Here is a 67561-nt window from a genome sequence, read left to right as displayed (position 1 = left end):
AGGAGGCGAAATTAAGTTCCCGAGCGTTCCCGGTGCGGTGCGCGTGCCGCCAGTCAGTCCGTCCGTCAACTGGACACGATGCAATTTTCGCTGCACTTTTGGCCCCCGCTGGCCGGCGGCGGTGGCGGCGGTGCATGGGTCACGAGCGGCCCTTAGAACACACTCAATCAAATTAGGCAATTGGTGCTGCCGTCCGCCACAATTTGGGTAACGCGGATCACGCAGCTAATTAAGGTAAACCCGAACCCATCGTTATGGGGTGTTCCGTTGCACGCGCCGTGGAAACAGGTGTCCTGCGGCAACCTTGGGGCAAAGGTTAGCCAACGGGCCACTTCGTGGTGCCTGGAAAGAAGCCGGAAGACACCGGAGACGCAGCATGCTCCGGTGGCACGGTAAATCCGGTGGCAACCCACGCCCGTGACCCGTGTGCGGGGTGCCATAAAATGGATACGTGATTCACCTGAGTCACCTTTCTGGGAAGGTGTCCAGGGACCGCTACGGGGCTGCGTTAAAACACCCGATGCCCGCCCGATTATCGGACTGCGCGCGCCGCGACTCCTTCTAGGGACCGGGCTACTAAAGTAAAAACGGGTCATAAAAAGCCGCTGTGGCCTCGCGGCGTGGTGTATGGCGGCACGCGGGGTGGAAGCTGGTTTTGCACTGTTTTTGGGGCCACCTTTTATCGCCGTCCCCCTCGCGCCAAATACTTTGTGGCACCAAATTTAGCGCAAAGCGCTTCGCTTTTTGGGCGGAATTTCCATTCATTTGGTGAGCCGAGTGTCACGTTAAACGACACCCGGCTCGGTGTCCTGCCGGCCAGCCGGACGGCCGGAGGGTTCTGAGCCGCCGTGCCTATGGCTCCGCATGTGTGTGTGTGTGTGGGCAAAACCGGGCGGCCCAGGAGCGTGTGTCATTAATGTGGAGCACGTTCGGTGGAACTATTTCGCTGGTTAGGGTGTCCCGTGTGGCTGGCTCTAGGAGTCCCCCGGGAGGTGGTGGTGCTGGTGGAACAAAGATATCAAACGGCTTTTTTATGCTCGCTGCCAAGGTGGGGCTATTAAAGTTTGCCCGTTTCGGCCGCGGCCGCGGTGATATCATTAATGAATCGGCCGCTAGCGCCCTGACAGACGGTGGGCTAGGGACCTTCTGGCCGTCGGTCAATAAACTGGGTGAATAACTTTCTTTCCGCTGTGTCTTGCTCGGCCCGGTGCATTCGGTCGGCACGGTTTCGTTTCTCAGCACTTCGGCTCCGGTCCGAACCGAATGTGCAACCCGTTGGCGGATGGCGGGGGTTTTGCGAGCAAACCCCTTAGGAGGTCCTACTATTTGGCACTTCTAGTATTCCTACGCAGGTCCTACGCTATTTGGCGTATCTTTGCGATAGGAGGTTGCGGATTTGTGACCACTTTCACTCAAATCGGGAGCGAACGGAGCGACGCTGGAGGTTTTGGTAACTAGCATTGAGCAAATCCCACGTAACGTTCAACAACGATAAGCAGAGTAATTACGGCATTTCGCAAACAACGATTACGGCACAGAAACAGTAGGGCAAAGCAAAAGCTTGTAATTTACATTACTTTAGTTTGTGGTGATACGGATTAACACATTAAGTCCGAAGGATCTATAACACAAACAATGTTGATCATTGATCGTTTCAATCCTTCCAATTTCGTAGCGATTTATCCGAAGCCTTACAAGCATGCTTTAGTTTCCACAACCACTTCTGCATTAGAGCCTTATCTCGCGCCTTGCAGTACGAGGATGGTCTGTCTAAAATTCCCGCCCTAGCAAAGACACAAGACACTAAAACTGACTCGTTTCTGAATTTACAACATAGTCACAGTCCGGATTCAAATAGTGCTTCGATAAGTAGTACTTTTCTTCATCGATATAGTTGTTCACAAAGGCCTCTAATTGCCCCTTCATTTGACGAAAATCTCTGCACTCCCAGCGCAATTTTCAGATGAGGGAAAAAAGGAAGTCACTTAGGGCTCTGGTGGGTAAGGTTGAGAGTCAGACAGTTCAGACGCCAACGCGCAGACACCTTTCTCGTGTCCGAATATTCTTTTTAACTGTGACAAACAATCTTTTTTTACATGTTCATAACATTTGCCATGTCGCCCCATTAATTCGGTGGTCGTCTAACACAATCTTGGTGAACTTTCGCAATGTTTTCGTCGGTAGTTGTAGTGTTCAGACGGACGTCCCGAACGTTCGTCATCTCCCAAGCTCTTAAGGCTACGATTAAATTTAGCTGCCTTAAATTTCACAGTGTCATTAATTATTTACTGTTGGTACAGAGTTCCAGAACCCAACTTCCTCGCTTGGGTACAAATATTTAATGACAAATCAGATGGAATTTGCAAAATAAATATTTTATTTAATGACACCCCGATACTCGATGAAGTCCATTTTGTCCACAAAAACACTGACATGAGTGAGTTCATGTTCAAACAGTTGTTACCCCAAAATTGCGCGTGATTTAAATTTTTGGTGAGTAACTGTCTTAAAATTAACAACCGAAATCATACGGTTTTATTTACTTGTGCTGCCATCTGCATGTTGAGGTCGAAAACACATCGGACAACCGTTGTTATCAGATCACCGTCGTATGTTTTAGAGGTCTACAAACATCCCAGCGATCACGGCCGGTATGGAAGCAATTCGAAGATCACAATGCATGCCATTTTGTCGTGGTTTCTAATGAGTTGTGCCAGTAAAGGCAACAAAAGCGTCACTAGCATCGCCTTAACTTGCACACAAACTTATCAAATGTTTTGTACAAATTACGTGGATTGTTTCAATGCCTGTTGTTTGATAGACCTGCCCATCCATAATTTCGGTGTCCGCATCAATCGTGAACCGAACGCACAAAGCGCACTGTTTGCGTTGCTTTACATTTCCGAACTTTATCTAACGATGACTCAATCAATTAGCTCACACCCGTGACGACGGCGGCGCAGTGGTGGTTTCGGCGAAGTTTGCTCTTCTTCTCGTCGCCTGCTCAACCTTCGCGCCACGACCGAAGAAAGCGGACGACTCCGCCTAGAAGTGTCGAAGTACGAGACGACCCCAACGACGATGTTTACCAACGTCTTGTAGGGTCCATCGTGTGGTCCGTTGTGTTGTGTGTGCGTTTGCGAAGGGTTTCTTTTGTCCGATTTTCCTGGAAAACGGACCCGGCCAGGCGTGCGTTCAAATAAATTATCCTTCGCAGGGTCCCCCGACACAGACACACGCACGCATCGCACCGCACCGTACCGTTCGGCATCATTAACATACTACCAGTAATTAGAAAAACAAGCAATATCACCCAACTTCGACCGTTCTCGGAACGCCGGCCTCGGAACACAGAACTCGCGGCACTCGAAAACGGGGTGCCGTGGACGCGTAAGCAAATAAATCACGGAAATTAAATAAGAGACCACGAAATTTGTAAATGGATCCGTTGCGACGATGCGGTCCCTTGTCAGGGTCGTGTTGGTGCAGCACTCCGCGCGCCGACCACCGGCAGTCGGTGGACCTCACAGAGCCTGTCGGTTACGTGTTTGTTCCTGTGGTGCATCCCCCGGTGCCCTTTTCTGTAAGTGTCGAATACCCAAAAAAACAGTGTAATAGAATGTGTAATTCAATGGTCTAATGTCAGGCTACATAAATCTAATGTTGCAAAAGGATGATTCGAAGGAAGCTCGATTCGGTTGGTCTGGCTTTGGTCCGGTCCGGTCCGTAGCGAATGTACCGACCACGGTGCGATAGTGGCGCATAATTTGAGGCCTCCGTTCCGTTCCGATCGGTCAGTTTATTATCTTCCATATAAGTATTCATGTTATCATTATTATATATGGCGATGGCCGGAGCGAACCGAGCGAACCTGGTGCTGCGTTCCGGTTCTTTTGACTTTTTTTTTGCACCGTCGCTATCAGCGATTTGGACCCGGGGCCGGGCTTTGGGCCGTGTAATAATTTGGCAAAGTAATACACGGAATGCATGTTGACCGTTCCCGGCCCGGCCCGACCCGGCCCTCGTTCTCTGGCCGCGGTCTGGTTAGTGTTGGGCCCGTCATAGTAATCGACCGAAGTCGAAGGCCAAAGGGCCAGCGAAAGTGGCAAGTGGACACACATTTTGGCGGTGCACATCTCCAGTTTCGATCGTTTTCGGCGGTCCTTCCATTTTCGAACGCATTTTCGTTATCCTTTTTGGCGAAGTGATCGACACCGAAACAACAACAGAAAAAAAAGTACGAAGAAACATCAAGAAATGATCACAATAATTACACCGTTGTCTCCTTTTCATTTTGAGCAATTTCGGCCACCGACCAAAGTGGCCGCGGTGCGCGGCCGAGTGTGTGCGCCTCGCTCGGTAAATGGGTTCAATTCGGCTTCGACCCTTCGACTCCAACGCCCTGTCCTCGCCAATTCCGTCCCACCGAGGCGTTAGACGCGTGTGGCGCGCATCCTCCAGCCCCGAAAGCATAGGTAAATGGCACTGGCATTGGAAGAAGAAGAAGAAGAACAACAAACCCGAACCCGAACGGTGCATTCAACCCCACACGGCTCCTCACGGTCGCCGTGGCGTGTGAAGATCGGTTCGAAAGTGATGAAAGTCCGGTGGATACGGTCGCTCCGGGCGAACCGGCGTCGTCGTCGGCCGCCCCCGGCAGCAAGATTAATGGAAGCGCACTCGCGGGCCGGTGCATTGGCCGCCCAGCACCCGCCCGGCCGCCCGCCGCTCCTCCCGGCTTGCATGCGGGCCAGTCCGCCCGACGACGACGACGGGGGGTTCGTCGTCTATTAGTCGCCAGGTTTTGCAGTCTTTCGTTCTCTCTCTCGCGGGCGCGCGCTGCGGATCTGCATCTGATTTGCGGAGCGCCCGGCGGTGCCGATCTTCTCTTCCTCGGTCTCGATCGCCTCTTCGCCGTGGTCGAACGATGGTGACGGGCCACCTCGAAAGCGCGTCGAGACGCGAGACGCGAAACGATTACCGTTCTTGAAAGGGGGGGCAGCTTAGACACGGGAGAGACCGCGGAGAGAAACTTGTCACAAGAAGGAGCACCAAAGAGGGACAGAATTCGAGAAAGAGAGAGAGGGAATCAGAGGGAGATGGAGAGAGAGAAATTACTGAAAATGCATATTCACAGGACAGGATCGCGAATGTGTGCGCCTCACGCACCGTGTGAAAGAGAACAAGTGTCGCCAGAGTGACAGAGAGAGCGCAGGAGAGTGTGTGAGAGAGAGAAGTAACATCGGAACGGGAATATGCAGGGCCGCGCTCCGTGCAAAATATCATCGATAACCAGTACTATTAGCGACGATTAAATGGGAATGTCTTCGCTCGGTGGAATTCGCCGAAAAGGACCCGCCGTGCGTCACGTCCTCTTCGTCTTCGGCCACCACCCTCCCCACCGAGGACGGCCGCGCGTCTGACAAACTTTCAAATTGGTAGCCGCACATCAATCGATCGGCCTCGAGCCGATCGGTCGGCCGGCGACGTTAACGTTACGTTCAGTGAGTTTGTCTCGGCCACGGTCTCCTGTCGTTCGATCCTCGTTCGGGGCCCGTCTCGGATATGATTATTATGGATATTTTGTCGTCTCCGGCGCTTCCCATCCTTTCTGCTGCTCATTCTGCCTATTTTTCGCACACCGAGAGAGAGAAGGATGGTAGAAGAACTGAGCATAAAGCTGGCCATGATAGGGTGGCGTTTTTTAAACATTGCTCCCGATGCGGGAGAGCCTCCTGGTGGCCTCCTCCCTCCCATCTTTGGTCACTGGGTCTGTGTTGCATTTAGAATTCCCGAATTTCCTTTTAACCAAACAAACGGTGCGGGGCAAATCTAATCCCTTCGATTCCCACAATGAATCGTCGGTGAAGGCCACAAAGTTCCTTAACAACACACACACACACACACACACAGAGCAGACCGATGCACATTGTAATCGGCGGGGCGGTGGTCAAATAATTTTCCGGTAGCTAATTGCACGGCCCCGGCTACCGCTTCTGGCCGCCGGTTCTGAATGACGCCGATCGGCCGGCCCTCGGTCCGCCCCATTATGCGCTTCCCTCTACACTCCGGTTCCCCACGGGTTTGCCTCGGCTTCGGCAGCGATGCTACCCGGTCCACCTCTCGGCTACCTCGGCGCTCTAATCATGCGCCCACCCTTCCACCACCACCACCCGATTGCGGTCGATGACGTGCCAGAAAGAATAAATCACAAGCCCGCCGCCGCGCACCCCGGGACCTTCCTGCGGGAGCCCACCGTCGGAGACGAGGGTTCGTCGCTTAAATCATTCAACTCTTCCGTTCGCATTAGGCGGGAGCCGAAATTTCTCTCTTTCTGTGTTTCTGGCTTTCCTTTCAACGCGTTGGCGCTCGTTCGTTGGCCCTAATACCGCTTATCATCGGTGCGGGGGTTGAGGTGGTGGTGCTGCCGCTGCTCCCATGGCCCCCGCGTTTTATGCTGCAAGGAGCGGTATCTCACTCTTTCCGTCCTGCTAGCCAGCTAGCCCTTCTCGTTCTCTCAATCTTCCCCTTTCTCTCTCTCGCTCCCTCTCGGTCGTGCCCTCTCGCTTGCTCTATCCCGTGGGATGCAGTGCGGTCTCTCGGAGCACCGTTTTCACCGTTCCGCGAGCAGCAGCATCTCATTGCCTTCTGCGCCCGCGGAATGGTCACGCGACACGCACACCACCGTGTCCGTGTGTGTGCACACCATCACCGCACCGCAGTCGCTTTCCACCCCGCCCCGCCACGCGTCTAGGCGCGCCCACCGATGGGACACTCGATCCTCGCGGGAGTGAGCGAGATCGAGTACGAGCAAGAGAAGCCAAGGAAGCCAAAGATCGGGCGTAGATTAAAACTTGTACGCGCGTGTGTGTGTGTGTGTCGCGCTTAGGCGTCCACAGCACACACCAGCAACCGGCCAGCCACCCAGTGGGCCAAAGCGAGACGGCAAAGGACCTTTTCTTTGTGGGCCGCTGCTCTTTCGCCGACCGATTCGGCCACCGCCGATGGTCAGCGCCAGCCAGCATTCACACACAGCCAGAACTGCGGCCACCGACACGCACAGGCCCCGATCGCTCGCTCCTCGCTCGCTCGCGGGCCCAAAGAGTATGCTTTTATGTTTCTCCACTTTTTAGGTTCTTTAGTCTCGTAACCAGATCGTTGGCGTATTGACGTGTAAGATCGGCGCGATTCGGCGCGCGCTGTTTCCGTTCAGCCCTTTCGGGTGTCCCTCCGTTGATCCGTCCATTGTTTCTCCGGTTCTCGTGCGTGCGTGCGTCCATCGGTGTGTGTGTTTGGGAAGTGAGGCTTTGGGGACACGGTGACGCCATTGTGGTCATTGTCTGGTGTCGGGCGATGATGCTCCCGGGCGGCCCGGATGCGATGAGTAACCACCTCGCGGGCTCGTCAATCGATCATGCTCTCGTCCCCTGCGCGACTTTCTACATGCGTTGATGTGTATTAGTGCGTGCGTGTGTGTGTGTGTGTGTGTTTGTGTGCGGCGTCCCAAAAGCAGACTGCAAAAAAAAAGAACAACATCGGCCGCAAGCTGAGGCCTGCGCTTGTATTTTTGTTTTTGTTTATCGTCGTCAAGGAGGAGGTTGTTGCTGATCGCCGAGCTGAGTTGCCTCGAAGATCTCTAAGCTCAGCGGTGCGGTGACTTCTCAAGAGTGGCGCTTCAACCGTACCGCCTCCCTCAAAAAGCGCATCACGCAGTTCCGGCCGATTTCTGGCCAAATTTTGTTAATTTCTGGATTGGTTTTTTGGGGACAATAATTTCTTCCTTCCCTTCCGGGTTTTTTGGGGTGAAAAATGGACCCCTTCTCCCGTGCGACCTCACCGAGAGCGAGACGGGGTCCCTGGGGCAGCGGCGCCGCGCATACAGTAATGTATGCGTCGAACTCGAGCACAAAGAACTGCCCCGATGATGCCGAAGCAATAATGTAAAATGTTTACCCCTGGCGCGTACACACTTTGCAGACGCCCCCCCGCCGTCACCCCTCGGATCCCGCTAGTCCACCCCACCCTGCGGTTCGGGATGCGGATTTTTCTGCGCACTGCTCTCGTTCCCGTCGCGCAGCCTAACAGCTCTGCGCGCCTTTCAGCGGCCGCTGCTGCTGCCTTGGTGCGCCTGTTTCATGATGTATAACACTTATGCAAAGCAGTTAATACTTGCAAATGCAGCAAAAAAAAGGGCAAGAAAGAAAGCAGGGAAAAAGAAAAGCAACCCCCGGGACGGACGACCGGGCGACACCGTGCGAGGCGGACGACAGCGCGAAGCGAGCGAAGAATTCAATAAAAATAAAGTGACCATCTGCACACACTCTGGGAGAGCATGCACACTCACACACACACACACACACACACACACGCTCAGAGTGTCTACACTAGGGGAAACCAACACCAACGAAGCGGGACACGCGATCGGTCGGCGTGCGCCTCGGTTGTGGCCATGGGCTGGCCCCGGGCCCCGGGGTCCCGGGGCCGCGGGGGGGTCTGCGAGCCGGGCATATGCGCGATCGCGAAACGCACGCCCACATGCACACACACACACAGCCGCAGGACCGGATCGGCCTGCGCCCTGCGAACCGACCCGACCGACCGTTGTTTCGGGCGCAGCATCCGCAGCGCTCGCGGTTCTGTGTGTCTGGCCGCCCGTGGGGGGAGGAGGGACGGGCAGGCAGAGGGCAGGCAGCCGTTGCGCGCGCTGTGGCTGATTCACATTTTAACCGTTCCATTTTAACGGCCCCTTTCGCGAAGACTTGCGAAAGATGCCGCTGGCAGGGCTGGCTGGCCGGCTGGCTGGCAGGCTAGCGGTGGGCTGGTGGGGAGCGCAAGGAGCAGCGCTCGCGCAGCGACAAGGTGGAGGAAGAAGAAGAAACTAGTACATTGTGCCAGATGGAACGAGGGAGACAGGAAGCGGCCATAAAGCGGTGTGCGTTGCGCGGTGGACAGAGAGCGAGCGAGGTGGACGACACGATGGTGATGGTGGTGAAAGAACGCGAACTCTGCGAACGGAAAATATGAAAGCAGTGAAGATAGAAAATACTGGGTCCCCCTGGGCCGCCCCACCAGCTCCGCCACACACCACCGCCGGGACGGTGGTGTGGCGAAGATTTCTTTCTTGCGAATTTAATTTATGTAAATACCCGCTGATATATATAATTCAATTAGTTGACCGCACGGCCGACCGGAACGGTGGTTGTGGTCTCTGCAGTTGCGTAGTGCAACTTTTCTACTCTTTGTGTCCCCCACCGGGGGATTCGACTACCAGGATATTGGCTGGAGTGGTGCACTAAATGGAACTCGCGGTTCGTCGCTTGTTTTGGCGGCCAAATCGCGCTTCTAACGCGCGGGATCCAGGCCGCACCAGATAACCTCAATACCCAATCCCCGTTGGTCCCGTTTGGGTCCGGTGCGGCACCGTAGTCCCGGGCCGAAAAGATCGATCAACTTGTGTCCTCAAACGAACCACGTATCGCCCCGCTTGATTAAACAATAATAATTACCTCTAATGTTTTTATTTCCCGGGCCTCCGTCGTTCGCCTACGTTGCGCGCTTCCTTTCTCTTTTAAGGTCGCGTCTGCTTTTGCTTTCCACCCGGGGCTTCCCGTTCCGCGGGACGCGGGAGCGCGCGCGCGCGCTCGCTCTCGGCGGACGTACTGACTTCATCAGGCGGAGTTGTTACGACTTTAAAGGAAATTAATATTCATCTTGTCCCTGTTTTGCCTTTCGCCTTTCGCGCGATCTTCTCCGTCTCCTTCCGCTTCGCGCTGCCAACTCCCCGACGGCCACGGCCGGCAGGAACCCGACGCCGACGGGACTCCCCCTGCCTGCCCGGGACCTGCCACCGGTCGGGCGCGCGAGAGCAAATAAAACTTCGAAAGCAATAAAATATGCCAGGCCTTGATTGAACCGTTTTTATCGGTACATTTGAGCTACGATTCTGGCGAGCTGCTCGTCGTTTCTACTTTCCAGAGCGGCGGCCAGCACCACCGGCATTCGGCGACCATTCGATTGGCTCATTTTATGTTTCAACGGAGCGCGAGCCAACGGAGAACTAGTAAAATCAATTCGAATCAGATTTCTAGTCGAGCGCACGGCGAACCGTAACGCGGACAGCGATGGCGAAGTATTCCGTTTCCCGGGAAACTACCGCCGTTTTACGAGCCGCTCCTGATTGAAGCCTGGCCTCGGCTGGGGTTGATTTATCAATATGTTTGTTCTGGGCCGTACAGACCGGACGCAGAGACCAGTAAACCCCACGGAAGCTCGCCCGGGTGCCGTACTGTGACCGGCCATTTCGTAACATAATTAGGCACCACTCAACGATCCGATCCGATAATCCTCGTTTTCCTCCTGAGAAAACACTTAACTCTCAGGCTCTCCCGGGGCTCGAATGAGGGATGGAAGCGGAATGGAAATAGAAGAATCACCCTCGGCCAGCGGGTTCGGGCGCTAATAATTCCATTTTCTCATACAGTCCCACTCTCAGACCATCCTGTGTGTGTGTTGTGCGCGCTTCCGGGGCCCTAGAACCGATGCAAATCCGTCGTACTAATCAACCACTCGGGAGTAATCGGCTCATCAATTACCGCTCGACGAAGGCAAAGTGCGCCAGGTTGTGGTGCGCCCTGAACCCTTACTGACTGAAGTGCTTGCTTTGTGTGTGAAAGAAACCGACCGCGACCGAGGTCGAGTCGGAAGGATATAAACGCTTAAAAGAGAGGCCGAGGGTGTGTGATGTTGAGCCCGGAAGAAGTTCATCTTCTGAAGCAAAAGACGGGGTAGCAAAAGACAGTCCGCAGCGCCATCGAGGCAAACGCGCCTAGATTCCAGAGGGATCCAGCGAGACTGACGCCTGAAGCCCGTACAGTGGACCGACCATAAACCCGTTGCGGGGGGAGGGTTCTTGACGGTGTGAACTCGACATCCGTTTTGCCTGTGTCCGGTGTTCCAACTCCAACGGTCGGACGGTGTTTTTGTTTTCGGTCGCGCAATTCGAACCATTCGCTCAGGATGATGGTCTATCCGGAAGAACCGATCTGGTCCATTCCCCACATTCCCGCGCTCTACGACGACGGAGACTACGGTGGTAAGCGGAGCCGATGAAGCCGACGTTGCCGAAACCGAATAAAGCCTCTTTTTTCTTAAATTTTCCCCAACGTAATTGTTCTGTGAATTTTAACACGCGTCCTTTCTGATGTCTGCTTTCAGTGAACGTCGTCGAGGCGCTGCAGGAGTTCTGGCAAATGAAGGCAGCACGTGGGGCCGACCTGAAGAATGGTGCGCTAGTGATATACGAGTCCATCCCATCGACCAGCCAGCCGTACGTGTGCTACGTGACGCTGCCCGGTGGCAGCTGTTTCGGTAGCTTTCAGGTACGGATTCCGCCGTGGAGATGACCGGACCACATCGCATTACTAATCCACAACTACCGATCCCCCCCAAAAAAAAAACAGAATTGTCCCACGAAAGCAGAAGCTCGACGAAGCTCCGCGAAGATAGCTTTAATGAATTCGGTATTCAACGAACATCCGTCCCGTCGCATCAGTGATGATTTTATCGAGAAAGCCGTCACCGAGGCCCGGGCGTCGTTCAAGGGCGACCAGAACCAGGAAGACGACGGCCCCGACACCGGGATAGGGGCGTTTAGGTGAGTGTTTTGTGGGCAGCATAGTGAGAAACGCGACGAGCGCGCATCGTAATCTCACCGCCGCTGGGTTTCGTTGTCCACAGATTTATGCTGGAAACGAACAAGGGCCGCACCATGCTGGAGTTCCAGGAGCTGATGACCGTGTTTCAGCTGCTGCACTGGAACGGGTCTCTGAAGGCGATGCGCGAGCGGCAGTGCTCGCGCCAGGAGGTGGTCGCGCACTACTCCAACCGATCTCTGGACGACGAGATGCGTCAGCAGATGGCCCTCGACTGGATCGAGCGGGAGCACGAGAACCCGGGCCTGCTCAGCCGGGAGCTGGCCATCGCCGAGAGAGAACTCGAGACTGCCCGTTTGGCGGGGCGGGAGCTGCGGTTCCCGAAGGAGAAGAAGGACATCCTCCAGATGGCACACAACCAGCTCACCGGTGGCAGCAATATCAACAGTTGAACGGGGCGCGCCGCCACTTTCGCCACCGCCGCCGCCGCCGCACACGTGTTCGGCCCCTTCAGCCGTCGGCCGCCGTCGCATTAACACTGCAAACACAACTTATTATTATGATGATACTTTTTGTTAGGCATTTGTTTATTTTTATAACTATTATTATTACGCCTACACGTCCAGGAGGCGGGTCGTCCGTGGTGCAGCTTGGTCTTTGGTTCCGCACGAAACAAACAAACACAAATAATACACAGCACCGAAGGAAACGCGAAACACACAAATCAGACGCAAATAATGTTTGCGCTACGCCACTTTAATGCTTGTGGAAATGTAATTTGTTGTTGCTTCACAGCAGTTTCTCTACCGATTACATTTATCTGCGAGTATCGCAGTGCCTGCAGCATGAAACACAAGCCCGCACAACCCCGTATGAAGCATAATTTTAATGCTTTATTTTAAGCTAATTAGCTGCTGCATAACTTTAATGCCAGTTGTGGTACCATAAGCACCACTTTTCTCTAGATATGTTTCCACAAACATTGCGCTGCCCACTTTGAGAGCAACATTTAGTAAAGTTTTTGTCAAGCTGAGGCATACAGTTGCCTTTTTTGTACCTTTGTACATAACCGCGGACCGCGCGACATTCACCCTGGACCGACACCGCGGCCCGGTGTCCGGATTCACTTGTCATACGTCAGAAGCCAGAACAACCCCCCGCGTTTGCCCCACATAATATCTGCTGCTTTCGTTACTGTTTTGCACCGCACATGGCCTATGATTATTCTTTGTCCCCCCCGTACCGCCCTCACGATGTGTCCCGCGCAACGGAGGAGGAGCACGCGCTGCGCGCAAAGGATTACGATGCTTGGAAGTTGAGGTTGAGGCGAAAAATAGCGAAAAATGTGATTTTTAAATTCAAAAACATTAGGTAAAAAAACTGCAAAGGCAAAATTTATTACTATTACCCTTTTTTTTTGTTTGTTTGTTTAGTTTCGTCATGATGCTATTTATTGAAAGACGGTTTTATTTACAACTAAACGTTGACTAGCGCGTAGGTAAAGAAATTTTTTTTATAAATTTTAACGAAACTCGAAAAGCAAAAGCGATGCAACAAAACAAAAACTTTTTGGCCAAATTTTAATGTTAATTGAATGTAAGTCGATTTTTACCCACTAACGCGATCCGAGAAGTGAGCGAAAGAGAGACAGCGAGAGAGAGCGTCAGAGAGAGCGAGAAAAAGAGAGAGAAAGAAAAAAAACGAAGAAAATGTGATTCTTATGTTTAACTAAATTTAATAGAATATTTTTAAAACGAAAACACAAAAACAAAAACAAAACAATCAAGCGATCGGCACATCGATGTAACGCGTAACACACGATAACGTCTAACACCGAACTAAAAATACAAAACACACATCAAAACGCGCCTGCGGCGCACCCGGCCTTCTGATTGCTGACCCGGGTGGTGTCCCCGTAACATCCTAACACTTAGCGACCTAGAGCGATTACAATCTGTCCTAACTCATCGACATCGACATTTGCTCTCCCCACAACAACATCGTAACATCGTAACATCGTTGGGACACACGCGTCCGGCAACCTGTGTCCGGGTCGGGATCTGATCTTCGGCGCGCGCACGCACGCACCCAACAATCGGCCCCACCCCGTTATGTACTTTGTTAAGAACGGCACGAACAGCGTGAGAAATAAATGTTTTTTTTTTTAAATACAAGGCAACCAACAAGACGCTGGTATTTTATTTACACATCGCTCGGAACTGATTGAACATGGTTTTGCAGACACCGAGCAGCGTGAAGGCGGTCGTAATGGACGTAAAAGCGATTAGCATGTCCATGTGCTTCTGCGATATCATTCGGGGTGAGTATTCCAACGCCAGTGACGTCATACCTGCGGGTGCGTGTAAACGGGTGAGCTCCCGGCTATACTGGCCCATCCCGGGCCGCCCATTACTTACCGATAACGAAGGCGACAATGCCCGTCAGGTAATGGCACATCTTCACGTAGACCGGCTTGATAATGTGCTTAATCTTGGTCGTGTACAGTGCGGCGACGCCGTTCAGGAAGGACAGCACGATAAAGATCATCGATACGAGACCTGCGGCACGGGTGAGATACCGGGGTATCAGTGATCGGTGGGAGGTGAAGCCCCGAGCCTCCGAAGAACACGAGCCTGCCCCGATGCTTACCGGTTATGGCATGGTCGGATTTAAAGTGTGATCGACCGGCGTCTTCCTTGATTTTGATTTCGATGATCGTCCCGGCGAAGATTGCAGCACAGCCCACCACCTGCAGGATCCAGTGGAGGCGCCGTTTCGTAACGATCGAGTACCGATCCGTCCACGAGTTCGAGGACAGCAGCGTCAGGAAGGATTCGGCCATGAAGAACTGGTACTGCAACGCGAAAGCACAACGACTCATTACGATTGGTGCCCCGACGAATCTTGGGAGAAGGGATCAGCAAGCTGGCTTACCCCGACGGAGCACAGGAACACGTGCCATGTGAACAAGTTGCCGAAGCCGCGAGTGTACGAATAGTACGACAGGTAGATCGTTACATACGCAATCAGCATGTGGTTGATGGTGGTGAAAATCGTCTCGAGGTGGTACACAATTTTCTCGGTGCGTGCTTCCTTAGCCTCGGCGGGATCCATGGTGATGCTGGGTCAGCTTGCTCCTGCACACACGCACGCGATACTGCTGCGGTTCCGGGGACGCCCTGCCCGGCTTATAAGCCCGTCGCGCCAATCGCACTGTACATCACCAACAACAGCAGTACAGCGAGTTCCGGCTATCAGCAAGCTACGTGCGTGAAGATTTGTTGCATCTTATCGTCCTGCGGTAATCGCCGAACTAATCAGACGAACGGCATCCGAAGCTGCATCGGGCAGTGCAAATCTGGTTCGGTTGCCGCTTGCACGTATCAATGGCAGTCGCGAATCAGTATCGGAAGCCGGTCGTTAAAAACCACTACGGCTCACATCGAATCAGTAAGGTTGATTAATTGCTTGCCTCGGCCCTGCAGCTCTACGGTACAGCATAAACGTTCTAGCACCAAGAAGCGATCGTTCACTTTAATGGTGTAGCATCATTACGCAGAAACAAAGACATCGAACCGAGGGATCGGCCTCAGCTCATTTTTGCATCCCAGCAGTGCAATAAAATTCAATCAAAGCAGTCCCGGACCAGTGACCAGTAAGTGACCCACTGGGCTGCGTGAGCCAAAGTATGTGAGAAAGAGAGCGCAAAAAGGGCACATAAATCCACCTGAAGCAGTTAAAAGTGCCGACGATTGTCATTCTAAAGTGCTTCTAGAAATACTCACTGTAAATACACTACACTTGGCTCCTTTAATTGCAATCGTCTGATGCGAATGCCTCCGATGCTTTCGTTGCCAGTTTTATGCATTCGTCTATAAAGCCTCCTGCATTGTGGATGATAAACCGGCCCCTGTGCGATAGAAGAGGGAACGTATAATAGTTAAACTTGATTTTTAAGAAAATAATGGAATAAGATAGCCATATTGTTTTTAACTAAAAGAGCGACTTGAATATTTGGCGAGTCGTATGAAGCGGCACTTGATTATTGTGCTGTTTACTTTACTGTTTTTACTACTCTGTGGTGCGTATTATGTTATTTCTTTTACGTTCAACTACATTTAAGATAATTGATTCTTCGTGACTTGCATTCCGAAAAATGATACCCAATAAAGCTTTCTTATTCAGTGATTGTTTTGAGGTCCATTTGATTGATGATATACGAAAGAAAAAGTTTCCCTTTTTACATCGATAATAGCACGGCATTAGGGTTGACACATCATATTTTTGCTAACCAATGTGCGGTGAAAATTCGCAAACGTTTCCGCTTTTCGGGGCCCTTTTTTTGCGTGAAATCATGACGAACAAAGTAAAGCAGTAAAATTCTTTTCGCGTGCACTTTTCGGTAATTTTCTCGGCTCTATATCGTACCGCCGCACCGTCAGGGGCATCCTTCCATCCTTCCGTCTTCCCGTCCCCAGGACCGCTCCAATCAAATGCACTTTTTGGCAGCATCCGGCGATGGCACATCATCAAGACCTTATAAGCCCCGTTCGTTTTGTTCGCCTTTTTTCACCCCCCTTTCGGTTCCGACACACAAGTCGCGCGCACACACACGCACTCTCTATTTTCTCGCGTCTCATAGCTTTTATGCGGGGTCCCCGGCCCGCACCACCTTCGTCCAGTCCAGCCCCTCGACCGGCCGCTATTATATGCTGCGGGACCGTCACCAGCGGGGCCTGTGCAATGCAAACGCATGCCCCGGCAACGCGTGCGGTGTGGCGGTGTGTGCGTCCGTCGCTGGTACACACGCTGACGTCGGGACGTGAGCGCAGGAATTTCCTTCTTTACCGAGAAACAAGCGTTTGACGAAAAAAGTCTTTCTCGTAATTTAAAATTTTAATTTTTATTCCTTACATTTTCGGTTCGTTTTCTTTTGCCCAGCATGCCAGCCAGCCAGCCAGCCGGCCAGCCGGTCGGTCGAAGCCTGCGGTTTGAAGCTTGCGCCCCTGCACGCAGCAATGTCTCCGCAGAGTGCGCAGTGACCACAAAGTGCGCAGCATAGCGGGGCGACGGAAGAGAACGCGACGGAGGCAGGCGGTGGGGACAAATTACACCGCCACACCCTGCCACACCGCAGTTTGTGTCATTTCGCTAAAATAAATAAATGTACCGCGTTTAATTACGAACGAGGCCCTGAGTCCCTAAACACCGGGGCACCCGGGAACGCCGATGGCCCGATGATCTCAATCGTCTCCCTCCCTCCCCTCTGAAATGGCCAATTTCGTCGACAAGTTGGCCGACCTGTGGACGCTGCTGCTCTACACATCCTTATACAGACTACAGACGGAACAAGTGTACGACAAGCCTCGCGCGTCCCGACGGGGAAGCCAGACCGCTCGGTTCGGTGGACGAGGTACGTGACCCCCGAACCGGACGCCGGCCGAACTGCTCTTCCCCTCCCCCGTTTTACCTTCCCCAGCGGCCGGCGACCACCAAACACAGGGCGTCCGAGAAACAAGCCAGCAAACATTTGGTCAACCCGAAAAAGACCCCGGACTGGACCGGCCGCCGCCGCCTTCCGCAGGCGTGCGGAACGCGCCCGAAATTTCCGTTGAATGATCTGTGGGAAAAGCCATCATTATTATTGGATGAAAAGCTCATTAACACATTTCAAGTTTTTTGTCCACGGCCGGCCGGACACTGCACGGGTCCTCGCCTCGGAGGATCGCCTCTCGGTGTGTGGAATACTTAATGCCAGCGGGTTGCAAGGCACGGGCACGGGCCTTTTTTCCTCTGCTGCTGCGAAACCGGTAAGCGTTTTAGGAAAAGCGCTCCCAAACCGCGCACGACAGGATCGGCCGACATTGGGCACGCCTGTCACGCACGCTTTCGGTCGCAGGGTTCAGCTACCTTTAGCATAACAGTAAAATGGCCAAAATACCTGGCTGGAAAAACTGTAACCTTTCTCTTGATGAATATTCAAAGAGGGCAGGATTTTTTCTCCGTTTCGGTTCGGTTTTGGTTCTGCTGTGGTTCTCATGCACCCGCCCTGCACTGCATTCCATTCGCCTTGCAGTCCTTGCAGTTTGTTGGTGGAAGAAATGTTGCCCGTAATTAGACACGGAGGCACTCCATCGGTCTTGCGACTGAAACATCGAATGCAGGATAGGTATTTTAAAATTTATTTTACTAAAATATTTCTCAGGACCTGTTTCACTAAAGTAATACCTTTGCAACCCAACCAAGCCCTCGATTTTGAATAACCCGTAGAGAGCCTTTTAGCGCTTGTGTCTGCCCTATGATCGGCGGCCTCGTATCAGAGTGGCTTGACACGCGAAACAAAACACCTCCCTTTTGGGTGTGTAGCCTGTAGAGAGAAGCTTCATCGTTGTCTGCCAAGTGTACCCTTCCAACGGGAAGCTCGTGAAAAAGCTTAAATCAAACGTGGAGTCTTTGAAAAAGTACGTGTTCTGCAATGAAGAACGGTGCCAGTGTCAGTATCGTTGGTCTCTGGGGTATCAGCTGGGTCCTACTTACGGGCTGTATGGGGCATCTGAGTCTGGGCTGCACGCTCTGTACAAACGGCGACCAAAAGGAGTTGGTGTCGGCCAGGAAGGAGCAAATCTTGGTAATTTGAAGCGCATTATACTTTTGGCAGTTCTGCAAATTTGTCGTACACCGGTACGCGATTAAGGTGACCTGTCGGGTTAAACGGAACGCGTAACATTTACCGAAACCGACACCACTTTCCACCAACCAAACATTACCTCCAGCGGGGAACGAATTTCTTCGGTGATGGTAAAATTGCCATAAAAGCGTACAATGTTGTTGATGGAGGTGAAGTTAAGCGGGGCCGGAAATTTAAGCATAAACGATTCCGTTTTGTTTGTTATACAAGTTTTTGCCTTCTCGACCACCAGTTCCTTATTGCGCTGAAAGACATCAAGTCGAATCAGGCATCGGTTCGCACCAGAAGCCGTGTCTACTAATACTTACCCTTACGACGCTATTAGCTGGTACGCAATTTACAATCACCAAAATTGCCAAACTAGACCACAAATATGAAGGTGACATGATGATTCGTTAAGGCCACTTGTTTGACTAAATGCCGTTTCAGCCTAACTGGGGTATTCATTTCGGCGGTCGCTATATCGTTTAATTACCGGGCATTCAGACCAAAGAGATCTTATCTAAATGATGGCATCGAATCAAATTTCAGTGCGCATTAGTTCTGTTTTTTCCTACGAAATCAGACTTTATGGGTAGTCCATTTGCCATGTCGATTAATTAAAATGTTATGTTGCTCATTAATAACGGAACTAGTCCGATCATTTTCGGTGCTTCAGTACACACATGTAGCGGTCGTTGAGGTCGTTCCGGTTATTGTAATTTTGCTTCTGCTGTAAGTTCTTTCAAGAATTGAATACCGAATTTTTTTAAACTTTACATTTATTTATTTTTCGATTCAGGTTTTTTAACGCCACACCCGTTTGCTGGCCTCAGCGTTGTTTGTATGTACGGTGCACCATAGACAATTAGTTACGCTGTTCCTTCAGTGGACGACGGCGGGTGTTCTAACACAGTATCTATGATGCCGATCGTCTGTGCCTCTTCCGGACTGAGGAATGTGTCGCGCTCCATTTTTGAGTACAGTACGTCCATTGACGTTTTCGTATGTTTGCCGTAGATTTCAGTCAACTGTTTCTTCAATTTTTGTATTTCCGCCGCCTGAATCTGTATGTCAGTCGCTTGCCCCTGTGCTCCACCGGACGGTTGATGTATCATGATGCGCGCATTTGGTAACGAATGGCGCATCCCTGGAGCACCGGCAGCCAGAAGCAGCGATCCCATCGAGCACGCTTGACCGACACACCACGTCGCTACCGGTGGTTTTACGTATTGCATCGTGTCGTAAATGGCCAGCCCAGCCGTAACACTTCCGCCCGGGGAGTTGATGTACATGTGAATCGGTTTGGTTCCGTTTTCTGACTGCAGAAACAGTAGCTGCGCCACAATCAGTGAGCTCAGATCGTCATGAATCGGGCCCATTAGGCAAATGATGCGTTCTTTCAGCAGCCGGGAGAAAATATCGTAAGCCCGTTCTCCACGACCAGTCTGCTCCACGACGATTGGCACAAGGTTGAGGAATGTTTTCTTACTCGTGTGCAATTTGCGCTACAAATACGGAACGAAACACGGCATGAACCAGGACGCGAGGATCAACCAATTGTATGACCAGACCATTGTTTTACTTACCACATTGGACGAGATGGAAACAAGAGACTTTATTTTGAGCATGATTACTTTTTGAACAGGATAACAAATAAACACCGTAAACAAAATTTCGTAATCAGCTGCAGTTGACAAGTTGACATACACACACACGCATAAATCGTCATTCGAGCAGTTGGAATCTAGACTAAGAAAAGACAACTCCAAAATAAAAGACCGGGTCAAAAGACAAAGACTAAGAAAAGACAACCCGTACTAACTCATTTTTCCATACAAACTTTTTTCAATGGTTTTGTTTATTTTTTTTATTGATGAAATTGTTGATTATTATTGTGTTTTGAATATGTGCTTCAAGTATGATAAATATAGCGACCTCACCAGTAACGGTCATTTTTTGTAATAGTCCGCGAACTCGAATTCGAGCAGGCTAGCAGACGGTCGAGCAAACGACGCTCCTTCGACTAGTACTAATTCAAGGAATTACATTACGTTCGTTTTGTATTCCCGTAAAAATAACCTTCTATTTTAAAGTATTTTAAATATTTAAATAACTAAAAATAAAAAATTATCTCCTTCCTACCCCTCACAAATCAGTACGCGGGAAATGTCATTTTCAGGCTGCGTACGGGAGCCACTTCCTTTGGAAGGCAACAACGTCAAAAACTTTTGTCGTGAAAACCCCAAAACATATTTATTGTGGGCAAGTAAGCACGAATCCGAATTGCGATTGTCTTTAATGTGTTTCAATGGTGTACGCATGATTGAAACAAATTAATGATGATCGAATTTGAACGTCCAAACATCACCGACGGCAGTCAGGTAAGAAGTCTCCGTGTGCCATGGGCGTGCTGCGTGTAATCTAAATATGGTCGTCTCTTGTTTTGCCCCGTACTCCGTGTAGGTGATTGATCACGAAGAGTTTCTTGATCGCATCAAGAAAACACTGTACTATGGCTCTGCTAAGGTGCGGTGCACCAAAATCAGCCGGCCACTGGCTGATTACGCCGCGGATGTGTTCTCCGAAACTCATCGAGGCCACTCACTCAGTCGGTTGAACTTTGCGACCGTCGGCAAACTTACCGTGACGCCGTGTTCCCTCATCTTGGCGATGATCTATCTTGATCGTTTGAACGCCACCGATCCGACCTTTGTTCGACGTGTAACGCCATCCGAATTATTTATAGTGTCGATGGTAAGTGAACGGTTTCCGCGGCGCGATAAGATCTTCCACGGGTAAACGCCAATCTTGGTTGTGTTTGTTGTTTTCCTTTCTACTTTCTGTTGCGCTTCACCGAGCAAATTGTCGTTCACGAGCGTTCGTCGAGCTGAATAACAAAAATACATTTTTTTTGTTTGTTCGATTACAAATTACAGATGGTGTCCACAAAATTTTATTGTGGCTACGACGAGGACATTTATTTAAGTGCCTGGGCAGAGTCGGGAAGTATGACCCGCGAACAAATGAAATCATTGGAGCTGGAATTCTTAGACGCTATGGTAAGCGTGGTGCGAACTTATCGATTTTGGATGAATATTAATGTTTTCGTTTTTCTTCGCAGAACTGGAAGGCGTACGTATCGAAGCATGATTTCTTCGCCAAACTGAAATCGGTAGAGAAAGTTCTAGCCAAACGGCAAGGTTTAACGCGCGGCTGGTTGACGTACACAGAACTGATCAATTTCCTTCCCTCGTTCGCCATGGCAAAGCAATTGATCCACTACACCACCGTAATGGCTCTAAGCTACACGGCTAGCGTGATGACCATTGCGGGAGCCTTCCTGTTAGCTAGCAATCTTCAACTACCTGGAAACCTGCTCTATCGAGGATCGACAAGCATTGGCCGAGTGCAGCTTTCCGGCACTAGCAAGATATCCAACAGCTCTCATCAAAGCGGGCTGGCGGAAGACTTGGCAGACGGGGCCGGTTTACCCAGTGAAACAGACACACTCGAAGACTGCATCTTGGATGGACCCATAACCGCGTCGCAACTGCTAGCGATGAACGAAACACTAAAAGACTGCGAGAATGCTCTTTCTTCGGGACCCCGCCGGGAGCAGCTCAACGAAAAATGGCATGGTACAAACAAATGGCGAGCCGATTCGTACATCCCGTATCGCTACCCCCATATCCGCTTTATTTGTGATTCCACCGGAAGTAACACGGTCGTGTCACAAATTGACTTTCTTCATCCTGATGAAGAACACCAGCGGCGTCCAGAGAATGCGGTCGCAGAATCCGATGTCTACGCCGAACGAACCGATCAAGGATCTCAAAATTGTTCGTACGACCATTTCATTCCACTTATGCTCGACAAAGGTCCATGGTGTCCGGACAGCGGGGATCACGAAACGGCCGGCGGCATGTATAAGCACTACAGGCAAACCTACGATATGTTCAGTTCTTTTTTGAAATTTTTGTAGCATTCACAGAACCAGCATCGGCAGTAGCTAGCGTATTACTAACATTCTGAAAGTGTTTCGTTTAGAGAAACTTGAATAACAGCATGAGTAGAAATTTTGGATTTTTTATAATCTTTAAGCAATCCGTTTATGAAATCAAACTGTACCTTTCCGTTTTTGGATATTTCCAGTTTATTTAATAATTTTATTGTTTGTTGAAACTAATCAGTTTCTCGCTTTCGTTCCCACGCAACGAATGGCAACGTTCTTGGCAAAATAAACTGTTTAATCGAATATCATGGAACGCCATTTCGTGTTTTATTTCGCGAGGAAGAACGGAAACAACGGGTTTCGTAAAAATCGACGAAATAGTAACTAAAAAAACAGACTATTGTTGGCGTCGGTACGAAGTAAAAGACATAATCTGGTAAGATAGTGAATTTTTATTTTATTGGCATGAATACTATTTATCAGTATTGCTGCTGCTGCTGATCAAAGTCTTTCTGGATGATAACTGAAGCTCCGTTTTGATTGGTTATCGCCGTCGGGCGCGTGGGGATATGGCCGTTTTAAAACTCGAAGGCGTTTTGTAAACCCTCTTCTTGAACACATAATGTAAATATTTCCTTGACTATTTCATTCGTTTTGTGTCTCTTTGCGGTTTGAGTATTCGTTTTGTTATTGCATATTATCTTGTCGTTTTTGCCACTAGTAAAACTGGAAGAAGCATGTTACAGCATTTGCATAATTATATAACGTCGTTTAAATTTTTCGTCATCTATATTCAAGTACAAGTTGTTGTTACCCTCAAATTACTCTATTATTACTACACTTGAAGTTGAAAGTTTCCGCCATGATTGGTATTCGATTGGTATTTTCGTTCGTTTGCTAATCGATCGCTCGCATTATGCTGTTTTAATATATCATTTTACACTATTAATTCGTATCTATTCTCACGTGATGGACACCGCGTACAGGTATGAAAGACGATGTAGGATTTGGGGTATTTGGGAGCTAGTCAATTGACAGTGTCAGATACTGTGCCGAGTATTCTAAACGGGAAGCTATTGGTACTACTACACATTACTGCGCTGCCAGTTGTAGAAAAATAGTTCACGCCTTAGACGATCCGTTTCGGCTTCATTTTTCAAATCTCTTCACATTCCGTAGCAGTACGTAAGGCCAGGGTGGGTATAAGTAATAGAGCGTTTAGTTTAGAATATTATTGTGCTTAAAATGGAGGGATTTGCACGAGCCCGTCGTTAACGGGACGTGTTTGGAGCTTAGTGCGTGGAAGAATTTTGTTCAGAGCCATCAATTTTCACTAGAAAGACAATGGGAGCTACTTCTAAAGCGTTCGGGCTTCATGGTCTTCGCGCGCGTATTGTGTGTCATAATTTTGGAATTAAGATCTACTGAGAAGTGTTTCCAATATTTTCTACATACTCCTAGCAGTGTTCAACGGAACAGGAGTTCGAATCCTGTTAGGATCTCCACACGTTGAACGACCGGTATGAAAATCGCAACATTCGCACACGCGTCCAATAAAATTGGTTTCTTTTGCTCATCGAAGTTCGGCAAACAATGAGAACGATGCTAGATTATTATTTTGACGTACATGAGGTTTCCCTTTTAAGTCTATCGAATATATGACAAATTGGTCTCTGATTTCCAGAAAGCTATTTCCAACGATATCTACTATTTCTAATCGACTAAACTATTCCTGCATTATTCTTTCTTTCATGGACCCGATTGCAACCATTTTCCGCATTGTAATATATGATTAAGTATAATTCGAAATATTTTGCTTTCCATTGAAAGTTTCTCGCTACGGTTGGCTGTAGATTTGAAATTGTTTCGGTTAATGTATTGCAATATTGGGAAACTTTGGTAAACCAGCGCGAAAGAGAGCTATGGACTTGCCCTGTTTGATTTCATCGTTACTTTTTACTTGAACCTCAGACAGCATCGTCTCATCTTGAACCAAACTCGGCATAAAAGCTATGCTACACATTCGCATTAAGGAATGCCTTTGGAGTATATCTATAGATTAATTTGCGTTAAGAGTAGATTAGATAAATCGACTAGTTTTACTAGTCTCTCCGATGTAGGGTAACGATTCTAAGAGTCATTAACAATTTATTATGCGAAAAAACTCAAACACCTTTCATTAACGAACTTCTAGTGTGGTTAGAAAAGACTGCAAAGCATGCCGTAGGGTAGCGGCGAAGTCGAGCTATGCGGTTGTAACATATTGTTTTAAACTGTGACGCACTAAATTGTATTTCAAAAGTTTAACAGCGTTAGCAGAAGTATAAATATCTAACATCACCTATAAATTGGCTAGTCAATAGCTAATGAGCGCCCCTCGTTAATGAATCGCTCTAGTGTTGCCGGAAGCGATGAGACAACAGACCGCTGGCCGAACCCGTAGAAGGTCCCTATTGTTTACTTCATGGCTCGGTTAGTGCTTTCGCGATGAAATCGAAAACCAACCAGACACAGACAATATTTACACAATCGAACGAAACTAATGCAACAGTTGGTGTCTTGTAACGCTAGAGTAGATTTTCGTCCTCCCGACACTGCCGGCACCGGGAATGCTGTAGAAGCAAGGAAACTCGGTCGCTCTCACTCAATCAACGTAAAATGTTAACCATTCCTGAAGCAGAACCGCTTAATTCAATTTACGGTTCTCGTTGCTGTGGGACAGAGTGTAGTACGTTTGTGTGTATGCAGCAACATCGACCATCCCAAATTGACCCAAAACCACACAACCGGCCGTGGTAATCCCCGAACGGGATAATCGCAGGATTTCCTTCCTTTTCTCTCGCTCGCTGGGCTAGAGGTGCCTTATTTTTCTGCCACAACCACCACCACGTCTTCGCCCGGTTGGTTGTCCTTTGTCGGCGCCTTCGGTTTGCTCTTCTCTTTGTCCTTATCCTTTTCTTTATCATCGCTCTTGAATAATAAAGGACACATTCCCAACAGACATCCGACCGTAATGCCAACCACTCGACCCTATCGCGTTCGTTCGTTCGTTGGGGTGAAGAAAAGCGAATAAGAATGTGTTAGAATATAACAAAACAATGTCCAAAAAAGCACACAAGAAAAGGCAAAAGGAATATATTTTTTTTTCGCAGATCAGCACAATAAATGTGCCGAACACGCGACTCGCACATGGGTGAAAGAAAGTTGGCGCGCCAAATTGATTGGGGTCGGCCGGAATGCAAAGCGCCCTCCCCTGAGTGATGGGCTATTGATAACCGGTGAAATGCCTTTCCATACACCGCTAACAACTCATAAATCATGCATTTATCCCATCGATTTCGTCACAGATGCTTACCAAGTTTGCCGCTCTCCGACTAGATTTCATCTCCAGCTGAATCGGGGACAGCTTCGGCGGCTTCACGCCGCTCATCTCCGCAAGCTTCTCCACGTAGAACGCCGAGCCGATACCGATGACGTCGCTTATAGTATTCCCCAGGGCGGCCGCTGCCATGGTCGATATGCACATAAATAATCCGAGCGTATGCTCAATGTAGTCACCCTGCGTAGGTACAATTTGTCGCAGATTTGGCAAAGCGAAAAGACCCACGAGCGAGACGGATTCGGATGCGATGCATAATCAATTCGGCCAATCGATTTTGCATGTCAAAGAATTGCCGAAGGATTTCGGATGAGGCGTGACGGGTCCAAGAAATTGAAACAGATAATGTTGGAATAATTTCACTATTAATGTTGTCATGAAAACGCCGAGAAACTTACCGCGATGATCATGGTGAAGTTGTCCAGAAATCCAAACCCGATGAAAGGCAGAGCGTTGAGCAATCCAACTGTAGGGTAAGGAACATGTAGGTTCAATTTCATAGCTTTAGGTTCAATCCTGATTTGTTTCATTTTTAATCTTATACTTCTAAACATTTATCGATGATACCCGAAACGCATAGAACCGAGAGGAACATGATGTTTTGAATTGCTAGCGACAGTTTTGTCTATCACATCTTCACAACCGTAGTTGGCTTCTTCCTAATGGAACACCGTTTTCAGTTCCGAACATAGCATCGTACGTTTGCTGCTAGTGTGTATCGCAAAACCGGGGATTCAATTGACTGTCCCCATTCGCCACCGGGGTTTTCTGGCACGAAAAGGCAGTCATTTTTCAAAATACACACGTCCCAAATGTCAACATACTAATTACCACAACAAATAATGCGAATTTGCATGCTGGTATTGGGACTAGAAAATGGGACGTGTTTTCCTAGTCGGAAAATCGTACGCAGCCAGGAGTTCTAATGTGCGCGTCATTAAAACTTTAAGCGAACACTTTAAAGGTTCTAAACGATCCGTCAGACTCTCTTGTAGGCCCACCTTGTGACGGGAGGGTGGCTGAATGTCTAAATTATAACGGATCCCAGTTGTTATCGTTAAACGAGGGACAACAAAAATTAGCTAATTTCATGGCCTTGTCCGATTTCGTCGTAGCCGAAGACGATCCGACCGAAAAGTTGGCCCTAGTCCCACAAACTGCCAATTACACGGACCAGGCAAACCCAACCAGGGTTCTTCTAATCGATGCGAACGTGGAGGACTTTTTAAAGCATTGATTAAGCCATCGGGTAGCACAGGGAAACGTTATGAACGTTGTTGCCAAATCCAGGCGCTGGTTCAGGTAAGTTTGGGAAAATATTTACTGCACACAAAGTTAAACATTCTGCCAAACCGGAAATTGCCTTCCCTGCGGCGAAGCCAAGCGAAAAGCGCTAAGCCGTGCTCTGCCAGCTCTCCGGTGCTTCTCCGAGAAAGCAACAGGACGTTGGGCCCAAAAACGGGTGACAAAAAACCCGCGTCCACGGCGTCCGCTTCTTTCTTTTTGCTTCGGAAAAGGGATTTTATCGCACATCACGACCGAGGCACATTTGGGTATTATGCTCAACCGGTGTGAACCTTTCGCAACAAGAAGAATTTGCGACAAAGCATGACACAGCAGCACACACCGAAATGGTTGGTTGCCTTAAAAACCAGAAAAGATACTCCGTGTGCTCGCAGTTTTACTTACACCTTAAGCAAACTCTCTGATTGAACAGGACAGAATTCATTAAAGTTTCGCAAAGTTTTTTTTTGCTTTACCGCCAAACATCAAAATTGCAAACGAGTGTTGAAGCTTCGCCCAACGGCTCAGTTGCTGTGGTTCGTTATCGCGTTTGCATAATTTATTATCTTTATCTTTCATCTTGCCCTCGTGCGGTGTTAAAATAGTTTCTGAGTTTAACCTTAATCAACCCCACGGTTGGCCAGACATCCGAATGGCATTCGGCTGTTTAAATCAGAAGTCTTTTGACGAACATCTGAGCAGTTAGTTAGCGCACAAAACCATAGTATCTTCAGCACCACCCGACCGACGAGCGGAAGGCCTCTTCAGTGCGCTCTGTTGAAGGCATTCATCAGGTGGAAGGTGGTAACACGTCAAGCGAAACGACGATTCTTTCACATGGCTGCGAATGTTCCACCACATGCAGCGGTCCTCTCAAGTCCAACGCTCTGGTTCACACACTTACCGGTTGCGGAGTAGCTAACTTCCAGGCCATGCTTTAAGATACCGGGAACTGGGGGCAGAAAACATAGCACAGAAGCAAAAATAAACGAAACCAACAGAAAGTCTTCCGTTCTCGAGAGAAACGGTGGTTCGTCGGTCGCTGCTCGAGAAAGATATATCCTGGTGCGTTCTCAGCAGGAACACCCGACTTTCAATTGGTCGGAACTGTCAGGTTGGCAAATGGAAACTGAACACGGAGTTTTGCATGGCGGCGAAAGCCGGGAAAGCAAGGGGCGACCGAACATTTCATAAGGTATATTTTCAAATCATCATCTATTCTGGTCCTGTTTCTGGCGGTAAAAATGCTTGAAAAAAACACAGCAACAAAGACAAACAAAAGGCGCTTAACGATTTCCATCTTTTTGGAGCTTTTCATTACGCTAGAGTGGCAGCGCCGTGCCTGTGGCCCAGTGTTCTTTAGAGAGAATGATTTTATAAAACGATTTTCCTTTTCAAAACACGAGCAGACGTGCGCACGGAGACGTGATTCAATTAGATACTATTCATCAGCACGCCGTCGGACGTCTGTTTTGACTGACTTTCGGTCCAATTATACTGGCCCTCGGTCGAGTTCGTTCAAAAATGCGACGAGCACCGTTTCGTAATCCATTTCTGTGCCACTTTAGGTGGCTTTAATCCCGGATCGTGTTTAAAAAATATTCGTACCCTTTTGCAAACGAATTTAGCGAATGATTGCGTCACAACAAATACTTAGCTTAAACGTTGGCTGGTACTGGTGAAGTGTTTGATTCACACGAAACGCTACCCAAAACAACCAGGCACCCATTAAACCCACCGAGGAATGAGGAACCATGCGCCTCCATCGTAACAGAAACCGTGCTAAGTTAAGGCAAACGGAACAGAGTGGTGGTGCATCCAGTGCACGAGAATACTTACGTTTCATGAGGGCCGGTGTTGCTGGTGGTGGGACCGTTTCAGCTGAAGATAGATGGTAATGTAATGACAAATTATTTTAGCAAGCCCCAGGCTCAAACCCGCCCTTTCCAGTGCACCACCCACCACATGCATGCAAATTGTCTTGAGTTGCAGGACGAATGCACTCATCTATTATTTATATACAATTAACAACAAACTCCCATTTTCTCGAAAATAGATGAAACAAAAGAATGGAAAAGGAAAGAGCGCGGAAAAGCGTTTGAAACTGTGTTTAACATAGGTTGTCGCATGCATAATTCAATGTTGAAATTAAAAGTTCATGCGCGAGAGCCATACTTATGTGTTGTTTTTCAATTAGTACGCACGCGGAGAACGCCCAAAACCATGCTGCTTTAACACGCTGCAGTTATCAGACTATGCTATTTTTAGGGATGAGACTATTTACGATACAAATCGGAACGAGTTGTGGTATTTTCTTGAGCAAATTTTGTTTTCGGAAAGCGTGGCGTTAGGCGTGCGATGGTTAACATTACTACACATTACGTAAACAACCTTTTCGTAGCGCGTGATAATCGCCAGCAGATGTGCGACAGTAACGAGAAACCAGACCACAAAAAGGCAGAAAAAACTCGTTCTATCACGATCCACGAGAGTTACGGAGGAAAACTAATTACTTTGCTAGTCCTTGCACTTTCGGCGCCTTTCGGGATTGGGCAATTTTGCGATGTCAAAGCGAGTTATGTAGCGGAAGATGTGTGTTAAGTGAAGAACAACAAATGGGTATAGCTTGAATGTTGTGCTATATTCAAGAATTACGTTTGAAGCTAAATTTGCCAAAGCCACGTTACTCTATACAAATGATTAATGGATTATTGGTGAGGATAAGGTGGGCGTAGGATAGCTACACAAGACCACAACAGATCGAGCCACGAACAAGAGCGCATACCCCGTACAAAGTTCTGGCTACTCTGGCGTTAATCTAACCGCTTCTTCCTGGGAAAAATGAGATGTGAATTAAAACCAACAAGATAAATTGTGCCTTCATCCAAGCGTGATTTTCATAAATTATGCTGTGATCTAATTTATATCGCTCCGGCGAAGCTGTTCGCTGCGAGATGCTTAACGTTTGCCCACGGCTGACAGACCAAAATGAATGTGCTGTAGGCTGGAAGGTTTCGGAGCGAACGTTGCCAAACTATCACGGGATCCAATTAAAACTTGACGCCTTCAGGTGCCCCTTTTCGCGATAAAACCAATCAGTTTAAGCAAATAAATTGAGTTGTGGAGAAAAAAACGATGTTCTACAATAGTATTATTATATTGAGTGTTTTTGGCATTATAATCATTACTTTAACGGACACAATATATACTGGCAAAATGTGACAAAAATCGAACGAAGTAATAACTAAACTTGAATTCAAATGTAGATTTGCTCGTGGCATTACTTGACATTGCAAAACACGGGCTTAGCACAGGCATAACATGTTGCTTGCAATTAAGCGATTATTTATTCAACATCCAAATCAATCGGCATTAGTAACACTGTAAATTTAATTCAACGCATCAAGGATAATCCATGATGATGAGGTAACTACTGCCAATACATGGAAAAATCAATATTTATTCACGGTGTACGATTCGGAGGCACCTTCGTTCGCGAAACGGCGTAGCGCGCCCCGGAGTCGGTGTAGCGTGCCTATGTGGGTCAGTTATTGCAAAATTATCCTTATACACCAACATAATTACACATTTCCAACATGCGCACATACAGAGAAAGGTATTTGACGTGGAATTTTCTGTTCGGTGCCACGCGCAGCGTATTGATTACATATGTTACCCGTCTTTTTGAAATTCAACAACAACTGTCTTATAATCTAATATATTCTCGTAAAATTAAAATGAAATGATAACATATATAATACAACAAACTAAGAACTCAATGATTGATCATCAATTGATCTATTCTAAATATCATCCAGCTACTTGGTTATCGGGTTAATTTTCAGTGTTATTGGTAGAGTTAGCATATTGTAAATACCAATACCATGCGTTTGCATGGTAAACAATGGCAATGGCTTTAAAAAATGAGAAACTAATGGGATACAATGTTTGAATATTTTTCAAAAATTCAAGAGATTTACAATGCTGTAGAAAAATGTGAACTCAGCGTTGAGCTCTAAGTGATAGAATACTTTAGTTTAAGCACAAAAGTTCAAAAGTTTGTTATGTTTGTTTCAGAAAGCTATCAACTGGGTTGTCTACAGCTATCGGAAAGAATCAAAACGAGACATATCCGTAAATACTGAAGCCGTTTTTGTGTTAGTAAAGCGGAAGCACTCAACCAGAAACCAGTTTTCCCAGCATTATGCACGCAATAAAAATAAAAATAGACAAACACAAGCCTAAAGAAAATAACATACACAAAGCATACCGAACTTTTTCTGCAGCCAATCTTCCGGTACAGCGCAGTAGGAACCGGTAGGATCTACATCTCCCAGGACAGGTTTTAGTTTTGCCGGGCGGCCGAATCTACTTCGCCAAACGGTTGCTGCCAACTGCCCTATGTTGTAGGGGTAGGATTTTGAATATAGTAACAGTCGTTTCTCATTCCGCTGTCATTATCGTGGTTACTTCATTACCACACCCCGGGGACCTAACCACCTAACGATGTATGAGGGACCGACTATGAATACCGTAGCACGTTCCATTGATGATGTGCCAAACGAGACCACAACGTCGTCGCACCATCGGATGCAGCGCCTTGGGCGTGAAGATTAAACGCGTTCCTAACCCTGATCCGACAGGTCGTAGGTCGTCGTGAATGAAATTTTGCACGATTAAAGTAAATCTTGCTGCTACCAGCGTTGGGAGCATGGAGGAACTCTTTGCTTTTAAATTGATAGCTTCGAGATGAACTCAACGGCCAAACCAATCTTCGGTGTAGTAATTGCACAGGGATCGATTGTAAGATAACCATTTCGAACCGGCAGATCGTTACCGTCACCTGGGACGCAAATTGCTTTCCAACCAATCACGATGTGCCCATCCGTTACGACTGGGGAATCGATTACGGGCCGCCAGAATTGCAAACTATTTGTGTGTCAACTAAACCGTAAATGAGCTTTTGCAATTACTAATGTATTTTATTTTTACATTACATTTTTTATCGCGTAACCTACCGAACAAAGCTTTCACTCTTGCCATATAGAGGAGCATCGTTTAGTGAATCAGGCCAGCGGAAACGTACGTATGGCAGAAAGATAAACGAAGGAACGAAGGTAGTTATAGCTATCGAAAGCAGAACACAAACGTTTAATACGATTACCAAGATAGCATCGAAATTAGGTTCACATTGATGGCTTACACGAGAGAATAGGCGACAGGGTGCTGATAGAGAGCGATAGAGAGATAGAACATAACAGAGGTCCTACGTCCGACGATAGCGTACTCTGATTGGAGACATACGTGCAGCTCCCGCAGAGACAATTACTGTTACAGATAAGGGTTTAGATAAGTCAGTGTCGGTTTTGCTGTACAGGTGTAAAGAATAACTGGTGTCCGCTGTGGTGCCGTGTTCTGTTGGTCCGTGTTATATGGCTGGAGGTAATGATGTGGCTGACAGACTTGAAAAGAAGTTGACGGAGTGGGCGCTGTTGGCGGTCGGATTACATCACTCGACCGGCTGGTGGTGGTCCGACTGCAGATGACGGATTGTGTTCTAATGAATATTTAACTTTTCGCTGCGAAGTACCTTATCCGAGCGGTGCTACTCGGCAAACGAATGAATCATAATCGACGCCTGCAATGGACCACCATGCCGGATGCCGGGAGGGGCAGCGGAGAAGGGAGTGCAGAACGGCAGAACTTGTTGCTGGTTGGCCGTGCTTGTTTTACGGTTATGCTAAAGCGTGCCGTGCTCGTGGCCCGCTACGTGCTGCAGGCGGCCAATTAGAGGTGAGCTTTGTTTACATTCTCTTCTCATCTGCCGCGGAACCAAGTTGCTCGCGAAGGTCTGAGGGGGGTTCTATTTTTGAACCCGCTGCGGTCAACCCCCAAGCGTGCCGGGAAGATTCTGCCATTCCGAATCCCTTCTCCCTGTTCGAGAGACGCCCGTGTGGGTGAGTGTGTGTAGAAGGCACATCGAAATTTGAAACGGAAAAACGAATATAATCGAAATAAAAAGGAGTGGAGCCGAAGTGTTAAATTTCACCTTCAAACTCTGCCTTCACTTTGTTCGACTCGAACTGCTTCAGAGTGTTCATAAGCAATTCCCTTTCATCTTCGTTTAGCCTGTACACCAAATCGTGTAGCTGCTCTCGGGTGAGTGTTGACGCTGCTTGTGTGTACGTCCGCGGGAACTCGCCCCTTCGCAGGAGGAAGTTGGACGCGGCCGTTGCGCGGCAGCTTCCGAGAAGGCCGCTACCACTTCTTCGGGTATCCTTCTGCGGCGTCGGCCGTGGGTAGTAGTAGTAGCAGGCGGCCGTGCCGGACGAAGCGCGGGCTCCCCGTATCCGGTCACTAATCCGCGGATGAGGCGGGACTCTGCTTGGCCCACACTTGGCACAGTGTGACATCATGCTGCTGGATAGGCGCACAAAACACGACACATTGGCACTCATTTTCACGGCAATGGTTTCGTTCCGCGGGGATGCTGCGGCTTAAGTATTGTGGCCTTTATCACCGTTATCACCAAGCGGAGTAACGTGCTGGAGAATTGATACAGAAGAGCCGCGAGATGGCACAGCCTGGGCGCTACGCGAGCAACAAAGACGGCGGTCACAGTCACTTTTCTCGCTCCCGCTCGCTGGTTCTCTCGCGCGCACTTTCCCGACTACCCACAGGACCGAGCGGAAAAGCGCAACCGACCGACCCGAGAGGAAAACACTCAAGAAATCACTTTCTTTACTCAGTTTTCACTTTGGTTTTGAGGAAGGTCCGATTTTCCCTGTCTGGGGCTCGTAAACGGAACTTTTGACAGCGCGCATGACGTTTGACAGCTAGCGCCACCTAGCGGACAAATTCGGAACTACTGTATGGACCAAAAATTCAATTTCAACGTTGCACAAACTGCCATGAGCAATCTTGAAAAGATTGTAAACCATCATGTGCTAACCTAATTTATTAAATTTGCTGAAACATTAAGGTTTAATTTAAAGACTCGGCTATATATTTTCGGCTCATTGGTCACACACAGCCAACGAGCAGCTACACTTATAATTTTACAGAATTCGAGCCGTGTTTCGTTATTGATGAAGAATAGTGAGAAACTAATGCCTGATTAGACAGGAAATAATGCCTGGCCGCCACAAAGACTGACCAATCTTGTAAAGACTGATTTTGATAGAAAATAGAATATTAAACCGATTATCTTCAAAATATTACACACGGTTCCAACCGTTTTGGGAGAAGGACAGAAACTACAAGAATACACATATCAACGTGCCGTCGATAGACAGTTTATTGACTAATTATGACACAAATCTGTATGGTGATCTAGTCGCAAAATACGCCGTGCTCTGCTTCTCCCGCCGGTTAAGTACAGTTTTCCGGTTGTTGTGTTTGAATACGGCCAAGCTCCAGATTCATCGTTCTCAGCAGCGGATGGGTCCCGCAACCGCACCGTCCCCGGAAATCGTCCAGATCCAATGCCCAAACCATTCCTCCACCCAAGTTCATTTCCTTTAAAAATTGCGATTTTCGTCGTATTTCGTCTACGTCGTCGTACGAAACCCACTGACTTCCGCTGTACGCGTACGGCCCTATTCTGCCTTCCGGGTCCCTGACAACGGTCCACCCATTTCGGGTGACCTTCTCGCAAATTTCGTAGAACGCCAGGAAACCACCGGCCCGCGTGAACTCGCCAGCCTCCCCCGGTCCGTACGATTTTTCGTTCAGTCCGTTGTGCCGCGCATCGGCAAGCGAAAACGACTGACCGTAAAGTGGCATGCCCATGACCAACTTTTTCGAAGGCGCACCCTTCTCGATCCAGTAGTTTATGGAGAAATTTGCATTAAAATAGTCGTAAGTATCGCCCGGGTAGTAGTACAGTGGCGCGACGTGGCCCGTTTGCTTGTCCCAGTTTCCGTGGAAATCGTAGGTCATCACGGCAATCCAATCGAAATATTCCGACAGCGACGGTACGTCGTACCCGGCGTCAATAACCATTTTGCTCGGCGAAACGGCAGCCGACAGGAGCCACTGCCTGGGTCGGAACTCAACGGCTAGCTCCCGCACCAGCATGGCGAACCCTTCCTTCTCATCCGGATATCCTTTCTGGCAGTCCACCTGCCAACACACCGGGTACTCCCAGTCCAAATCCAGGCCGTCAAAGTCATATTTTTCGATAAACTCAACGGCATGCTTCACAAACCTTGCCCTTGCCGACGCATCCCGCACCAGTTTGCTGTACTTGTCGCCTAACGAATCGTTCCATCCGCCGAGAGCCAGCGTCACCTTTGCGCCCTTGCGCTTCTGCTCGACCACGCGCTCGTAGAACCGATTGTCGATGTCTGCCCACGAATCGTGCGTTTTGATGGTCAAACTTTCCCGATCCAGCACCGCGAAGCCGTACACGATGTGTGTGCACAGTGTGCTATCGATGTCGTCGGGTGTGTACTTGCCGTCTCCCTGTCGGTACCATGCCCAATTGGTAAAATAGCACACCACTTTAAAATCGTTGTTGCCCGTTGCAGGAGTCGATGGTTTGGACGTCGCCGGAGTCGTTGCTGGTCTCGAAGTGGGACGCTGCGTGGTGGCGGGGCGCCGCGTCGTCACCGTTGTCGCCGGCCGTCGGGAAGTCGTCTGGCTCTCAGTGCTAGTGGCCGGTGAAGGTACAGGTTGTTGTTTATTGTAGCACTTTGTGTTTGCTTCCCAATCACAATAACCGTCGTTCCAAAGCGTGTTGGCTGGGCATCTGCAAAAAGACGGATGGTTGGATTTCGGTTTGCGGTACGACATGAAAGGGCATACACTTACGATTGCAAATATCGGTTTCCGTTCTGACAAACGTAGAACTTGGAGCAGTCCGATTCGTGTGGAACAAACAATCGACCATCGCACACGCCCTTGGTATCGTTGTTGTCTAGCTCATCGACCGGATACTTTGTGGTTCGCACCGTGCTGGTGGCCCTAGTAGTCGGACGTGTCGTTTGCCTCGTAGTAGTTCGCATGGTAGTGGTACTGGTTTTCGGTGGTCTAGTAGTGGTTGGTTTCATTGTAGTTGTGGGCACTGCCGTAGTAGCAGGACGATCTTTCGGAGGATCGTTTGGTTTTCCAGACCCCAGCATACATTTCGGTCCAGGTCCTGGGTAGTTCCGCAACACCCGGTTGATGGTTCGCAGTAAGGGGTATTCCTCGCATTCGCAAAGATTCCGGAAATCATCCAAATCCAGCGCCCATATCATTGCTCCTCCGAGGCCCATCGCTTTTATGAACTCGCTCTTATGGCGGATCATGTACTGATCGTCGAACGAAACCCACTGATCGCCCTTGTATGCGTACGGACCCATACGGCCCTTGCGATCGCGCACGACGTTCCAATGCTTCTGTCGAATGTTGGCACAAATCTGCAAAACAAAGGAAGACACTCAGAAAACGGTGACATTTACGGTCCTTTCGATCCTCACCTCGTAGTACGACAAAAATCCTCGTGCCCTAGTTTGATCGCCAGCTTCGCCGCCACCATAAGTCTTTGCATTTAAATCGTGATCATTGACGTCGGCAAGTGAAAACGATTGGCCGTAGGTCGGCATTCCCATAACGAGCTTCCGGGGATCCGCTCCCTGCTCGATCCAGTAGTGTATGGTGAAGTTTGCATTGAACGTTTTGTCGAAATCATCCGGATGTTCGTACATCGGGGCTACGTGTCCCGTTTTCTTATCCCACTGGCCGTGGTAGTCATACGCCATCACCGCTATCCAGTCCATGTAGTCGGAAAGGGTCACGACGTCGTACCCGGCATCGATTACTTTTTTGCTTGGCGACACCGCCGACGAGAGTAGGTATTGCTTCGATTTAAAAGCCGTAGCTAGTTCAACCACGAGCGTAGCGAATCCTTCCTTCTCGTCCGCGTATCCCTTAGTGCAATCAACCTGCCAACACACCGGGTACTCCCAGTCCAAATCCAGGCCGTCAAAGTTGTACTTTTCGATAAACTCCATCACGTTCTCGATGAACCGCTTTCGCGCCTGAGCGTTGCGCACCAGACGACTATACTTGTCACCAGCAGAATCATTCCATCCGCCGATTGCGACAGTGACTTTTTTGCCCTTCTTCTTGAACTCAACCACGCGCTCGTAAAAGCGGTTATCAATATCGGCCCACGAATCGTGCGGCTTAATGGTGAGCCCTTCCCGATCGAGCACCGCGAAGCCGTACACGATGTGGGTGCACAGTTCCGGGTCGATGTCCTCCGGCAGATACTTGCCATTTCCCTGCCGATACCAGGCCCAGTTGGTGAAATAGCAGACAACTTTGTATGTTTCGCCGTCCACCAAGTTCTCGTCCACCTCGGTGCTTTCGGAAGAGTCAGGCCGCTGTTTATCGGGTGTTTGGGCCCCACCGACGTTGCTTGGCTCAACGTCAGGTTCACTATTAGTTGGAACTACGGACGCTACAAAAAAAATATGCCAAATCCTTTACACACTCACGTAAACCCTTACATAGCACACTTACGGAGCACTTCGTTGCCCGTGGGAGGATCACGCAGTCCTTCTCTGATGGCCGTCAGCAATGGGTGACTACCTTGACCGCACCGGTCCTTGAAGTCATCTAAATCCAGCGCCCAGATCATGCCGCCTCCCAGATCCATAGCACGGATGAACTCTACCTTGCGGAGCAGCGATTCCTTGTCGTCAAACGATACCCACTGGTTGCCCTTGTAAGCGTACGGTCCCATCCTTTGCAGTTCGTCCTGCACAACCGTCCACTCTTTGTTTTGTATACGATCGCAGATCTATCGAGGTGGAGTTTTCGTAAGTTGGAGTCACCGGTTTGGAACACAAAACCACACTCACTTCATAGTACGCCAAAAATCCTGCCGCTCTGGTGAACTCTCCCGCCTGTCCCGGACCGGGTGCTTTCGCGTTGAGTCCGTTCTTTTTGATGTCTGCCAGCTGGAACGACTGCCCATACAGTGGCATACCCATGACGAGCTTTCTCGAAGGCGCTCCCTGATCGATCCAGTAATTGATAGAATAATTCTAAAAGAAAAAAGAACTTTGATTGTCATCCATCTATCGAGCAGCCTTCAGTCCGCCCAATTACCGCATTGAAGAAATCAATTTCATCCTCCGGATGGTAGTACAGCGGCGCTACATGGCCAGTTTGTTTGTCCCACTGTCCATGGAAATCGTACGTCATGACAGCGATCCAATCGAAATAGTTGGCCAATGCAGCCACGTCATACCCGGCATCGATGACCGTTTTGCTCGGTGAGACGGCCGCCGAAAGGAGCCACCCGCGGGGCTTAAAGGCTTCCGACAGCTCCCGCACCAGCTCTGTAAAACCTTCCTTTTCGTCGGCGAATCCTTTCTTGCAGTCCACCTGCCAACACACCGGGTATTCCCAGTCCAAATCCAGCCCCTCAAAACCATACTTTTCCAAGAAGCCGATCACGTGCTCAACGAACTTGGCCCGTGCCGCGGCACTGCGCACCAACCGACTGTACTTGTCGCCGGCCGAATCATTCCAACCACCGATGGCGAGCGTCACCTTAACGCCCTTTTCTTTTGCGGCCACGACACGCGTGTAGAACTTGTTGTCAATATCGGCCCACGAATCGTGGGTCTTAATCGTCAGCGTCGAGTAGTCCAGCACGGCAAAGCCGTACACGATGTGCGTGCACAGATCCGTGCGAATGTGATCGGGAGTGTACTTGCCGTATCCTTTCCGGTACCAGGCCCAGTTCGTGAAGTAGCACACCATTTTGTAGTATCCCGACAGTGGGTCCAGCTCCGGCGGTGGCGTGGAAGGTGCCAGCGTGGTCGTTCGCGTGGTGGTTCTTTTCTCCGTCGTCGATACCACGGGCTGTGGACCATCGATGTCCTGGTTCGAGTTCTGCCACGAGTTCTCGTCCGAATTGTTCTCCGTGCTCTCGGGAATGCCACCCTGCGAGCACCGGGCACTAGCTGGCCAATCGCAGATGCGTAGCTTTTGATTCCAGTGCAAACCGTCGGCGCAGCTTGCCGACTCCAGACGACCCCAGTTACACACGAGATACTGACTACAGTCGCCCGGATACGGAACGTGCGTGTTGCCATCGCAAGGATCGTCCTCCGAGAGCGCCTTCAATGCACTGTACTTGACGAGCAATTTAAAGTACTGCTCGTTACTCACGCAGTTGACGTTCTCTTCCCAATCACAGTTCTTGTCCGCCTGACTCCAGTACAGTTCTGGGCCACACTGTTGCTCCACTTTCCTGTCGTTGACGCAAATGTAGAAACTATCGCAGTTTTTGTGTGGATAGTATTCCCCATTTCGGCATCCTTGCGAAGGACTGCTAGTGGTAGTAGTAGTAGTCGGTGGCTTCGTCGGTCGCGGCGTGTTCGGTACTCTGGCGGGAGTACTTCGACGTGTCGTGCGTTGCGTCGTCCTGGATGTTGTTGTGCGTCTCGAAGAAGTGGTTCTTACCGTTGTGGTACTTGTTGGTCTCGCCGAGGTGGCTTCGGTTATCTCGCTGTACTCTTGAGAGCCCATGTCCTTCTCACACTTGGCTGAAGCTGGCCAATCGCACAGCTTTGCTTGATCGTTCCAATGAAGGCCACCGGCACAGAACTGCTGTTTAAACTCGGCAAGCACGCAGCGATAGTACGAATTGCAGTTATTCGGATGCGCCTTGTACTGATTGGGTTCACAGCTCTCAGCGTTGCTTAGCTCGGGCATTATAAGACCCGGAACAGGGATCGTCGTCCCTACGGTGGTCGTCGTCGGTGGACTGTAGGTGGTCGATGGAGTGGTTGTTCTGCGAGTTACAGTCGTTCGAGGAGTGGTTGTCGTCGTAGTGCTGAGGGTCGTTGTTCTGCGCGTTGTTGACGTGCTTTCCGGGGTCCACGATGGCCACGTGGTGTGTGCGTGAGCGGGTGTAGTGGTGGAGCTGCCAAGTCCGCTGTCCGGACTGAACGTCATCTCTGCCGGTTCAGGGGTGGCGGGCTGGGATGGTTTCGTACAGTCCATGCCAGTGGGACTGGGACTACTGAGCCGAAACAGAGCTCTGTTTATTGCCTTCAACACGGGATAGCTTTCCTCGCAGCAGCGATTTAGATAATCGTCCAAATCGACCGTCCACACTGCTATGCCACCAAACCCAGACTTGACCACATACTTTGCCTTAGCCGTGGCCGATACTGGATCGTCGTAACCAACCCACTGATCACTGCTGCTGGCGTAGGGACCCGTCTTCATCGACGCATCTCTACTGACTTTCCACTTTAATCGACGCACTCGATGGCAAATTTCGTAGTACGCCAACATGCCCGGTTGTCGCGTGTCGTCACCAGCTACCCCAGGTCCTGTAGCAGGACTGCCTTCTCCGGACCTACCGCTCGAACTTTCGGCTAAGGTGAACGTTTGTCCATAGGACGGTATTCCTACGATGAGTTTCCCTTTCTCGGCTCCCATACTGACCAGCAGCTGCATGGCGTAGGCCGTGTTGTACTGTGGATACTTGTCCGTCGCAGAACCGTGCAACGGACTAACGTGCCCCGTTTGCTCTTCCCAGGCACCGTGATAGTCGTAAGTCATAACGGTCATAAAGTCCACGTGTTTAGATATTTCCACCACATCGTAGGCTCTCTTGATCACCTCCTCGTACCCCGATATGCTCGTACTGAGTAGGAGGTTTTCGCGAGTGAACGCGCTTCGCGTCTCCCGGATTAGCTTGGCAAAGTTTGATTTGTCGCTCGTGGGACCTTGCGAGCAGTCGCTTTGCCAGCAAACCGGATAGTTCCAGTCCAGGTGTAAGCCCGTGAAGCGATGTCCTTTCAGAAAACCAATCGCGTTGCTGATAAACTGCTGCCGATATCCAGCCGATCCTACCAGCTCGGAGTACTTCTCGCCCACGGAATCGGTCCAGCCTCCCAAGCCGAGCAACACCGGCACCTCACCCGCAGCGGCAATCGTTCGATAGTACATATCTGCAAAAGAGGGGAACATATGCATAAATCGCCTCTCTGCGAATCGACGCAGAACCCTTACTGTTGTCTATGTCAGCCCAACTGTCGAATTCTTTCATCGTTAAAGTGGACGCATCCAGAGTGGCAAACGAGTAGATTATGTGTGTACATAGGCTTGCGTCCAAGTGTTCCGGCACAAACTGGGCCTCTCCTTTGCGGTAAAATCCCCAGTTTGTCATGTGGCACACGACTTTATACTCGTTTTCCGCCGCCTTTCGAACGTAAGACAGCTGAGCGGGAGGATTTCGGGCAGTTGCGAGCTCTTTACTGCTCAACAGCTGTTGGTAGGGAGAACCGGCCCGAAAGGGCATCGGCAGGTTGTCCGGATGTGCCGGTATGATGTAAGCCGCGTACTTGTCCGGGCGCGTGAAGATTCGAAAGCTTTCGACATCAGCCTTTGATGTGGTCGCGAACTTCTGCTGCTGTTTGCTAACGACGGTCTTCACCTTGCTCACAGTGCCTTCGATAGCATCGTCCATGTCGATGATCCGAAACTCTACGGAGTCGCGAAGTGGAAGCCGCTCATCGATACTAGAACGACGGCGTATCATGCTTATGAGCTAATCGGTATCAAATGCGAATGACATACTCACAGATTGGCCGGAACACTTTCGACTGCACTGCGCAGAGGCAGAGACGCACTTCCGAACTCATCACTGGCCGCTTCCGCTATCTGCTTCTCAAAGCCATGGCTCGGAATATGCTCCACGCTGCTTCGAACAAAGCTAACCGGTTCCGATTGTTCAATTCTGACAGCCACCAAAGTTGGGCCGACAGTCCATATGCAAACAATGGTCAGCTGCAATAAAACAGTGGCACGTGGACAATGGCAACAGGGAATAATCATGATGTGATTGAAACGTACCAGTTTAAAAAGCTTAAGAACCATTATTGTCTGCTCCTCTCATTGGGGCATTGAATCTAAATGAAAAGGCTGGAAGAGTGAAAAGAGAATCATAATATCGCACCTTCGCAACAATGTAAAACAATTCAATCGATTAAACTAAGCCTAAATCAGTCAAACAGGCACAAAGTAGGTCAATCGACCGTTTCGCCCACTCTGAACGGCGTGCCGACAACAAAGTTCGGAACGAAGACCTACAAAAAAAGCACAGTTTTCAAGGTCTATGTCAACGGCCCGCAATGGCGCTGCTGGGGGCAGTAATTGGTACCAGACCGTCAGAAACCAGTTTCCGCACAGCACGTGCCCATTCAACTTCAACATCTCGTGAGATGGCGAGAAAAGCGGCTACGCTACGAAAGCTATGATTCAAGTCCAGGGCTACACACGGTACCGCTAGAGCGCCGAATGGCTGAGGATCGGCGCAAGAACGAAGGTCGGATCCGGAGAACGCGACGTTTATGCTCGCGCCCCGACACAACACCACACATCTTTTCCGCTGTTCATTCAACTCTTCGTGACTGCTCCGGTCGTTCTTGATACACTCACTAGCACCGGGTTATGCTGCTGGCTGAATAGAAATCAACGATCCGAGGTTCCACCACCACTATCAGGGGCAGCCTTTTCGGAGTCGGGATGATTAGTGATTCTGACCTCGTTGCAACTGCGTGCCACTTTGTGCGATTGATGTCGCGCTATTTTTTCGGTAACGTTCGGGGCCACACTGATAAATAGCGGCCATCGCTTCCAATAACGCCTCTGGGTCAAAAACAGAATTCTTGTTTTGTTTGGGCACACCGGGGACACGACACAGGTTTTAAAAACTGGTATCACATCCTACTGTACAAGGGTACGAGATGGGTTCTCCACGGCACAAGAATTAATCACTCAAAACCCTTGACGATCTTCGATTTTCAATCAATGCCGCCACGGAGAACTGTTCCCAACAAGAATTGAGGCCACGCTATAACGGTTTCGCACTTCGCTCCCGTCGCCCGTCGGTTATAGGTACGGACATCGCGCGGCCCACAACTGAGCACATGTTACATTCAAATAAAGCCACCACTGGACAGCCGAATCGGAATTCCTTCCCAGTACATCTATTCCATTGTGCCGATTTTACGCCACGCACATGCACTCTAAGCCATGCACCGAGCATCGGTTGAAGAGCTGATGGATTTCTCTTACTAGTTCTTCATTTTGCACTTTTCGCATCGATCGCTTATCAACATTCACGGCAGTCCACGGCACGACCCGCGCGGCTTCCGATGGGCGGTTGCCTGAGGGTTGAGCGCGATGAGCGTTTTGCATTATGTTCTTCGAATATACACACTTCCCACAGCCTCATGCCCTTCGGGCGTTTCTCACGCATCAACATCACTCCAAGATCGCAGCTTACCGCAGGGACTCTCTCGAGAGACGCACCTTCGATACACACGAAGCGGGCTTATGTACACTTCCAGCATAGAAGCATAGAACAAGCCCCCCAAACACGGCACAAACACTTCCTACGGGCACTTGGCGCGCACTTGCAGCTCACTCCAGGAAATCGAACCAACGTTAAAGAAACCACGGAACCGACTAATTCTTATTCGTCCCGAACGGCTTCTTTTATACCTTCGCGCAATGGGCCACCCCGGAATGGACGACCGTGGCCACAACCACTCCGAGCGGGCGGAGTCCGGCGTCCGGCGAAACTTGTTCTGTGACAAAATGGTATTCTCGGTTGTTTCTTTTTCCTTGTTCTTTTTAAAGATCGGCCACTTCGGCTGAGTGGAACGAAAAGAAAAAGAACCACAGCAAGATTCGCACGATCGATCCCCCAAGGAGCCAAGGAGGGGATAAGGTGCTAAACTTTCGGTTACACATTCGGTTAGAGTTTATAGCGATTAGCGTCAGCTCATCGCATCCTTGAATGCACTCGGTTAATTGCAGCGGAAGTTAAGCTAACCTTCACAGCCCACAGAAGCTAGTCGATTATCGGTTATCTGGTATGCACGGCACCTATCTGGCGAACGGAGAAAATATTAGATCCACGTGCACTTTGAATCTTCCGTAGATTGCCGTTGAGCTCTGGGTACGCGCGAACGCGTACAATCTGCGATCGCAGGCTGATTTGCAAGTCTTCATGCATCGCCGTAAGTGAAGGTTTGCGCAAAGATGTGAGCCAGTCGCGGACACGGACCGTAATTCCCACGAATCGAGCGAGCCAAAGGTAAGCCGCACCGCGGACCTGCAAGACCCACCCAGGAATTACTTTGTGCGTTCAGCGTTCTCCATTCTTGGACGCCACTGCCTGGTCAGGCGTATCTCTGCGTATCGCGCACTAAAGTGCTCCAGTTGCTGGCTGGCTACTCCGGCAGGTTGCCGATCGATCGAACCGGTATTCGTGGCGTCCCGTACGAAAGGCTGTTGGTCGCCCTTGATCTTCAGCACGTCATATTACGCCACGGGAAATATTAAGTAAGGTGAATCCTTTGGGCACGATTTTAACGGAGTTCTTGCTGCGGTAGTCACGATACACATGACATTATGGTATACTGACTTAGCCGAATTCCGTCTGTACGGGCGGGAGTCGAAGAGTGACCAAAAAACAGGTTCTTGCTTCCGGAGCAGATCGGGCGGTTAGGGGCGGCTCGCAGAACGCACGTTCGCACTCGGCCAGCATCCAGCATTTTCGTCGATATTCCCGTGATGTTGCGCCAAATGGCAAATAAATTCTTTTGGGTGGACAAATTTACCGTTGCTTCCGAGACACCACGCCGGAGAGAATGTTATCGCCGGCTTCGAGGGGGGCTTTACTTTGACTTATGCAAATACGGATCAGCTTTCGTAGATGGGAGCGCCCCTCTTGGCGTGAAAGTTGGCGTTAAATTCAAATGTCCCATATCTTGTTAGTAATTCGCAGTGTGATGTTATTCTAGATGGTCGAGCTTCGCCCCGAAACAAACAGCTCATCGTTGGACGTGGGAGAAGAAAACCAAACAAACGTAAACGAATTAATGTATCCGATCAGATTACTCCCATATGCGGTCAAGCAGAAAGCAAATTTATTTGGGGCTCTTATTCATCGCGGTCACTCACCTTGGTTCAGACAGCAAAAAAACCCAATTTGAATTTGCATTCGCTCCACTGAAGTGGCTTGGTTGATCAAACAACGATCTCCAAAAGACGATCCTCATGGAGACGCCTAGTTACTGTGTACCGAATTTACTGTTTACTTAATTAATTATCTTCATGAATGTTATTAATTTTAATATTCTGCATCGACAATAACTGTTTTCATTTCATTTCCTATTAGAATTCACAGTAAGCGAATATGGCCGGTCCTTCCAGTTCCATTTCGTTGAATGCCAAATAACTTTTATCCCTGTTGTGCTGACCGTTCAAAACCCGTTTCAATGCTCCACTTGGTTGGCTTATATTTGGCCGTTCCCCGTGAAAAAGTGTGGCCACCAAGCACATTCCAAATTTGATCTCATCTGTAGCAGACCGATCAGCGGACAGTGTTCTGGTTTGAGTAAATGACCTTATCCTCCGGAAAGCAGGTTTCGCTGCCCGACGCTTGACGTTCGCTGTGAGTGCCGATTAAATATTTGTTGCGCTTGTACTTGTCCATTAAGCCTCAAAAGTTACCGCAATCTGTTTGACCGGTTGCAGTTGCAGGGGTGTGATGAATGCAACAGCGCCGTGACGACCTAGGTTGGGACCAATGTCAATGCCGAATGCCGGACTATCGCTTGCTTGCGCGCAGATTGCCCGGCTGCGAATGCAAAGGTTGACCACCGCTTGCCGACAGGATTCGCCGTTCGATCGCCATTCAGGGATCTTCAAAACCTGTCCGCGAGTAGTAGCCAATCCCCGGGGGGTGTGTTCGGATAGCGTACTTGCACAGCCGGCTGATTAAAGCACGACCATAAAAGACATTTATTGCTCCGGTCACGGGGTTCCCGAACCGGTTTATGCTTGTTTTGACTTTCTTCGTAGCGTCGCTACTGGCCGCCAATCGAGCGAACGGTTTGTTTATTTATCGCATATTTTTGCTATACCTTTTGGTTTTACACGCGCACCGCGGTAGAGAACATAAAATAATGTGTAAGAAACGGGGTCTTTGCCGCTGCCGCTGTTACCATTTGATGTTGAGAGCGGAGTTGATCTTCTCTATCTGATGGTAGCTCGTGTGAAGCAGGTTCTTTCGTTTGTTGTTGTCGCCATCGTTGTCCAGGAAAGTGGTGTACAGATGTTCCACGCTCTCGTTCTCGGGGTTGGACTGGGGTAACAAACGGTACATCATCTCAAGGTCTGCCGTGAGCTCGCGTGCCGTTTTTCCATCGGCGGGGCGAATTTGTGCACCACCGTTCAGACACCCCGACGGACACGCCATTATTTCGACGTAATCGTAAGTGTTTTTTCCTCGCTTTAACTTCTGAACCATGTTCTGTATGTTGCGAAATCCGTTTGCGATGGCAAAGCGGAGTAGCACTTCTCCGTTCTGCTCAAGAATCGCTTCGCGCATGTCGTTGTTGCGAAGCGGCTTAAATTCGACCGACTCGACGTGGATGTTGAACAGCTTCCGGGCGGCATACTTGAAGATATGCTCACTGTATCCTCCCGAGCCGGACGACTCGTGACTCCAAACGAACGCCGGTGGTCGCGCCATCGGCCACGGCCAATCAACCGGACACCTGTCGATGAGTTGGAGCGTGTGTAGTCCAAGACTTTCTAGCATTTGTTCGATTTCAACTGAAAACAAAACAAGTAACGGAACATGCTGCACATCGGAGATGGTTTTCGGGCTTTAACGTTACTCACTAGAGGTTATGACACAGTCAACGTCTCGACTGTTTTCGACCTCGCTAAAGAAATCTTCACGTGAGGCTTCCAGCTTTTTGTCGTAGCAAGGCATAACGGTGGCATGATAGATCCGGTCGCTCGTGGTACCGATAAGTTTGGCCAGGTATTGCTTCACCAGCATCCCCATTATTTGTTGCGGTGAGCGGGTGGTCGAAATGTACGGAAGTATAAAATTGCCATGCGTTTTCTCCGCGTAGCACACCCATCCCGGACACGAGGATGCGAGCATCGGGAGCGTTTTGCGATTGGTGTTGTATCGTTCGACGAACTCGTTGCGGCTTTCGATCAGCGCTAAGTCATCGGCAATTTTCGTGTCCACAACCATGTCCGCCCCAAGCTTTTTGAAATAACCTACGCAATCGAGAGAGAACAATTAACGAATAAGAAAAAAAAGCGGCGACTTATCGCAAACTGCTTATCTTACCAGCGATATGCTCGAACGTGTCCTCCGGCGTGAGATTGTATTTACGTGCCAGAGACAGGATTGGCTGTTGCGACACGGTGAAGACCACAAACTTGATTTCATCTAGTTGATTATTGAGCTTGGCTAGATTATTCGCGTTCATCACGCGCAATAGCTCCTCTTGGCTTTGCTGGGATATCAGTACCCCTTCGGCGGATGTTATACAACCCGAACAGGCCAAACAATCCGCCAACGTTATTTCCACCTTTTCCAGCTTTTGTATGCCACTCTTTGGGGGAAGGAAGGTAAAAGCACATTGTTGGGAAATGATGGCTGGCTTTACTAGTCATGCTCACCGTAGATTCTTGAACGTATGATCCATCCTCTTGAATCGTTATCTTGGCCCCAGTTTTGCTCTTGTTCGTGTCTATTTTGACGGGCTTGATGCATTCCTGTAAACAAAGAGGCAATCGAAGGTAATCATAAAAAACCCAGGATGCGATCACTAAGTTAAAACTCCGTGACGGATATTTACCTGAGATGGAGTGATAAAATCGTCCAAATCGGTGAGCTGAAGAGCACTGCTAAAACGCGACATTTTTGCGTCTGCCTCACGAGAAAAATAAAATCCGGAATGTTTTGATTTCAGTGTTTAGATGGTGACCTGACAGTTGTGAGTGCCCTTTGTTTTGATTGAGCAAACGATTGAAAAGTGCCTGGAACACTACAACTAAAGAGCACAGTAATCAGGACAGGAAATCTATGCGAATTTGAAAAAAACGCTAGATTGTAATTTAGGTGGACACTTTATATTCTAAATGTAGAATATTTTATTTATTTTACTTTATATTCTTGATATATTTAAGTTTTAACTGAGGACAATGAAATGTTTTAAGTTTGTCATCCACGCGGATGAATTCGGCAAATAGCACTAATAGGCACTCACTCGTCGTTTGACGGTTTCGGAGTTCATCGCGTAATATTCATCTGTCAACCCGTGCCAACAATTCCCAGCTTTCGATTGTTCCGCAAAACGTGCTCTATTCCGGCGGATGTAAAATATTGTGAAATAGTGCGTAATCTGTGTGTACGATAACAGAAACTATATTCGGTTTCTGTTCAGAAGTCGGCGTAGGTGTGCCAATCTGTGTTTTAAGTGATCCACGCCCACTATTAGCTCTGCCCGGTGCACAGCCTTGAGCGGAACCCAAGTTCCGCCTTCCTTTCCCACGACCACCGAACTGTCTGCACGGGATACACAGTCGAAACGCAATGCAAACATGTCTGCGGCTACAGCAAAATCACGGTTATCGTCAATACTCAAGACACCAAGCCAAGATGCGAAGAATATTCCTCGCAACAAGGTGCGCTTTACCGCACTGTCCATCGAAACGGCCCTTCAGGATGTCCTGGATAACAACCGGTTGAGCACCTACGAGGAACTGTGTCAAAAGTTCAGGGAAGACGAATTCAGTGTAAGTGGCTCGTTGCGGGAATGCTATCTGATCTCTCTATCTCTGATCTGTGTTTGATCTTTTTTGCAGGATGATCAGTTTCTAGAGACGTTCATCGAGGCGAAACAGAGTGTCCCGCTGATGAATGCGCACTTTACCATGTTGGTCGAGTTGCTGCTGTCCATGCCCTGGCTACACCGGGACGAAACGTGTGTCGAGGCATACAAAAACTTCGTGATCGAGCTATCGATCGTCCACAAGAACTTTTGTCCGATGACGGTCACGAAGCTGGTGCAACAGTTTATCCCGACGGTGGCCGATAAAGACCAGTGGAAGCACGGTGTGCCCAGTGAAGCGGTGCAGAAGAAGTTGGCCGAAGTGCACGATCTAGTCATGAGACTGATGAATGTGATACCGATGATCTTCGACGTGGTGCTGACGCAGTTACGTAAGACCTTTCCGTACCACAAGAAGCCGGCTTACGAAGTGACCGGCTACCTTTTTAACGTGCTGAAGGTGACGCAGTACGCGTCGATATACTGTGATGAGGTGCTCGATATAGTCTTTCACCAGCTGCTTCTGCTGGACGTAAATGTTCCTCGCAGCGAGATCGAAGCCGCGGAGGAACCGGATGAGGAGATGCTGTTTGAAATGGAAGCAAATGGAGCTGACGAAGAAGAGCAGTGCACAACTATGAAGCATCCGCTGGCGGAAACTTTGGACTGTTTCATGAGCCTCATGTTCAACTATATCGAACAGAGTGTGAAGAGCGAAGGGCAAGGCGATCGGTTGTTCAAGATGATGCTGAAACAGTTCGAAACGCACGTTCTTCCCACACACAACACGGACCACGTCCAGTTCCTGCTGTTCTACTTCAGCAGCTTCAAGATGGCGTACAGCGAGCACTTTATTAGCTCGCTGTGGAAAAATGTTAGCAATCCTACCATTTCGCCGACGGTTCGCCAATCCTCGGTTGGGTACATTGCAAGCTTACTGGCCAGGGCCAACTTTATCCCCTTAAGGTAGCACCGTAAAGACTTGCTTTATTCGCCATTTGTAACATAAATTCGTTTCCGTCTCTCTACTTTCGCAGTCACCTCAAGTCCATGCTGCAGGAAATGTCCCAGTGGGCGCACAGTTACATTCAACGCAGCGACTCGATGAACTACAATCAATCTATCAAAGCGCATCTGGTGTTCTACTCGGTGTGCCAGGCCATTTTCTACATGGTCGCGTTCCGCAGCAAACATCTGACGGCGAGTGCAAAAAATTTAGCATTTCTACAATCTCTCCAGCTATCGTCTATCGTGACGTGCCCCTTGAACCCACTGCGCGTTTGTCTGCCGACCGTGGCGACCGCGTTCGCCGGCGTAACGCGAGCCTACCAACTGGCTTACTGTCACACTATCCTTGAGCGGAATGCCCGGCGCAAGTTGGCCACCGTGTACAAAAACAGCTCCCAGCTGCCGGAAGACTGTTTGGACACGTTCTTTCCCTTCGACCCGTACATGCTGATAAAGTCCGGCCAGCAAATAGAGCCCCTTTACCTGCAGTATCAGGCGCACGAGATGGACGAGGAGCCGGGAGAATCCATGGACGGCGGGGTCGCAGGGAAGGGTCGCAAGCGCTACGAATCGGTCTCGGAAGATGTAGACGATTTTATCCCCGAAAGTAAGCGGCACAAACATCAGCCTCTGCACGGGATGGATGGCGAGTTTACGTACTCCTACGGGGTGTCGCCAGGATTTCAAAGCTAAGAACTACTCATTGGCCGATCTCCGATTCTCCGCGCGCAGCAAGCGAACCGCAATTTTTGTGCAACACACCTCAATAAAATATAATCATATATTTTACCCAATCAACCCGCCTCTCGGATAGTAAACTACACAGTCAAATAGCAACTATTCTGCATTTTGGAAAAGCCTGATACTTTATGATCTAAAGTGAGTTACATAATTTATAAATTGTAGTCCAATAAAATGTTTATTCACACAATTGCCAGAGCATTGTTTATTGGTCCAGGAAGAAATGGTCTCGATTCCGAAAGGTATCTTCGAATTGAATGGCTTCAATTGCAGAGGGTTTTAGAATCTATTTCCAGTAGCACGTGATAGAAAATTTGTTCTCCGGATCTAGGATGATTTGTTTTTGAACTCCTTTAGGCTGCGTCTGCGAAGATTGCTGTGGCTGCGTTCAGTTTATCGTATACTTGAACCATCCCAAGACACACAGTTTTATAGCACAAACGAGTAATAGTTACGGATCCTGCCACCAGAGGTTATCAAATAAAAAAACCAATAGATTCAAATTTAAATAAAACAAACAAATTATCTTGTCTCATCAACAATTGCTGTTGGTCGTTCCAAGTAATTGTGGTTCGGTTCGAAATACATTCGGTTAATTTGTGGACTTACCTTTGGTGGGGTTAGCGATTACCAACCTATCCACCATTCTTTGGTAGCCATTGAGCTGCAACTGCGACTCTACCCTAGAATTCGGCGCTATGTTGTTCCATGCGTAAGAGATTCGCATCTTCCCCGCACAAACGATGCAAACGGGCGTTACATTTTATTACACCAACACGCTGTCTGCATCACCCCTTCTCGGCGCGCGTCTTCTTCAAACAACAAGCGGCCGGAAAGGGGAGACCGATTCAGAAGGGGACCCCTTCAAAAACCGGAGCCCGGATACGCACCGCCGATGATGACGAGTGTAGACGGCAGGCGACGACCATCGACATACGCGCTCGTGGTGTGAATTGTGACACACCGATGAGCCGTTATCGGAACTTATTTGCAATAAATTTGCCACGGTTCGTAAAAGGGATGTTCCGGTGGTGGCCGAGGTCGTGGGGTGGTCTTGCCTTTGAGGTTGAAAATTGCCAGGGCCCCCGTCTAGTGAAGCGTGATAGATACTGCGTCACTTTTGCTTCACTCACACGATTCACAGTTGGGGTTGGTGTGATGAAGATCGTAAAAGGCGCGAAGGCGTAGACTGGTAGCTCCTGCAACGTCTCCAACGTCTAACGAACGGTTTGATGTGGCTGTGATGAGTTTGTAAAGAAATCGATTTTAAAGGTGTTGTGTAAAGACAACAATAGCTAATAAACTAAAAAGGTGTTTGATTTTATTGCTATTCACTAATGGGCTTCTGGGCTTCGAATTCGCGGCAGAAGGACATCGCAACGTTAATACATCGAATACAAGAGTTGGTAGCCTTTCTCAGTTAGTTGAGTTATGCATACATGTACATAGACAGAATATAGAAGGCTTATCTCTATTCCAACGTTGTTGCATGATTAAATTATATTTAAAAAACAAAATTGGTTCTAAAATCATGACCTAAAAACTGTTATTCAATTTAGTTTCTACTGTTATTCAATCTTAATGTTGCATCCATTTTTGGTGAAACGGATGAAGCGAAACGAATGCTCCGCGATAATTATGCTTCTCAATAATTGTTCGATGTTTGCGTTTGCAACTCTCCTGCGTGGCAATTCTACATGGCGGGCAACCGGTGCCAGTGGGAACCGATAGAAACCATGTTCGGTCGAAAGATGCTGCAGTCATTTGGCGTTGGCAACCACCGAGCGGAACCGTATCCTTTTTCCGCGGTTTTAGGAGACCCCGCAAGTCACCACCTTCCGGCGTCCACCCGAGAGAGTCCTTGAGGCGTCCGGGATGTGGGAAAACAAATGAAATCGAGCGGAAGGTGATTGTGTTGCGAGGCGAATTCTTTCCCCAGCACCACGATTCTCTCCGAGGCCGAGGACGCTCGAAGAAGGGGCCAGGACGTCAAGGCCTGGGAACCCGACCTGCGACGCCCGACGTCGCCTGATGGACGGACGCCTGATGGGTTAGGCTGATGGGAGATACCGTCCGCCATCTTGGGGGGCGTGAGTGGGTGGTTTCCGTTTCGCCGGTTACGGCGGTAAACGGCGCGCTGGTGATAAGAGTCGACCGAGGACGCTGGTGGGCGGACGGGCGGGATGGCTGGTCGGTCGGTAGGGGGTGTGTTTGAAGTTATGAGCCGGAGGAAAAGAGAGGCAGTCGTCCTCGGGCTCCGTCCGTCGTCGTTGTCAGCGATGAGGCCTGCTCCGTTGGGCGCTGGCGATGTTGTAAGCGGACATAAATTTCGAATATAAATTAGACGGAAAAAAGCATAAACCCGGAGGGACTGAGATGGAAATGATGTCTAATGCGAAGGGAAAACTGCTGCTGCTGCTGCTGCTGTTGCGATGTTGCGAGGCTGAGGCCACGGTTCCGGCGGGGCTGGGGTGGCGCAGCGCGGTCGAGATTGACGAGGGTCGAAGAATGAGCGCTCGCATCAAAGGGGGGCCTTCGATGTCCTGGACGAGAAAGTGGTAATTGTCGGGCCTCGGGGAGATACCGAGAGAGAGAGAGAAAGAGAGGGCCAGACCCGAAGGTGCCTGGGTGGATCATAATTGTTGAATAATAACATGAGGGTCTTAAATTTCAAACACCCCGCCGCCCGGAAGCTCCCACCCGCCGATGATCCTGGGCTGGGAAGGACCCCGACGCGTGGGGACCAATTTTCACCGGTGGCGGTGTCCATAATTTCTTCATATCGCAACCAGCCAACGTTGAAGGGTGTTGCTCCCCGGGATGCGAACCGCAGGGTGGACCCTTTTTTGGGGGCGTGGCAAGTTTACGATCCGAAACAGCTTTATCGAAAAATGTTCCGTTTGGGGAAATGAAATGAAATTCCCGATAAATCGGATCATTCTCGGCCACTCCGCTCGTCAGTCGAAGAAGTCGAAATGTTAACCGAATTCGAAAGTAATGGCAACTAAAAGGCGTGATAATGTTTACGAGTGCCGAACGCCAATGTATTTATCCATAAAATTTGGTTTACAATAAATCTAATTTAATATTTAATACTTGCCTTATGATACTATGATCATAAACTGATATTGTGTTTTCTAACGATTGACTTTTCAGGCTTTTGTTGTTTTTCTGACTTTCATTTCCTATCTTGTTTATTATTATTATTCTGAATTATGTAGTTTGGGTCATCTACATCTGTATTCTTAGCCGCTAAAATTGCTCACTCACTCAACCATTCATTATTTTTGTAGTTGGAAATTTTGTTTGAGAATACTTTGTTGATAAGTTCGTCTTTCGATGAGTTACAGACATTCTGAAGAAATGAAATCAATCCGCTTGATTCGTCGACAGGTACTCGACCATTACCGATAGTCAGCAATTACTCAGAGAAATGTTCAGCAGATGTATCATAAAGCAATGCAACCCTTATGTTTGTTGTCAGCTGAAGTTTCTTCACATAGCGCCATAGATTCGATGCTTCTAAAATGCTTCTAGATTCGATGCTTCTGTGTCCGATGTTATAGTTCCGTTCTAATTGTTGAACCACAGTCGTATACCTTCAATCTAACCATCGAACCTGCTCGAAATTCGAATTACGGTATGTTTCTTTCACTTCTAATTGAAGTCCCAATATGGATATTGTAAAGATTTGCGACAAGTGGAATAGAAACAATTGTCGAATGTGCAGTGTTTGGGAGACTCCATATTGACACGGACGCAGAAATGAGTTCCCGAATGAGGCCCAGTGCATGGGCATTAATCTTTCGCACTTTCAGCATCACTTTCGATGGCCGCCAGCTGACGGGGTCCTAGGGACGGGGCCCACCGACACCCGACCCTATGCGGCCCGCACCGGTCGGAAAGGAAGCTGTTCGTATTTGATTAAAAGATAAGACGCGGGGCTCAAAATTTACGACCAAGCGCCACATGATGGCGGTTGGCGAGCGATTTCGCGCCGGGAAAACTTTTACCCCAAACCGACCCCAAGCCTTCGCCTTCGGGATGCAAATGTCCCTTTTCTAGCCAGGCTTTCGGCGCGCCCCACGGTTCAAGGATAAAATATGGATTTTTGTGTGTGTGTGGTTGTGTGGGGGCCCGCCAGAATGCCGGGCGGCCCGAAACGGTGTGGCATCATCAGGCATCATTTCCGAACCCCATCCTCGGGGGCTTAGGGCTGTTGGATGTCAGCGACAATCGGTTCTCGGCTAGGCTCGGTGGTCCTAACGGCCGGGAGCGTCGGGGAAGCGGGACCGGTGGCCGGGACTGGAGCCTGTCAAAGCGGCTGCGTGCGGGAGAGGGTTGCAGGACAGAATTAGTTCTGCTGGCAGCGCCATGATCATTAAATGTAATTTATTTGATTTAACACCAACTCTCGGACCATTAGCCGGTAATTACCGACGAGACGAGGCGCGCGCGCCGGTCGCACCGGAGCCCGAGACGGGTGATGGGTCACCGTCGAAGGCCTGCCACATAAACCTTCCTTCTGCCGCCGCCAGTGGCCTGATCCTCCGTCACGATGGCGGAGACGATGTTTTGGGACGAATTTTTAGAGCGATAATTATTAACGCCCCAAGATTGATGCTTTCCCCTAGATCGGAGCCATGATTTTACAACGGGAAGTTAGCATTTTTGGGATTCTGTGCGGTGTGCGCCAGGGGAGGTGGCAAAGGAGCGTTATCAGGTTGGACGGTTCTGACATGGTGAGTTTACTTTAAACTTAAAATAATGGGAGATCGATTTTGAAGCGTAGCCCAAAGTGAGCTCCATAACGCGTGACGATTTTATAGACGTACTATTAATTTGAGTAGAATTTAGTTGTTGTTTCAATAGTTGACTATCTGACTAATTAACTGTCTCTCTAACATAAGTGGAATATGACAGCAATGGTTTTTGGAGCAGGGTCATTGTTACTGCCACAATATCCACACGAGCGCCACACATAAGCGACTGGACAACATCCTTCAAAATTGAACCTGAATAGAACAAAATCAATTTAAACATGCAACAACATGCTACACGATACTCAAACCAGCCTAACAAGCGAGCTATTCCGGGAAAAGGCCATTAAACGCAGGGAACGCCACCAAATCAGGCGTTAGGCATAAATTTAAAATATATTAGTGACGGCACTACCCGTTCATTATCGTCATCAGAAAGTCACAGTCAGAAAGATTGTTTTCCCAAAATCAATACTAAATACCTTACCTACAAGAAATTCACGGTTCATCCAGAAATCTTTTCAAATGACTCTAATCAATAAACACCCTGTGGTTTATTGATTACTTATAGAACAATTATCATACAAAAGTATAATATAAACAGCTAGCTACAGTACATGATCTTTTTACAGTTACATAGTTTTTACAGTTTTACAGTACATGATCTGATTAGCTCAACTTCTGAGACCTCCAGTGAAACAACGGGTACCTTTCCGATTGTCATGGGTTGTATTGTTCGTCGAACAAAGTATGCTGTGATGTGTTCCAAACTATTTCAATTTGAACGTCATTTAGGCGATTCCTTATTTTTTAAATCTAATTTTAGCGATTTAATGTAAACTGCGCAACGATAGGCCTTAATCCTTGGGTGCCTCCGATGCTTCCGGAACATTGTCCCACGAGCAAAAGAACTCAAATATTTATTCCCACCGAGCGGTATTATTGCCACCGTGTGTGTGTGTGTGTGTGTGTGTGTGTTTTGATGAAAAATTCAAAACCCCGTCCCCGGGTGGCCGTGGAAAGTCCGTGGAAAGCGACTGTAATTTTCCAACCGAGCAAATCGACGCCGCGAACGCCGCGGCTCAAGACGTTTCCAGTCGACGGACGACATTTTGTGTCACTCATTCGGGCGGACCGGTCCCGTCGCCCGAGGGCGGAACGCAGATCCTTTTTCCCGGCGCGCAAAAAGGGTTTCTGGGCAAACATGCGCCATCATCATCATCAAGTGCTGCCGGTGGGGCCAGGAGGGGGACGGGGTTCGCTGGATGTTCTTTTAATTCATCTGTCTTGCGAGGGGGCGGGTGGGCACACGTGTCCTTCGGCTCCGGACCGACGTGGCTTCTGAGGACGCTGCCGAGGACTAATCTGTGCCCGAGCGCCATTGGGCTGAGGTAACTTCAACAATTTTGTCAACTTTGTTCGGAGGGGTGGTGGATGGACGGGTGGGTGGTGATGGTAGGGGATGATGTCATCCCGCAGTCACCCACGCAGCCACCCACCACCACCACCTGAAAGTGTCAGTTTGCCTTCGGTTTTCGCGGAGAACACAAATATCCTCGAGGGTTTCATATTTCTTGCGAGCACAAGCGGGCCACAGGCCAGGACATCGCAGGGACAATCCGAAGGCGCCAGAACGAGAGACAGGAGGGAGAGAGAGAGAAAGAGAGAGAGAAAGAGCGAGAAAGGAAGGCTCCGGTGGCAGATGATATTCGCCGTTTGCTGACGAGAGCGTCTCGGACGGACGGATCGGATCGGGATTGGGCCAACACGATTCTTTGCCGTCTCTGGCGTGCCGCACTTCGGTAAACCCCCCTCCCGCTCTCTGAGTCCACCCCCTGGCGGCCACGGTCGTTATTTGTTTTTCCGTTTCATTTTCATTTCCCCGATCCGCCGAACGGCGAGAGTGTCCTCCTCCTCTGGCGCTCGGTTTGCGCCATTGGCCCGCGGCCCGCTGGTAGTGGTGTGACGGTCTGCCCGTGTGTGTGTGCGATCCATTTTCCCGTGGCCGGGGGTGTAGGGAGGAAGGAAACGGAGGAAACCGAGGGGCCAACCCTCACGGCGCGGCGCGTTTGCTTGATGGATGCTGAAAGAAAGCGAGTGGAAAACTTGGCGGGGCCGGCTGGTGAGGGTGGAACTGCGGGGGTTGTTTTTGCAGCAAACACCCCCGCAAGGCATGGTGTGCCGGGGGTGGCGTCGGCGGTTCGTCGGGGCGGTGGATGGTTTTGCCACAAAAACGGATCACATCACATCACATCACGTCTTCGGTGTTCGGTCTCCGGTCCTCGTCGTCGTCGGGCTTTCCCTGGCGCCTGCCTCTGGTGGGTGGGTGCGTGGTCGGTGAGTGGGTGGTGAAGTGGGGTTGGTGGTTCGCAGCCATTTTCATCTCGCCTTCCACGCTCGTCACACTCGTTCGGTTCGCTTCGACGCCGGTGCTCGCTCTTTTTGAAAAATATTCGAGCCAGTGGTGGTGGTGGGTGGCAGCGGGAGGCAGCGGGTGGCGGTGGGAAGTTTATGTTGCTTTCGTTCGCGTTGCTGGCCTCGGAATTGCCAGAGCGCAACCGTAATGGAATGGCGGGATGGCGAGAGCGAACGCTGCGCGTTGCGATGCTGCGAGCGAGAGCCGCCGTCTGACTGACTGACAGGTCCTTGAAGTCCTCCGGTGGGCGGGTGGGGCCTGGGGGGGGTTTTGAGTGACAGCAAGGCAGGGCCTTGTCTGAGTGTGTGAGAGTGTGTGTGGGTGTGTGTCGATCCATCGAGCACAGAGTGGGCGGGTGTTTGTGTGCGCGCGCGAGAGCTTTCTCCGAGAGTTTGGACTTGGAGGCCACTTGGCGGAGTGGTTTCGGTTGGTGACACGGGCACTTCGCTCCTTCCCGGCCCCGGCAGTTGTTTCTTTTCGTTGCCCGCAGTTTGACGACTAACGGACGACCGGAGTCGCGGAGGACAACAACAAGAAATGGTTGCCGAAACTGCCGAAGGTGTTTCGATCTCTTACGTGACTTTTTGGTGCGGAAAATAGACGCCAATCCGAGGACTTGGGAACGCTTGGGGGGCGGTTTGCGGAGAAGGGTGTTTTGATTGGTGCGGAGCCTCGAGGGAGCCTTCCATTAGGGGGACACTCCAAACCGACGGGCGACCGGTGTTTGAATGCAAAATTCATCCGTTTCTTTGTACATAAATGTGCAAATGTTCGTCTGTTATTTGCTGACAAACCGTGGCTGAGCAAACGATGGCCACTCTGCCCATTCGAGGGGGCCTCAGGGCCGTTTCAGAATTGTTTTAAGGGTAAGTTATAGAGTTTTAGAAAAAAGAAATTTAGTTTTTAAATGACTTATGAACACACCATCCCTTTCCAATATTTAGTAATTATTTCCTGCGCACTACCAAAACCTAAGAAAAGCTATGCAGAGTTGCGGAAAAGTTGAATAAAAAAACAAACAAATGAATCAAAATAACCTACAGGTTCCAGGATTCCGGGGCTTGCTAGTTTAATCCGAGTTGATGGTATGACATGAGGTATCATTGTGATGAGTCTAACGAAACACGGATTGTTTGCTGATTGTTGTGTGGAACATTTTGAAGTGCCTGGGCTAGTGTTTCATAAACACAAATAAAAGAACCTCTGGAAAATGGAACAACATTTCTTTCCGCATTTAAACCAAACCAATCCGCTGGTGCAGCGTTAACGGTGCGACAAGTACATTCCGACACTGCGACACTGAAAAGCTTAGGAAAGCTATGAACTTAGCGCGCGCAGAGAGCTCTTCCTGTTTTTTATTTTTTATTTATTTATTTATTTATTAATTTTTTGATTTATTTATTTAGTCAGTCAATCTGATTAACAACCTAAAGGACTAACTTAGACCTAATAGCGCATCATATCCGGTGACCAGCTTAGCAATTCTGAGCCGGACCGCAAGTTCCAAATTATCATAATCTACACACAAAAAAACGTTGCCATCATTTGGCAGATAATTTCTTGTTATTTTAGTTATGATATGGATTTGAATGAATTGTTGTCATCAGTGGGTATTTTCGGGGGTTCCGCTGTATTTTCTTTCTTTGTATAATTTTTTCTTAAAGTGATGCTGTATTTGGGTAATAATGTGTTGAATTTTGACCGGCGAATGGTTTCTTGTCGAGTAAAGTAGCACATTTTAATGGGAAACCATCCTCTCCTTTCATGAACTGAAATGAATCGCTGATGGAATGTTTGCTTGTGTCGGTGTAACCAGGATTTGTTCGCAACATTTATGAAGCTCTTTCTACACAGTATGATGCCACTAATCATGTATCTGTGGCCAAATTGTAAACGCTATTGTGCCGTGTTTTTTGTAATAAGAAATTCGTATCAGCTCTCACTATTTAGAACCATGCCGAAAGGGATCTAAAATCGACTTTATCGACTTGAAGTCTTCTCGCTGCTCTCTCAGTGCTCGATACATACCTGCCGCACTGTCAGCCCCATGATTCCCCCCTTCCCGGTTAGGTTCGTCAGTCAAAAAAACGAAAAACGGAGCCAGAAAAGGCCGGGAATCCTTTTCGGCAGCGAGGCAGGCGATTTGAGCGATTCGATACGCGACCGGAGACCCTGGCGCTGTAGCCAGAAGGCTCCTGTTTCTCTGTTTTCTCTGCTTCTCGTTAAAAGGGCCCCAAAGGGGGACCGAGCGGGGCACGGGGTAGATGCCGAGGGAACGCGAAACGTATGGCATCTCCGTGTCCGGGCGCAAACCGGGGGCCCCGATAAGCGGATCGGCCCGGTGGGGCCCGGGGAAAGTTATGAGAACAGATCCTGACACGTCTTGGGATGGATAAAATCCGGATCCCGAAACCGGGATCCCGGAGCCGGATGCGGGACCACCGTGCGGGACCACCGGAGGGTGGCACGAGCCCGGGGCGGGTGGTGGTGGTGGTGGTATATTTACGATTATAACCAAAGTTTCCTTTTCTTCATTTTGATTTGATTTGAATTCGACAATAAGGCTTCAAAAAATATATTTCACGTCAAAAGCTGGCCCCGGAGGGGTCTCCTGCTTCCGGGTCGCCTGGCAGGCCGTTGTTGTCGGCTACGCTTTCGCTTCCGCTCCTTCGCCGGCAGGGCCAGGGCCCGGGTTTCCGGGGCCGCGGTGGCAGGTTGATGAAGATGATGACTTCCGAGCAGGCCTGCAAAATGAATCCTGTCCCGTAAGAGGGTTGCCATTTTTTTCCTCTTCATTGGCTTCTTCTTCTTCTGCTGCGGCCGAAGTTCGAGGGATTGTGCTTTCGATTTTTCTCGTCCAGGCGGGGGAAGGTGTCGGGGGCTTGGTCGGAGCGTTTTTCTTCTTCCACCAGCGCGCACACACACACACACCGTTAATGATGATGCCCGAAGTTCGGTTTGGCTTCCGATGTTCGGTTGCTGCATAAATTCCGCTTCATGCGCCCCCGGGGGGACGCGGCCGGCCAGAGGGCCACCCTATGGCACGGCCGGGATCGGGAAAGCATCCGGCATCTGGCCCACGCCCCGAAGGTCAATTGGCAGGCAGCGGAGGGCAGGACCGGGGGTGCGCAAAAGGAACTGCTTTGTTCTTATTGCTTCGATCGTAAATTTCAAACGCAAAGCTAATTTCTTTCGGTATGATTTTCATATTTATTTTTATGCTCGTCCGCCTACTACGTCGACCGCCCGCCTGCCCGCCCTGCTCGAAGGGGACGGCTAACGTAGTACAGCGGCGGAGAGAGCAAGAGGCCGGGCCAACATGGCCGGCCGTCGACTTAACAAACAAACAAACAAATAAAGGCAGGCGAAGGACAAGGAAAAGGATACGCAGGAGCCGAGAGGAGCCCGCAAACGGAAGGGTCGCTGACTGCTGCTTGAATGATGGCAGATTTATTGAACCGTTGATATTAGTTTGATTGGCTCGGCGGTAGCTGCGTGAGGGCCAGGCCAAGCCAGTTCCTTCCCTCATTTTGCGTAGCCGGCGAACGTTATCCTTTTTCTCCGGCGTAGTCCTGCGGTGCAAGGGACGAGCCCTTGTCTCTTACGGTGAGAGGGCTGTCGCGCTATTAATCAGCGGAAACGTTGGGCGGTTTTTCGTGCGACTGCGATAATGGCCGGAGTGGATGGCACTTCGGGAGGCGATTCGTGTTCGGGTTTGGTGTCCGGATGGCGGAAAGTGAAAAGTACTTTCCCTACTAGCGAACCGGGGCGCTGCCATTAGTGAGTAACGGTTATTGTTGGCCAGTGGAAGTTATTTTCCTCCCCGTGGCATGAGGGAGAGGCGCACCCGATTCGTCGATCATACTGAAGCGGCAGTCCGAAGTCAGACGTGTTTTTTTGTGTGTGTTCATTGAACAGATAGCAGGACGATTGGTTTTGCTTTTTCCCCTTTGCCACGCTTAGGTGAGCGTTGTATTTCTCATTAAATTTTATGTTAATTTGATGCTCCTAATCTCCGCCGCTGTCTTGAAGCCAACGAACCCTGGAACAGGAGTTTCCCCATTACCAACAAACTAGCAACATAGGCGTAAGACAACTCTTATAACTTCTATATGTTTGATACCGATTCTCAAATGCAGCATTTTGTCTTAAAGGTATTTTAGATTTTGCATTACGGGGCGTTGATTTACGGGGTTTTTCTTAATGTTTTCGAGTTCTTATTTAAGCTGTTCTTCATTTTGACTCCACCTCGAAGAACTTAACATTCTACACATGATCCGTTGGTTTTAAGCCCAGAAAATGTGGTTTGTAAGCCCAGTTGGTTTTAAGCCTTCACTCCGGAATCAAACCGATCATCATGTCAATGTTAAATGATTTTGTGGCTCTTGCTGGAGATGACGTGATAAATGAAGCCAATTTTGAACAAAAAACACGTTGACTTTCTTAGGCCTTTTTAACCTTTCAGGAACTTTTTTGCCAACATGTTAACTTTACTAGGATTCCAAGACTTACTGTTCTAAGGATTGGTTGGTACTGTTGTTACTGTTCTTCTACTTGAGCTACGGTCACTTGAGCATCGTAGGCAGTCGGCTTAAGCCGTATTAGTATTTAAGATCTGGACTTCCTGTATTGACTCACTGGCACTCCTTGCTCCATTTAATATTTTTGCTCCGGCTCGATGTCCGACTCAGAATTCATCTACTTTTGCGTTTGTCTCATCAAATGAGATTACATAATATGATATGATAAGATTGAGGTATTAAGCACCAACTGAAAGTTTAAGCACTTAAGTTAATGCACTGTCAGGCTTCGAAGTGACGACTTTTGCATAGATACCAATTAATCGGTGCAGCGCGGACGGATGATCTACAGACGAGCCACAAACGAGATTATCTACACTATTAGTTTTAAACTTATAGCTGTAAGCTGTCAATCAGGTGTTGGCTCTGTTACCAATAGCCGCCGATATTGGTAGAGCCAGCTAGCCGCCACTTGCATGCCAGGCTGCAAACAAGCTGCGAACAAGTTGCAGACCCGCTTACGAGCCAAGCCAAGCCAACGAGCCAAGAGAGATGATCACCGATCGACTCACGAGTGAGAGAGATAGGATCATCGGTCGACACTCTCTGGGACACTCTTGGCACTACGAAAGAACGAGTGATAAGCGAAACGCCGGACCAGACGGACTAATTTTGAGTCGCTTCTTTCGGGTGACCAATAAAGGACTTCAAGATACGGAACGTTCGTGGTGTTTGATTATTACTAACAGGCTCTGTTTATAAAATTAACAAATAATTAAATAAATAAGTAAATAAATATATAAATAAATACATAAATAAATAAATAAGCTTTATCCGCATTTTCGCAATTCACTTTATCTTTCAAAAGAGACAATTATGCTATGATTCCAGATCTTCATTACAGTTTTGATCTTTACTTTTGTGCCATGTTTGTTCGAATTGAAATTGGTAATGGTAAAAACGTTTGGCGATTGGCTAATTAGTTTTTCAAACGAATTCTATTTTTCTTAAATTAATCATAAAGAAGGACTTTTCTTCTCATTGCAAACTCTATTTTCATTTTTTCGAAAATCTCAAGTCCAAAATGCGGGTTTGAGAAGATATTCCTAAAGGGTGTTTCCTTTTAACTTCACGTTCGGTGGTAACCTCTTCCATCAGCTTCCTTCCACGCTGCGATCTCCGCGATACAACCAGCAGGCTGGCATCGATCGAAGGCCATCACCGTTTCCGGCACACCGGAGGGGTGCTTTTACCCTTTTCTGGCTCATTTGTTGACTATGATTTAATATTTATTCACCACTTTTTTCCACTGTCCCAGCCACATCCAGCGGCGCCCGTCGACCTAACTCATTCCTTCGGCACGGTGGCTGTGCGCGTGAGGGAAGGAGCAGCGAACTTTTTGGGCCAACGAGTCATTTTCGGGAGTGAAAATTTCGGGAATTGGCGAAACACCCCCCTCGGTTCCGTTTCCGGCTAGCTCGGCGCATTCCGGCCACTGCGGCGCTTCATCAGCCCCCGCCAGCACTGGGACCCACTGGGGCCGGCGCCGTCGTCGTCGTTTGGATGGCTAATGGCTATAAATCACAAATTAAACGACATCTTTAGAAATCATAATCATAATTTCCGCCGCACTGGAAAAACTCTTCCCGATCCTCTGGGACTGACACCTGGGGCGAGGCCGGCGAGGACCGGGAATGTTGATAAAAAGGGATGGATTTTGTATAGATTCAAGCGTTTTTGGTGTGCTTCGTTCCTTGTTGATGATTTTTGGGGTTTACTCGGTGTGACTCTAAATCATACGACAGTCAAGTACCGAGAAGTAAGCAAGTTGATGGTTTTGATTCAGTTTTATGATAAAAGTGGGACGTTTTATGCGAAGCAACGAACCAGTTTGCTATCTTTGGATGTTGGACAGATTAAAAATTAGTAATACCGTTACGAGCAAACATGGATTTCGCTTCAATTATGCACAGATTAACGCTCTCTAAAGCCGGCACAAATGGTTTCGCTCTGATAGGCCATTGAACGTTAAAACTGAGCGTAGGAATGGATTGAAGAAGAAATTGTCGTAGAAAATCGTTTCGAAAAGTTAAAGAGAGCTTTTATTATCGATGTGCTAGATGAAAGCTTTAATTATGCTTGCTTCATGCTTCCTTTACCTTCAACAAGTTATGCTCAAGCTATGCTTAGCGATATTTTGAGCAGAATTTTTGTGATTTGCATGTAAAATTTAGTTGTCCTTCTGGCCACGCTGGTAGCAGCTGTTGTCTGTGGACAAACAATGGTACTACAGCGCAAATGTGTAACGATTGTTGTGCTGAGATTATTGGTTGCCCGTTGCCCTTCATCGACGAAAGGATCCGCCCCCTGAAATATGCATGCGAAGTTGAGTTTTCCCCGAGAAAACTATAAATCATTTTCGTAACTAAAACTTGGCAAAAGTTTAAACCTCCAATGAGTGCCGCATCTTCCACCCAACGATCGTTTACATTTCTCCTCAGCAAATCTCAATGACGATTACAAGCTCCTATTTGCGATGTGATGTCCCCGTTCCCGATAGAGGAGCCCGATCGCTGAGACTCCTTGTAATTTTAGCGAAAGTTAGCTTCTCTAGAAGAACCAACCGTGGGGCGTTTGATTCACGGCACTCGGGGCTTCAATCAGGGGGAGCTTTAAATCCAATCAGTTTCGAAAAGTTTACTCCCCCCCACCCCCTGCACCACGCACTCCGCCGGGCTGGCGCGATTGACGGAAGTGAATGTTTGCCTCCGTTGCCTGCCGAGAGATGAACGACCGAGCCGTGGGAGGAGTCACGTTTGAAGTCAGCCCGGAATGGCGGCTAAAGTTTGCGTGGCCAACGACGGTTACAACATTGTAAGAGGCACCCGCAGCCCGAGTGGTATCGATCAGCGAGGTGGCCCTGAAATTCCAGGCACCGGAACCGGGACCCAGCAGAATCAGCAGCAGGAGAAGGTGGCCGTGCTCGGCCAGCGAATGGGAAATAGTTTTCCCCCCAAAAACCTGGAACCGGGCACCGAGAGGGAGACCGAAAGATGATGGAAAACCGGACCAGATTAGTGCCGGATGGGAAATGATTCGAGCGACTGGTGAAAATAAATCTTTCGTAAACTTTTAACATATTTCTTAATCGCTGCGAATGCGGCTCCCGGATTGCCGGATGCATTCTATGCTCTGGATCGTGGCGGTGCATGGGTGGGCAGTGGGAAGTGAGCATGATTCAAGTTTTCGGAATGCGCCCGGTCACAGAAGCGTCCATATGGCGATCCACCGAAGCACGTATGCTGCCAGTGCGCGCTGATAGAGACCCGGACTGCCAGGACGAGCAGATGGTTTCGCAAGGAATCATTTTCGGGTGTAACTTTTGTTGGGCAACAGAAAGTAGTTCGAAAACTGTTAAATATTGCTGCTTGGTGATTGATTAGAAGATTCCGGGCAACGGATTTAATGGACGAACTATTTTCTTATTCTGATTTGTTTTATATGTTTAGCAACAACTAGCGATCATACAAAAAGGATTGTTTGGTAAAGATAGAAAATAATATGCCGGTAGCGACTTAAGGTAATCGGGATTCTCGATGGGAGTTTTTTGTTACTCAAAGGAACTTTATGTATTGTAAATAAAGGGAAAATGTTTTAAAAATTAGACAAAAAGCAGTACAAAACAAGATAATGTAACCGGTTGAACGAGAACGTGACAGGAAATGCCAACCACGAATATTTTACCAAAAATACTTTTTCTATAGGCTAATCAATTTTTAAAACGTAAATGTAAACCAAAGTATATTTAACATAATATTTAAAATAAAGATAAATCTTATGTAGAAAGTTGAGGCGTGTAAACTATGCTAAACTTCGCTTCGTGCTTCGTGTAAACTATCTAAACAAATAGAAGATAGCGATATTCTACCTCTATGTCCTGTAAGTTGCTAATAAGTTACAATGTAATATAAAACATGATCCGGTAAATTATGAATAACTTATGCTTCAAGAAACTGTCATCTAATCACCATTTCGTGTTAGATAAAAACCCACACCATACAACATAAGATAAGAAATCATCGAACGCAGCCACCTGGCGTATCAAAAATGGTAACATCTGCATCATGGCACAACACAACACTACAAAAGCCACTTTGTACTCGATCCAATATAAACTGCCGGGTCTAGAGAAAAAGAAGCGAAAACTAGCCAGAGAAAGCTTTGTCGCAGTCGCATGTCGCTCAACGCGCTCAGCGCCATTCGCCGGGCGATTCGCGCCATCACCGGCGAAGGCCCGGGCCATCTCCGTCGGAAAAGTTTGCCGTCAGACCGAGCGGGGCACGAGCCCCGGGAACGTGGCCGCACGAGAAAAGATAGATCGACCCTGGGGGGGGGGCCCTGGAACCGAACGGACCCGGGGGCCATGTGTCTTCGGGTCGGCCGCTCGACCCCCGGCCACCCGGCGTAATGCACTGCGCTGCACACACAGCCGAGCCGAGAGAGGTCGTCATCCGTTTTCCGTCCGACTGACGGCTGCAAGACGCCATCGGAAAGACGCCAGCCGGGAGTACCAAAGGCCGGCCAGCCGGGGTGAAGAAAAAACAGCACACCGAGCCGGGGAAAATGGCCATTCCGACACACACAGTGGCGTTGGGCGCTTCGCAAGGGCTCGGGCAATAATAAAATACAAAACTTTTGCCGAAAACGGCCATATATTTGATTTTATGTAGAATTCCCGGTTTTAAAATGCAGTTGTTTTAATATTTATTCGCTTCCAGTCCGGGGCCGTGCACTAAGCCCGCGTCTAAGCGTTTGACGGAACACACACACACACGCGGGGCTCCCGGTTTTTGTGGCCACCGGTGAAGGGCCAGCATAAGAAAAAAAAAAGGAAACAACGGAATGGAAAATGATTCTGGTTTTTGTTTTTCGGGTGGCTCCGGGAAAATTCGCTCATCCTTCGCCCGTGGAACCCGGTTCGCGCAGCCTGCGGTGTGCGCATCTCCCGATCCGACTGACAGTTGGTTGTTGATGATCCTTTTTTCGTCCTCACCTTCCGGCCAACCCAACCCTATCAAGGCCCTATCAAGATTTTGTGCATGCATCCTCGCTATCCAATCTTGGATGGCGTAGCTCGGAGTCTCATCACTTCCGCCAACCGAGCGAGAGAGAGAGAGAGAGAGAGCAGAACGGTGAGAGCGAGAGAGAGAGAGCGAAAGAGTTTGGCGCTTATCTTGGTGCCCGTGTCTGTCTCTGTTTTTCCAGCTCAATCTGTCTCGTCTCGTCTATTCTGGCGTCCCGTGTTTTCCCCACTTAGCTTTTCCTAGCGTTCCGTGTTTTTTGTGGCCCTAGCCCGGGACCCGGGGCCCGCCACTCCCGAGCTGCTGCTTATGCTGCTGCTCGCATCCTTCTTGGGTGGGCCAGCCCGCTTAACCCTCCCATTCGTACGTTGTTTTTCCCGGTGCCACTGTGCCACGTCGAGCTAAGTTGTTTGATATGTGAA

At 49.1% G+C, this 67561-nt stretch overlaps 9 protein-coding genes across 10 annotated transcripts; 3 read left to right on the top strand and 6 right to left on the bottom strand.

Moving 5' to 3' along the window:
- The first annotated feature begins 11019 nt into the window (after positions 1–11019).
- On the top strand, positions 11020–12103 carry LOC128273578 (protein limb expression 1 homolog). The gene is made up of 4 exons (XM_053011573.1): positions 11020–11092; positions 11215–11378; positions 11460–11653; positions 11737–12103. Exons 1-4 carry the CDS (start codon positions 11020–11022, stop codon positions 12101–12103), a joined length of 798 nt encoding a protein of 265 aa, XP_052867533.1.
- A 1746-nt stretch (positions 12104–13849) lies between these two features.
- On the bottom strand, positions 13850–14765 carry LOC128270747 (probable transmembrane reductase CYB561D1). Its single transcript, XM_053008163.1, has 4 exons — positions 14586–14765; positions 14301–14505; positions 14069–14209; positions 13850–14001 (listed from the first exon to the last, which is right to left on the bottom strand). The coding sequence occupies exons 1-4, from the start codon at positions 14763–14765 to the stop codon at positions 13850–13852; spliced, it is 678 nt and encodes a 225-aa protein (XP_052864123.1).
- A 3182-nt stretch (positions 14766–17947) lies between these two features.
- LOC128270746 (uncharacterized) lies at positions 17948–18725 on the bottom strand. The gene is made up of 4 exons (XM_053008162.1): positions 18648–18725; positions 18419–18583; positions 18189–18350; positions 17948–18121 (listed from the first exon to the last, which is right to left on the bottom strand). The coding sequence occupies exons 1-4, from the start codon at positions 18723–18725 to the stop codon at positions 17948–17950; spliced, it is 579 nt and encodes a 192-aa protein (XP_052864122.1).
- A 397-nt stretch (positions 18726–19122) lies between these two features.
- Positions 19123–19990, bottom strand: LOC128272872 (ATP-dependent Clp protease proteolytic subunit, mitochondrial). The gene is made up of 2 exons (XM_053010755.1): positions 19908–19990; positions 19123–19826 (listed from the first exon to the last, which is right to left on the bottom strand). Exons 1-2 carry the CDS (start codon positions 19947–19949, stop codon positions 19191–19193), a joined length of 678 nt encoding a protein of 225 aa, XP_052866715.1. The 5' UTR covers positions 19950–19990; the 3' UTR covers positions 19123–19190.
- Positions 19991–20550: 560 nt separating this feature from the next.
- LOC128271965 (protein CNPPD1) lies at positions 20551–22585 on the top strand. The gene is made up of 4 exons (XM_053009661.1): positions 20551–20702; positions 20785–21075; positions 21258–21380; positions 21443–22585. Exons 1-4 carry the CDS (start codon positions 20658–20660, stop codon positions 22301–22303), a joined length of 1320 nt encoding a protein of 439 aa, XP_052865621.1. The 5' UTR covers positions 20551–20657; the 3' UTR covers positions 22304–22585.
- Positions 22586–22713: 128 nt separating this feature from the next.
- On the bottom strand, positions 22714–33599 carry LOC128274634 (transmembrane protein 65). The gene is made up of 6 exons (XM_053012890.1): positions 32986–33599; positions 31207–31335; positions 28776–28817; positions 26051–26118; positions 25629–25832; positions 22714–25303 (listed from the first exon to the last, which is right to left on the bottom strand). The coding sequence occupies exons 1-6, from the start codon at positions 33392–33394 to the stop codon at positions 25136–25138; spliced, it is 1020 nt and encodes a 339-aa protein (XP_052868850.1). The 5' UTR covers positions 33395–33599; the 3' UTR covers positions 22714–25135.
- A 696-nt stretch (positions 33600–34295) lies between these two features.
- On the bottom strand, positions 34296–41834 carry LOC128272305 (probable chitinase 10). Its single transcript, XM_053010086.1, has 9 exons — positions 41811–41834; positions 41539–41744; positions 40968–41476; positions 38040–40906; positions 37790–37975; positions 37449–37728; positions 36401–37386; positions 35751–36340; positions 34296–35688 (listed from the first exon to the last, which is right to left on the bottom strand). The coding sequence occupies exons 1-9, from the start codon at positions 41832–41834 to the stop codon at positions 34308–34310; spliced, it is 7029 nt and encodes a 2342-aa protein (XP_052866046.1). The 3' UTR covers positions 34296–34307.
- Positions 41835–45828: 3994 nt separating this feature from the next.
- Positions 45829–47754, bottom strand: LOC128272309 (probable cytosolic Fe-S cluster assembly factor AGAP009023). Of its 2 annotated transcripts, none has more exons than XM_053010092.1 (5): positions 47639–47754; positions 47460–47555; positions 47125–47392; positions 46659–47051; positions 45829–46589 (listed from the first exon to the last, which is right to left on the bottom strand). In XM_053010092.1, exons 1-5 carry the CDS (start codon positions 47699–47701, stop codon positions 45973–45975), a joined length of 1437 nt encoding a protein of 478 aa, XP_052866052.1. In that variant the 5' UTR covers positions 47702–47754; the 3' UTR covers positions 45829–45972. The 2 variants fall into 2 exon arrangements, with proteins under 2 accessions (XP_052866052.1, XP_052866053.1); XM_053010093.1 differs by having other exon boundaries at positions 47460–47543; positions 47639–47701.
- Positions 47755–48197: 443 nt separating this feature from the next.
- On the top strand, positions 48198–50497 carry LOC128273377 (RNA polymerase I-specific transcription initiation factor RRN3). The gene is made up of 3 exons (XM_053011321.1): positions 48198–48578; positions 48648–49579; positions 49651–50497. Exons 1-3 carry the CDS (start codon positions 48384–48386, stop codon positions 50312–50314), a joined length of 1791 nt encoding a protein of 596 aa, XP_052867281.1. The 5' UTR covers positions 48198–48383; the 3' UTR covers positions 50315–50497.
- Positions 50498–67561: the final 17064 nt, after the last annotated feature.

Source organism: Anopheles cruzii, chromosome 3 (assembly GCF_943734635.1).
Source record: "Anopheles cruzii chromosome 3, idAnoCruzAS_RS32_06, whole genome shotgun sequence".
NCBI classification, from domain to species: domain Eukaryota; kingdom Metazoa; phylum Arthropoda; class Insecta; order Diptera; family Culicidae; genus Anopheles; species Anopheles cruzii.
Note: the sequence above shows the minus strand (reverse complement) of the source record. Positions and strands in the feature narration are given on the sequence as shown.

Excerpts from the sequence above, each read along its gene's own strand:
- LOC128273578 (XM_053011573.1), top strand. The coding sequence starts at position 11,020 with ATGGTCTATCCGGAAGAACCGATCTGGTCCATTCCCCACATTCCCGCG. Across the intron at positions 11,093-11,214 it reads CGACGACGGAGACTACGGTG|TGAACGTCGTCGAGGCGCTG; the intron begins GTAAGCGGAGCC and ends GTCTGCTTTCAG. Across the intron at positions 11,379-11,459 it reads GCTGTTTCGGTAGCTTTCAG|AATTGTCCCACGAAAGCAGA; the intron begins GTACGGATTCCG and ends AAAAAAAAACAG.
- LOC128270747 (XM_053008163.1), bottom strand. The coding sequence starts at position 14,765 with ATGGATCCCGCCGAGGCTAAGGAAGCACGCACCGAGAAAATTGTGTAC. Across the intron at positions 14,506-14,585 it reads TGTTCCTGTGCTCCGTCGGG|TACCAGTTCTTCATGGCCGA; the intron begins GTAAGCCAGCTT and ends TTCGCGTTGCAG. Across the intron at positions 14,002-14,068 it reads CATTGTCGCCTTCGTTATCG|GTATGACGTCACTGGCGTTG; the intron begins GTAAGTAATGGG and ends ACGCACCCGCAG.
- LOC128270746 (XM_053008162.1), bottom strand. The coding sequence starts at position 18,725 with ATGTCACCTTCATATTTGTGGTCTAGTTTGGCAATTTTGGTGATTGTA. Across the intron at positions 18,584-18,647 it reads CAGCTAATAGCGTCGTAAGG|CGCAATAAGGAACTGGTGGT; the intron begins GTAAGTATTAGT and ends GATGTCTTTCAG. Across the intron at positions 18,122-18,188 it reads TCAGATGCCCCATACAGCCC|AACACGTACTTTTTCAAAGA; the intron begins GTAAGTAGGACC and ends TCTTCATTGCAG.
- LOC128272872 (XM_053010755.1), bottom strand. The coding sequence starts at position 19,949 with ATGCTCAAAATAAAGTCTCTTGTTTCCATCTCGTCCAATGTG. Across the intron at positions 19,827-19,907 it reads TTTCCATCTCGTCCAATGTG|CGCAAATTGCACACGAGTAA; the intron begins GTAAGTAAAACA and ends CCGTATTTGTAG.
- LOC128271965 (XM_053009661.1), top strand. The coding sequence starts at position 20,658 with ATGATGATCGAATTTGAACGTCCAAACATCACCGACGGCAGTCAG. Across the intron at positions 21,076-21,257 it reads AATTATTTATAGTGTCGATG|ATGGTGTCCACAAAATTTTA; the intron begins GTAAGTGAACGG and ends TACAAATTACAG. Across the intron at positions 21,381-21,442 it reads TGGAATTCTTAGACGCTATG|AACTGGAAGGCGTACGTATC; the intron begins GTAAGCGTGGTG and ends TTTTCTTCGCAG.
- LOC128274634 (XM_053012890.1), bottom strand. The coding sequence starts at position 33,394 with ATGAGTGCCAATGTGTCGTGTTTTGTGCGCCTATCCAGCAGCATGATG. Across the intron at positions 31,336-32,985 it reads AGTGAAGGCAGAGTTTGAAG|GGCAGTTGGCAGCAACCGTT; the intron begins GTGAAATTTAAC and ends CCTACAACATAG. Across the intron at positions 25,833-26,050 it reads ACTTCACCATGATCATCGCG|GGTGACTACATTGAGCATAC; the intron begins GTAAGTTTCTCG and ends GTACCTACGCAG.
- LOC128272305 (XM_053010086.1), bottom strand. The coding sequence starts at position 41,834 with ATGGTTCTTAAGCTTTTTAAACTG. Across the intron at positions 37,976-38,039 it reads AAATTGATTTCTTCAATGCG|AATTATTCTATCAATTACTG; the intron begins GTAATTGGGCGG and ends TTTTTCTTTTAG. Across the intron at positions 35,689-35,750 it reads GGAAACCGATATTTGCAATC|ATGCCCAGCCAACACGCTTT; the intron begins GTAAGTGTATGC and ends GTCTTTTTGCAG.
- LOC128272309 (XM_053010092.1), bottom strand. The coding sequence starts at position 47,701 with ATGTCGCGTTTTAGCAGTGCTCTTCAGCTCACCGATTTGGACGATTTT. Across the intron at positions 47,556-47,638 it reads ATTTTATCACTCCATCTCAG|GAATGCATCAAGCCCGTCAA; the intron begins GTAAATATCCGT and ends CTTTGTTTACAG. Across the intron at positions 46,590-46,658 it reads TGACTGTGTCATAACCTCTA|TTGAAATCGAACAAATGCTA; the intron begins GTGAGTAACGTT and ends TTTTGTTTTCAG.
- LOC128273377 (XM_053011321.1), top strand. The coding sequence starts at position 48,384 with ATGTCTGCGGCTACAGCAAAATCACGGTTATCGTCAATACTCAAGACA. Across the intron at positions 48,579-48,647 it reads TCAGGGAAGACGAATTCAGT|GATGATCAGTTTCTAGAGAC; the intron begins GTAAGTGGCTCG and ends TCTTTTTTGCAG. Across the intron at positions 49,580-49,650 it reads GCCAACTTTATCCCCTTAAG|TCACCTCAAGTCCATGCTGC; the intron begins GTAGCACCGTAA and ends CTACTTTCGCAG.